Raw genomic sequence first — 72089 nt, forward strand, 5'->3', positions numbered from 1 at the left:
CTTTTCAACATCTTATATTTCTCTATTCCTAATGCAACAATAACAGAAAGAGCCACTCCTGTGAGGGAGTTTAAGCTGCCAAGGTGAATTTATAAAATGTGAAGGGAGGTCTATTTCAGGAGAAAGAACTGGTTCCTGCAACTCTCTTGCTTTTAAAAGGAAGCTTCTGGGAAGTTAGGGCCATGAACTTCAGACTTGAACAGAACTCTGCGGAGTTCCAGCTCTTTCATTAGTACTTATGTAACTTTGGGCAAGTGACTTGGCCTCTGAGTCTCCCGTCCTTCACCAACATCATTGGTGCCAGGCAGGGTGTGAAGCACCAGGATACAGCAAGCAAGACAACAGGACAGAGGCAAACGGATTAGGGTTTTTGCAAAAAAGGTAACTTTGCTGATTGGGGGTTAAAAATTTGCACAAATGTTTCCTGGTTATTTGTGAGTTTACACATAAACTGAGGCTAAGGTTGTTGAGGAAATGTGAGGGAAAAAAGAAACGTAGCAGGAGTGGTGAGAGTCTGGAGCAGCTTTTGTGAGAGTAGGAGAAGGGACTCAAGGGAGACAACGCAAAGAACAAGGTTGGCTGGCCGCCCCGTGAGGGCGCAACAGTGACCTGGAGTAGCGCCTGCCCTCACGATGGTGGTGGATGGCGCCAGCTGGCTCCCGGAGCAGCAGTGGCCTGCTGGATTGCCCCAGCAGGATCACGGAGATCAGAGGCTGTGATGCAGTTGCGTGAAGGCTGGGGTTTGAAAAGGTTAAATGGTTCACTAAAGGTCACCCAGATTTTTACACAAGCATCCTGGCTCCAACTCCTGTGCTCTTTCCAGTCTGTACCCACAGACTGGCTCTGTCCTTAATAAGGTTTCCTTTGAGTCTCAAGTTTCTAGCTTGCTAAAGCCACTGGACTAGGGGATACTGAAAGTCCTTGAGTCCTCTAGAATGTTGTAATGGTAGATTTTGCTCCTGAGTCTGCTTCCCACCAGTTAGGTCACAAGTCACCTTGGGCAAGTATTTCAAACTCCCTGGCTTGTTTCTGTCATTGAGGTTCAGAAACTTGACTCCTAAAGTGCTGATTTTGGGAGCCTGGATGGCTCAGTGGGTTAAGCCTCTGCCTTTGGCTCAGGTCATGGTCTCAGGGTCCTGGGATAGAGTCCCATACCCAGCTCTCCCCTCAGCAAGGAGCCTGTTCCCCCTCTCCCCCGCCTGCCTCTCTGCCTACTTGTGATCTCTCTCGCTTTGTCAAATAAATAAAGTCTTAAAAAAATAATAATAAAGTTCTGATTTTGTGAAAAGTCAGTTTGTGCTGTTTTTCTGAGTGCCCCCATTTACCAGGAGCGCTGATGCCTTCACAGCGCCTCCTACCTCTGGAAAGTCTGTTCAGTTGTACCTTCAAGTTAAGCACTTGAACTAACACAAGTCAAGAGGAATATTTAAGTCTCCCCTCCCCCCATCATAAGTGATATTGTCAGTCATCCAACACCGCAATCAAACAGGGCAAAAGCAAATTGTAAAAGGAAAAGATCGCACAGTTTAAGGAAGAAAATGCAGTATAGAAAATGAAAATAAATGCATGAAGACTAAGCCAAAGAAATCCGAAGGCCACGACTGAGTTATATGGAGCAGCTAGCTGTCAGTAACAGACTCAGAGCTTTCCAGTTGAGTGGGTGTTAGCTCTCTGTCTTAGCGAACTGGAGAAAATTCCTTTACTGCCCGTATACAAGATTCTTTGAATAGTGCTTTTTAATAAAATGCCAGAGAGCCACAGAGGTAGCCTATAACTCATTAGGAACTGAAAGATCAGAGAAGCCCGATTTAGAGCTAGTTTTCATCGGTGGGTGGGACCTTCTCCAATGTCATAGGCTAGGATGGATTTTCTTGTGGTAGGCAAAATAGTGAACGTTTGTTTTGTGGATTTTTTTTTCCTGGCAATAAGCGAATATATTTTTCATCAGCACGTCTCCCGTACTTCTGTAGCCAAATATAAAATAGAGACCTTGAGTCCCAGCACGGTTCACCAGCCCAAAGACTTCAGCGGGTCCTCCCAACACCCCCAACACCCGCCCTGAGTTCCAGCTGGGGTCGAGCCTCTCAGGAGTCCTCCGGGAACCTGGACAAAGGGAAGCAACTCTGGGGTCCCGGGATCCCTGTCCTCCAGGTCCTCCAGCTCACGGGCGAGCGGGCCGGGGGTCCCGTGACCTGCGCGGGGCCGAGTGCACCTGGCGAAGGGGTGCTCCGGGCCCCGGGGCCGCAGCCCTTTGCGCTCCCCCGCGGGAGTGCGGGGCGGAAGGCCGGCCGGCGGCCGACGTAGGTGTTAAGCGGCAGCCCCGGGGGCAGAGGCAGAGCGGAGAGCCGGCGGCGAAGCCCCAGCAGCACGCGCGGCCAACTGTCCTGGCGGTGAGCGCAGCCCCACAACCGCCGCTCCGGGGGAGCGGGGCGCGAGCGGGCCTACGCGGCGGGGCGGCGCGACCTTCCCCGGCAGCCGGCGGGCTTCTGGGGTCCGCGGCCCGCGCGCCGTCCACGCGCCCGGATCGTTACGGGCGCCGAGGGTCGGGGCTCGAGCTGTCAACGCGCGCAGGTCGTTACGGGCGCCGAGGGCCGGGGCTCGCCGGACACTCCGGGGCGCCGCGACCTACTTTCCGTAGAGTCACCTGCCGGGAAGGGTGTCCTCTTTGCCCCCGCGGAGCGTCGTCAGGCCTCTGTGGGGCCCGAGTGGGGGCGGTTATGAATGGGAGACTCTTGCAGGTTGTTGGGCTGGAGTCCGAGGACGAGAAAGTGGGAAGCAGTCTCCCTCGCGGGCCTGTGCCCCCCGAGATCCGGAGCATCGGAGCCCGAGTGCCTGGCCGGCATCGCAGCGCCTTGGGTCCGGCTCTAGTCCTGGGCGGGAGGGCGGCCGGGCTGGCTTGAGCCGGTGCCGCAGTCTTCTCGCGCTTGGTGTTACGCGGTGGAGCAGGCGGCCTTAGAGCGTTCTCCCAGGCGAGAGACTCTTTTCCCCTGGAACAGAAGGCTGTGCGGCTGGCGAGGCTGTTTGTCTCTCCGTCCTGGAGTCGGACGCACGTGTGCTTGCAGGAGAGGTAAAGGGGCGCTAAAAGGATTCAGCTTTTTAACTGGCTCAAGACTGAGTTTTAACTTTTGCTGGTCAGTCTTGCCTCCCCCAAGCCGAATGTATTTTTCCAGACTTCTTGAAGCCGCCTTCTTAAACACAAAATAATTTGAGTCAGTTGCTGAGTTAATCTGTTAGTTCCCATCACTGTTTATTTAGTGTTTTAGCAATTCTATGAGCTCTACTTGTGGGATTTGATGGGTTTAAGTTTGGCTTACGCGAAGGGGTTAAATTCACAGCGATGACACATAGTAGGATCTATGCCTTTCTTATAAACTAAGAAAGACATGTTGGCAACCCAAGAATTCAACCGACGGAGAAGCCACATGGGTTAGGCCCTGTGTGACTCTCCCCACTTGCCCCCATTTTCCCTTTAAAATGCAGGGTTTGGTGCTTGTTTTTTGCTTTTCTTTTTGGTCAGGTTGGAATACTCTGGAATTAAGTATTGCTTGGTAGGCACAGACCCAAAAGGCAAGATTTGAGTCCTCTAACTACTTGTATGACCTTGGAAAAGCTCTTGCTTTGTGGCCTCAGTTTTCCATCTGGAAAAGGAAGAGATTGGATTAGGACCCTCATAGCCTTCTCTAGGTACAGGATGGCCACAACCTCGTCAACTGTAGTTATTGATACTGCCTCTCCTGTCCTATCAATAACATAAAATGCATGTCTTGTCTGTTTCACTTAGTTCCTTTTTCAAGTCCAGTACTATGCTTTTGCGGTTGCTGGTTTTACAATTTTTTTTTTTTTTTTGCAAAGAAAGCAAGATTCTTGGTGTCTGATCATTCACAGCAGGCGTCAAGTGGTTAAAAAAGACTTCTTAGTGGATAAAATGATTTTCCACTGACGTTTAGGTCCACGTTGGCATTTATTAATAACCCAGCTGGCCCACCACCCTTCAAGAGGTGGCCTGAGTGGGAGCACAAAGGTCTTTAGTGTGATGAATAAAAATTGTTCTTTGGTATTGACGGATAAGTCACTTACTTAGTTTGAAAACCACACAGAATAGGTTGCTGAATTGGTTATCTTGATATTAGTGTTAATGAGTCACCTTTCCTTTTTTATAAAAATCTGTATTTTTAAAGCCAATTTCTGTTAGTTGATTTTTGTCTAACAATAGAGGAGTACACTCTAGTTTTGCCAAATTTTTTAAGCTCTAGCCCAAACATGCTGAAACATGCATGAAAATTTCATGGGGAGATGGTGGCTGAGTAGAAGGCAGGCCAATTGCTAAGCTGCACTGATACCTTGACTGCCTTTTCCTTTCTTTCTTTCTTTTTTCTTTTCTTTTTTTTTTTTTTTTTTTTTGCAAAAGGGAGAACTGATCTCCCAGCTCCCAGAGGTTGAGGTCCCAGTAACCAAGCAGAGTTCTAGAGAAAGGCTGCAGAGGCTTCACTGATGGTGAGCTCTGGTCTCCTTTCAGGGATATGAGACACCCGTCATAAGCTCCGGAGAGGTGCCTTCCACAGAGACCAGCAGAGGAGTGGGCCAACATGAAGTCCAGTCCTGCCATCCAAGCTGCCATTGACCTCACAGCGGGGGCTGCAGGTAATCCCAGGGGAAACCCATCCTCTAGTCTTGGAGTACCTGCTACAAGTGGGATCCAGTGAAGGGGTGGTGAAAATACTGCTTTTGTCACTCCCAGAAGGAACATGCTTTCTCCTTGGAGGGAACCCACGTAATGGAGGGAATCCATGTAATCGAAGAGTAATATCGTCTTCTAAGAACGGCAGAAGGTAGAGCAGTTCCCTTACAATAAAACTCTGAGTATGGGTGCAGGGTGGGAATGTCCTCAGTTCACAGCTGGAAAACCTCACAGCTCAGCGTTGAAGTCCTTTGTCCATTGTCACACAGCTGGGATATGCAGGTGACGTGGGATTTCACTGCAAGCCTGGCAGTCTTCAGAGCCCTTATAGGCCAGAATCCTACTATGCCGTCGGTCCAGGGAAGTCCTCCTTACTGTTCTTATTGCTGCCAAGGAAAGAAAGGAGGACACTCTTTAGAAATGTCTTTGGTGGGGCGCCTGGGTGGCTCAGTGGCTTAAGCTGCTGCCTTCGGCTCAGGTCATGATCTCGGGGTCCTGGGATCCAGTCCCGCATCGGGCTCTCTGCTCAGCAGGGAGCCTGCTTCCCTCTCTCTCTCTGCCTGCCTCTCCATCTACTTGTGATTTCTCTATGTCAAATAAATAAATAAAATCTTTAAAAAAAAAAAAAAAAAGAAATGTCTTTGGTAACTGAGGCTGATTTTTGATGGTTTCTAAAGCCCTAAAAAGAAAAGAGAGGCCCTCGGATTTGCCAAGGAAGAGTGGGCTGGGCAGGGGTTGAGGCCCAGGGCAGACTGTGGCCTCAAAAGGCACAGGTAAAGACTCCTGGGCAGGCAGTGCTTGCAACACACAGGCCAGTCTTTAGAAATATCACCTTTACTCAGCCTGAGGGCAGTAATTGGAAGTGTGTGCGTGGTGACTTGGTTCTCTAGGTTCCTGTGTTATTTTAGCGCCAGAGGAGTGCTGGGATGCTCCTATTTCCCAGATGAAAACCCTGGTTTACCCTTGCCCCTTACACTGATTCCCTTTTTTAAGAAGAAAAAAATTTTTTAATTAACATATAATGCAGTATCAGCCCCAGGGGTACAGGTCTGTGACTCGCCATGTTCTTACACTGACTCTTATAAGGGCCTCAGCTCCTGGGAGTGGAGAGGCCAGAGGGGTGAGTTGCCTGTTGTCCTCTTATCCAGTGAGTCCTCCCGGGTCAACAGATCAGGTGCAGCCAAGGGCCACTCCCGTCATCCCATCATTCCCTTAACTGTGAAAAAGAAGTTAGAGTTCAGAGAACAAAGGATTTTCTCCTGAACCACAGGTCGATGGAGGTAGACTAATCGAGAAAGGCTATAGACAGTGCATTACAGGCATAAGGAGTACAGGCACCAGCTCCCAGTTTAGAGACCACAGGAGTGTCCTGGCCCAGGAGGAAGGTAAACTAAGGGTGGCCTAGGTGTCCACTGGCTTCTTGCCTGCTGAAGGCCTTGGGTCAGTCCCATACCAGCTGCAGCTGGTAACCCATGGTCCAACCAATGGCCCCATGCACCACTCCCACCCCCATGCCAACCCCCAGGCCACATTGGGATGACCCTGACCATGGGAACGGTGGACCTATTTGCCTGCCTCTGGCACCCTCTTAACGGTCCTGCGAATGCTCTGGGCTCAGTTTTTGTCTCTACCATAGGGTGGTATTTAACCACAGGAGAGATTCTCAGCTTTTGGAATTAAATGTCAGTCAGTCTGCCAAAGACGTAGAATCTGTTGTGATAGAATTTTCTTTTTCCTGGAAAGGCATTTCTGTGTGGACAGGTATTTGCATGCGACTTGTGTGCTTTGCAGTAAATTTTAAAGATACAGATAGCAGTTGTATTGTTGAGAGTCTGGTGTGTAAGGCATTGGGGGCATGTTTTTAAAAAATACTACCATGTTTTGGGCCCGTCTACATATGGCCTTTAATTCTCCTGATAAGTAGTTGGGATTTCTTCCTGCCCTGGTCTCAGAGGGTCACCTGTCACTGATGTAGCATGGCCCTACAGCATCTGACTTTGGGGGACAACAGGCTCCTTGGCAGGGGTCCGTGCCAGGTGGACCTGGCAGGTGAGGGGTGAGAGGTGAGGGACTCTTTGGCTGGCAGGGGAGGCTTGTGTTAGTGACCTGAGAACTTCTACTGAGAGGCACTTGGCATGCAAACGGGAAGCCATAGCCCCACTTCGGATGGGTGGCAGTCTCCCAGTGTGGAGCTAGGAGGGCCTGCAGAGACCTTTGGCTCTGATGCTCACTGTATAGTGTAAAGGACACCCTGAGAGGCCGAGTGTGTTTGCCCATGATTGTGCAGCTAGATGGTGTCCAGACAGGGCTAGGACGTTGGTTCCTTGGTTCCTTGACTGGTGCTGTTGTTGTCTTTGTTTTAAAACTCCATAATGGTGGCTCCGTAGCTCAGGAGTTAGAGCACTGGTCTCGTAAAACTCCATAATGGGCAACAGCCCTCCTGGGGGTGGAGGTTAATTAATCTCAAGCTTCTGCTGCCAGCTGTCTGGATTGGGACATTGGGCCATCGTGGACTGAGGTGATCTCGGTGTAGTATACACATGTTCTTTTCCGTGTACCACCTTTTCTTTGAAATAGACCTCCCCCATCCAGCAGGTTTTTGGTCCGGTTCATCTGCTATAAAATGCTGGGAAGCTGGCACTGCCTGTCTGCTAGTGTAGGAGAAATTCCAGAAACTCCAAGCAGCTAGGATGGGGCAGGATTTGAAGAAGATAGGTCACTGTATAATGTTCAAATGAGACAGTGTGGAGCTCAAAAGTTAAGTTCCTTCATGAGGAACCTTGGTCTCCCTTTAAAATACGGTAGGTTTTTTTTCTTTTTTCTTTTTTTAAAAATTTTTTAAATACTGTAGAGTTTTGACAACTATAACCTGCTCCCCGCTTTGACTTTGTTGCTGTATGTCTTAACTAGCCTAGCTTCTCAATGTGACCTAGATCATTGACGTTTATCCTCTCATGCCAAAATTCATGATTCTCTTGGCCATCTGGCTGTCTTCTTTGGGAAAATGTCTATTCAGGTCATCTGCCCATTTTTAAATCAGAATGTTTAGGTATTTGTTGTTATTGTTGTTTTGTGGTATTGACTTACAGAAGGTCCTTATATATTTTGAATATTAACCCCTGGTCAGATGCATCATCTGCAAATATCGTCTCCTGATGCATCATTTGGAAATATCCCCTCCCTTCAGTAGGTTGTCTTTTTGTTTTGTTGATGGTTTCATTCACTCTGCAGAAGCGTTTTATTTTAGTGTAGTCCCAATAGTTTGCTTTTGTTTCCCTCACTTCAGGAGACCTATCTAGAAAACCATTGCTAGGCCAGTGTCAGAAGTCTTACTGCCTATGTTTTCTTCAGTTTTATGGTTTTATGTTTGTGTTATGTTCAGTTTTATGCAGTTTTATGGTTTCAGATCTCACATTTAGATCTTCAATCCATTTTGAGTTTATTTTTGTGTATGGTGGAAAAAAGTTTCATTCTTTTGAATGTAGCTGTGCTGTTTTCCCAATACCATTTATAGAGGAGACTTTCTTTTCCACCATTGCATACGGCTGCTGCTTCTTTTGTGGAATAACTGACCCTGTAAGTGTGGGTTTATTTCTGAAACTTTTTAGTTATTTGTTTTTAAAGATTTTATTTATTTATTTGAAAGAGATCACAAGTAGGCAGAGAGGCAGGTAGAGAGAGAGGGAAGCAGGCTCCCTGCTGAGCAGAGAGCCCCATGCGGGGCTTGATCCCAGGACCCTGGGATCATGACCTGAGCCAAAGGCAGAGGCTTAATCCACTGAGCCACCCAGGCACCCCTGAAAAATGTTTTAAAAAGATTTTATTTATTTGATAGAGAGAGAGAGAGAGAGAACTCAAGCAGTGGGGAGTGGCAGGCAGAGGGAGAGAGAGAAGCAGGCTCCTCACAGAACATAGGAAGCCTGATATGGGACTCCATCCCAGGATCCCGGGACCATAATCTGCAATCACCCAACAAACTGAGACATGCAGTACCCAGTGTGAGTTTATTTCTGGGCCTCAATCCTGTTCTTTTGATTTATGTGTCTCTTTCTGTGGCAGTACTGTACTGTTTTGATTACTACTGCTTCGTAGTGGTTTTTTTTTTTTTTTTTAGAAGGAAAAGGTTTAATATAAAGATTTAAGATTCACATCAATATAAATGATAAAGTTACCTTTCTCTTGATAAGAGCTCAACTTTTGCCTTTCTCGTTTTAACATTTCTTGCCATATTTTTTCCCATGTTTTTCTGTTACTTTCACCCCATCTCCTCCTGTCTATGGTCCTATTGATGGATTCCCTCCCTCTCCCCAGTAGTTTACACTCGATCTTTAGCAAAAGGCCAAGAGGTGATCCCCAGTAGTTTAGAATCTATACTTATACATAAGCTACAACGATTAAATTCATTTTAAGACACTCTTTAATTTTACTAACATCTAGGTAGTATCCATAACCTTCTTTTCCTATATTCCCCAAGAGCACTGTTAGCTGTTCATCTTCCTGAGTAGAAATGTGGCATTTTATTTTCCTGTTTTCCTTTTTTGATGTGGGAGAAAGATAATCTACATTGTGTGTATGTGTTTATAGTCACCTTAGATTGCTAAAGTATATCCTCCGGTGATTCTTTCAAAGAGGGTATGCAAGAAACAAACTGTGACTTCTTTCATATCAAAAAATGTCTTTGTTTTACCTTCAAAATAAAATGCCACTTTGGCTGGATGTAGGATTCGAGGTTTAAATTTTTCCTCTGCAGAAATTTTATGTTACTGCCCCATTTACTTCTAGCATCCAGAGTGTCCAGTAAGTCTGCTGTCAGTCTGATTCTTGTTCCTTTGTAGGTTCACGCTCCTCTTTCTGGAAGACTTTATGATTTTTTTTTATCCTTGGAATTCCCAGATTCCTAGGAGTCTCTATTCATCAGTCTTACTGAGTACTTGGTAAGCACTGACAGTCTCAAGACTTGAATTTTTCTTGGCACCTGGGTGGCTCAGTTGGTTAAGCAACTGCCTTTGGCTCAACTCATGATCCTGGAGTCCTAGGATCCAGTCCCACATCCAGCTCCCTGCTCAGAGGGGGGTCTGCTTCTCCCTCTGACCCTCCCCCTCTCAAGCACTCTCTCTCTCTCATAAATAAATAAAATCTTAGAAAAAAAAGACTTGAATCTTTCTTTAGCTCTGGGAAGTTTTCTTCAATTATTAATTATTTCCTCTGCTCCATTCCCTTTATTATCTTTTTCTGGAATTCCTGTCAAATGGATGTTGGAGCTTCTGGATCTCTCCTCTATCTCTGGATCTTTCTTTATTATCTCTTTGGCCCTTTGCATTGTAACCTTAGAACATTCTTCAAGTTGATCTTCTAGATCATTCCTTGTCTCTTCAGGTATGTCTCTTCGGCTATTCAGAGCATCTATGGAGTTATTTCCAAGACATCTGGATGATAATTTTTAATATTTCTAATCTCCTCTTTTATCTCTTTAAAGTTATTGATTCCACTTCTTCTAAAATTTTCTTCTCTCATATTATCTGTTTCTTTAGGTGTTGGCACCTTTGTTTGCAGAGTTTTGTGTCTGTTTTCCTTCAGACTATGGTGCTTCCTGATGGAGTATTCAAATTTGTACATAAATGCCTATTCTGCTTACCAGAACTTGTCTCTAGTGACTTTGAGGGAGAGGCCAAACACAAGGTTAGACAGACCGTCCCAATTCCTTGATTTATGAGCATATTTGTTTCCTCTTTTTTCTGGGGTTTTTCTTCCATCCAAGGTTTCACCAGTTTTAATGCCCATCACCAATTACCCCATCCCCCACCCACCTTTCTTCCAACAACCCTCAGTTTTCTAGAGTTAAGAGTCTCTTATGGTTTGCCTTGCTCTCTGCTTTTACCTTATTGTATTTTCCCCTTCCTTTCCTTATATGCATCTGTTTTGTTTCTTATATGCCACATAAGAATGAAATCATATGATATTTGTCTTTCTCTGACTTTTTTCGCTTAGCATAATACTTCTAGTTCCATCAATGTTGTTGCAAATGGCAAGATTTCATTCTTTATGGTGGCTGAGTAATATTCCATTGTGTGTGTGTGTGTATATATATATATATATATATATGATATATACCACATCTTCCTTATCCATTCATCTGTTGATAGACATCTAGGCTCTTTCCATAGTTTGGCTATTGTGGACATTGCTGCTATAAACATTGGGGTGCATGTGCCCCTTCAGATCACTATGTTTGTATCCTTTGGATAAAACGTAATAGTGCAATTGCTTGTTCTTAGGGTAGTTCTATTTTCAACATCTTGGGGAACCTCCATACTGTTTTCCAGAGTGACTGCACCAGGTTGCATTCCCACCACCAGTGTAAGAGGGCGCCCCCTTCTCTGCATCCTTGCCAACATCTGTTGTTTCCTGAGTTGTTAATTTTAGCCGTTGTGACCAGTGTGAGGTGATATATCATCGTGGTTTTGATTTATATTTTCCTGAAGCTGAGAGATGTTGAGCATCTTTTCATGTGTATGTCTTCTGCTAGTGTCTTTTTGTGTGTTACTTTGGAATCAAATCCTGACTGTCACACTGCATTTAGTTATTACGACTCTTTACTTTCTTCCCGTCTGGGAGAGTTTCTCAGAGTTTGTCTTCCATGGCCTTGATCCTTTTACAGAATACTGGTCAAGTATTTTGTAGAATGTCCCTCAGTTGCGTTTTGTCTGATGTTTTCCCACAATTAGACTGAGGTTATATGTTTTTGGTGACTTGAGGTGAAGTGGCGTCCTTCTCAGTGCATCTTTCCAGAAGGCACACAATGTCGTTAGAACATAATGTATCTTCGTTAGTGGTGTGTGGAGCTCAAGTCCTTTCATGATGAAGAGGCTACTCTCTGCCAGAGCACAGACCTTCCTTGAACTTAGTCACAGTTAAGCCTCCACCCCCAGACTGAGCTTTTCCACAGTCGTATTAACTATGTCTTGGTGAAATGTTGTAGCGCTTTCCCTGGGTCTGGTTAGGTGTCCTTGCAGTTGAAAGTGGCCTATAGGAGCAACATGTGGCTCCCTTCTTGTTCCTTCCCCACAGCACAGAGTTCAGAATTTTTCTTCTAAGGGGGGGAATAATCAGTCATGAGGCAGCAAACATAAGCATGCCTAGTCATATAATGGCATTCAATAAATGTTTCTTTAATTAATGATTCTCCCTAAATTCTATGTAAAAATAAAAACAAGAACAAAATCAGGAATGCTGAGGATAGACTTTTCACCTCCACTTAAATTGAGTCTTCTGTTGTTTTGCAGAATAGATACATTGGATATTTTGCAAATATGAAAAATATCTACAACATGACTCTCCAAGAAAAACACTCGGTATTAAAAAAATCGTTATTCATTCAATTCATGGTAAGTGATTTATGTGTCATTGACACATAATTGGCCAGGAGGTCCGTGCTCTGACTCTTGAGGCGTGGGATGGTTGCTCCCATGTGTGTACCAACAATCCCAACTCATGGCTGTCCTTTTATGCATCCTCATGTGTAACCCCTCCCGGTGGAAGAGCCCAGAAGCCCTTAGATGTCCTCTCTTCACCAGTTTGTAAGGGCTCCATCCCCTTCTGTCTTCTATACTCACTGCGGCCTTGGCTTCAGCCCAGGGTGGGCTTATAAGAATAGGGCCTCTGATGGAGAATAGAGGAAGGGCTCACGAGCCCTGGAGACCACCTCTCCCTCATGTCTGCCTCTAGTTCAGGGTTCATCTGGCAGCCCTGTACCATTTGCTCACATGAGCCTTTCAGAAACCTTCTTTTCCCTCTCATCATCCTGATCTCTCCCTCTCCCCTCCCTCCTGCACTGTTAGTCCCCTCATCCCCAGCAACTCGAGATGTCTTGATATGTCTTAAATACACAAAGACAAATGTCTTTGATATGTCTTAGATATGTCTTATGTCTTTGATATGTCTTGATATGTCTTAAATACCCAAACAACAAATGAAATTTGTTGCCACAAATTCTCTTTTAGAAATAACTACCAAGTGCCTGCTTTGGGCAAGCCCCCTGCCAGTGTTTCTCTGCCCTCAGGAAGGAGAGGAATGAGTGCACATGGATATAAAGAGCTGACCACAGTGTTGGGGCACACACAGACTGGAACCCTGCCAGCTGAGGGTCAAGGTCAAGGATAGCTTCCTAAGAAGCACTACCCAGGTCTTCCTTACTGGAATCTACATAAATACAGAAAGGGGGTTGGGAGAAACCTGGGCTTGGGGCCGTGGTGGTGGGAGGGGCGTCTCTCAGCCTCCTTGCTTCTATTAGTTATTACCAGGAGTAAAAATCCTGATCTGTTTTAAAAAAGAACGGACTGTTCTCCTGCTTCAGGAATGTCAGGAGAGAGACTGGGATCTGCCATCACGCAGGGAGGCAGGAAAATTAGATCTTCCATCTCTGGGACTTAAGAAATGAGGGGAAGGGGAGAGGGAGAACCATCCTCAAGTTTTTAATTCTCCATCAACCACCCCGCTTCCTGCACAGCCCACAGGGGAGGCGGCAGAACAGGGCCACCTCAGTGGGGGTGGGCTGGGGCTTCACTCTCACTGCCCGAGGTGCAGCAGGGAGCGATGCTCTGGCTCCCCAAAGTTAAACCATGGCCCGTGCGGAGATGCCGGGTCCCTCATGAGTAGTATGGGGCCGGAGCACTGGTATGCATCCCAACAGGCTTGTATTTATAGCCTTCTGGGGAGTCCCAAAAAATAAGAGCTAGATATATATATATTTTAACATTTCATCCAATTATTCAGAAATAAAAGAATCCTTTAAGTATATATATAAACTGCATAGTAAAAAAATTACAGTTAAAGTATAAAATGCTTTTTTCAAATTATTTCTATATCCCTTCCTCCCCACCACACACACAGAGGTGGTGGTGAGGAGTTTCAATGGATTACCACAGTTGGATTGCATCGGTTTCCAGCTTGTGAAAACCAGTGTCAACCCAGGAGCATTGTTTCTGTGGGAAATTTTGTCTAGGTTTCCAAACAAGCATTGTGCAGGCAGACCCTTGAAACACGGCCCATTCGGGCAGAAGGCTGCCTGTGTATAAAAATTAGCAACTGTTGGTGAAAAGGCTTTGCAGACTGCAAAGTCCTCTAGGGAGTCCATTATGACCGTTTTCTTGGCTTCGTGTGAATTAGGAGGGAGAGGGTTGTCGTGGTCATAATGGCTGACCTCACTCAGAATTCCAGGTGTTGCCACACCTCCCCAGGCAGAGCCAGGCTTGTCCAACAGGTGTCAGAAGGTAGGGAACAGCAGTTTTGCTCTGTTCCCTTCCCACATTCAGTGGGGTCCTGCAAAAAGAGTCGACCACTTTATTCTAGACCAGGAAAAGCAACATGGTTAGCCACTGGAGCAATTTCTCCCACTGAGAAATATAAACGCAACCATAAAACCAACTCAGTGGTAGGAGAGCCAGAATTGCGTCTGAGTGTATGCTCTGCTTCAGTTTCTTCTTTGTTAACAATGGGACCAATGGTATCTATACAGACCCCCATGAGTATTAACCGTTCCAGACAGACAAATAGGCATTTGGTCCAGTGGAATTTTAATGTATTTTCCTAAAATGAATAGTGAGAATGGGAATTATTGCTCAAAATTCTGAGCTGAAAAATGTTTTTAATAAGTTCTAAAATTTCATATGTTTCTCAGTCTGATGTTATACCCTTAAGACTGTGACTTCTCTGCTAATACTTTATATTTTATATAAACTGCAGAATCATTGTTTAGTTAAAACTGGAAGGTGCAGAGATGTAGAACAGAGGAGCTACCCCAAATGAATAAGTACTGCAGAAGAAAACTGGGAGAGGGTTTCATGGGTTTGGTTTGCTAGACTCAGGCTAACAAATAGATTCTAAAAGTCCAGTTTGAGATGCCTCATGGAGACTTCCAGACAAAGTTGTAATCTTAGCAGCTGTTCAGTACCATGTGTGTCCAGACTTCAGAGCCAACTTCAGAAGGGCTACATGGTAAGTTACCAGTCTTTCAGCACCCATGTAAATAATCAGGCCAAAGCTAATGACACCAGCATTTTTCTTTATGTATATATTTTTTTTACTTATTATCCTCTTATCGCATTGTTAGCTTGCCCAAAAAACTGTACCCTCTAGGCTAAGAAGTTCTGTTAGCCTTTGGGGTTGGACACTCTTGGTGCCCCATCAAGATCCCATTGGATCCCTTCCACCAGCTCTGTGATTCCACACACCCCCCCAGCCTCCACCCCCTTTACTATAATCCTTGGAGAATTACTACTGGAGCCAACTCAGTTATTTAGTACCCCAAATCCCTGAGAGTATCACCACCCTGTTGGGCAGCCCATACACAATGACTAGCAGCTGTACAAAAACTCAACTCCTTTGCTTCCAAGTGTGACAAACTCTGCAGTATAATTTACACCAAAGAATTTCCCAGGGATCAAGCTGAATCTTCTGAATCCACCCTTCCTTTGCTCTTATGAAGAAATCCCTCCTAGGAGCACTTCCTTCATAAATCACTAGTACCCGGAGTGTTGGTTTAGGGTCCACTTCCGGGAGAACTCAACCTGTGATCATGCATTTCCTTATACTGAGGTGTCGTATTTATAACACTGTATCTCCCTGGTCTCTGTCAAGTGATCTACTGTGTTGCAAATTGCATGAGGACAGAGACCATTATTCATTCGTCTTTGAATCCCCCAGATCGTGACACACAGAGCTCAGTAGATCTCTGTGAAATTTACTTGAATGAAAATGTCTCTGGCATGTCTCATCACACCTGTCCAGCCCCCCTCATCCACTTCTCCGATTTTATTCCCCACTTCTCTGTCCGTCCATAAATCATCTCTAGCAACAGTGGCTTTCTTCCTCTTTTGTTGTTGTTGTCATTCTTTTATAGTAACGATTCTTGGACTTCTACACATTGTCTCCCCCTTACTTTTATAAACATTTTCTCTTTTGAAATATACTTGACACAAAATGTTGCATTCATTTTAGGGGTGCCTGAGTGGCTCAGTTGGTTAAGCCTCTGTCTTCGGCTCAGGTCATGATCTCAGGGTCCTGAGATCGAGCCCCGCATCCAGCTCTTGGCTTAGCAGGGAGCCTGCTTCCCCCTCTCTCTCTGCCTGCCTTTCTGCCTACTTGTGTAAATAAATCTTTTTTTAAAATGTTACATTCATTTTAGATACATAAACTATACATTATGTTATGCTCACAAGTGTGACTACCATCCCTCACCATACAACACTATTATAGTGTCACTCACTGTTTCCTATGCTGTACCTTTTATCCCCCAAGATTTACTCATTCCATGACTGGAAGCCTATATCTCCTTCACCTTTTTTATGCCTCTCCCCACCTGCCTCCCCTCTGGCAACCATCAGTTTATTCTCTGTATTTACAGGTCTGGTTCTACTTTTTTTTTTTTAATATAATTTTTTATTTTTTATATACATATATTTTTATCCCCAGGGCTACAGGTCTGTGAATCGCCAGGTTTACACACTTCACAGCACTCACCAAAGCACATACCCTCCCCAATGTCCATAACCCCACCCCCCTTCTCCCAACCCCCATCCCCCCAGCAACCCTCAGTTTGTTTTGTGAGATTAAGAGTCACTTATGGTTTGTCTCCCGCCCAATCCCATCTTGTTTCATTTATTCTTCTCCTACCCACTTAAGCCCCGATGTTGCATCACCACTTCCTCATATCAGGGAGATCATATGATACTTGTCTTTCTCCGCTTGACTTATTTCGCTGAGCATGATACGCTCTAGGTCCATCCACGTTGTCGCAAATGGCAAGATTTCATTTCTTTTGATGGCTGCATAGTATTCCATTGTATAGATATACCACCTCCATTCATCTGTTGATGGACATCTAGGTTCTTTCCATAGTTTGGCTATTGTGGACATTGCTGCTATAAACATTCAGGTGCACGTGCCCCTTCGGATCACTACGTTTGTATCTTTAGGGTAAATACCCAGTAGTGCAATTGCTGGGTCATAGGGTAGTTCTATTTTCAACATTTTGAGGAACCTCCATGCTATTTTCCAGAGTGGTTGCACCAGCTTGCATTCCCACCAACAGTGTAGGAGGGTTCCCCTTTCTCCGCATCCTCGCCAGCATCTGCCATTTTTTGACTGGTTAATTTTAGGCATTGTGACTGGTGTGAGGTGATATCTCATTGTGGTTTTGATTTGCATTTCCCTGATGCCGAGTGATATGGAGCACTTTTTCATGTGTTTGTTGGCCATCTGGATGTCTTCTTTGCAGAAATGTCTGTTCATGTCCTCTGCCCATTTCTTGATTGGATTATTTGTTCTTTGGGTGTTTAGTTTGCTAAGTTCTTTATAGATTTTGGACACTAGCCCTTTATCTGATATGTCATTTGCAAATATCTTCTCCCATTCTGTCAGTTGTCTTTTGGTTTTGTTAACTGTTTCCTTTGCTGTGCAAAAGCTTTTGATCTTGATAAAATCCCAATAGTTCATTTTTGCCCTTGCTTTCCTTGCCTTTGGCGATGTTCCTAGGAAGACGTTGCTGCGGCTGAGGTCGAAGAGGTTGCTGCCTGTGTTCTCCTCAAGGATTTTGATGGATTCCTTTCTCACATTGAGGTCCTTCATCCATTTTGAGTCTATTTTCGTGTGTGTTGTAAGGAAATGGTCCAATTTCATTTTTCTGCATGTGGCTGTCCAGTTTTCCCATCACCATTTATTGAAGAACCATATGATACTCTCAATAGATGCTGAAAAAGCATTTGACAAAGTACAGCGTCCCTTCCTGATCAAAACTCTTCAAAGTGTAGGGATAGAGGGCACATACCTCAATATCATCAAAGCCATCTATGAAAAACCCACTGCAAATCTCATTCTCAATGGAGAAAAACTGAAAGCTTTTCCGCTAAGGTCAGGAACATGGAAGGGATGTCCATTATCACCACTGCTATTCAACATAGTACTAGAAGTCCTAGCCTCAGCAATCAGACAACAAAAGGAAATTAAAGGCATCCAAATAGGCAAAGAAGAAGTCAAACTATCACTCTTCGCAGGTGATATGATACTATATGTGGAAAACCCAAAAGACTCCACTCCAAAACTGCTAGAACGTGTACAGGAATTCAGTAAAGTGTCAGGATATAAAATCAGTGCACAGAAATCAGTTGCATTTCTCTACACCAACAAGACCGAAGAAAGAAATTAAGGAGTCAATCCCATTTACAATTGCACCCAAAACCATGAGATACCTAGGAATAAACCTAACCAAAGAGGCACAGAATCTATACTCAGAAAACTGTAAAGTACTCATGAAAGAAATTGAGGAAGACACAAAGAAATGGAAAAATGTTCCATTCTCCTGAATTGGAAGAATAAATATTGTGAAAATGTCTATGCTACCTAGAGCAATCTACACATTTAATGCAATTCCTGTCAAAGTACCATCCATCTTTTTCAAAGAAATGGAACAAATAATCCTAAAATTTATTTGGAACCAGAAAAGACCTCGAATAGCCAAAGGAATATTGAAAAAAAAAAAAAGCCAACGTTGGTGGCATCACAATTCCGGACTTCAAGCTCTATTACAAAGCTGTCATCATCAAGACAGCATGATACTGGCACAAAAACAGACACACAGATAAATGGAACAGAATAGAAAGCCCAGAAATAGACCCTCAACTCTATGGTCAACTAATCTTTGACAAAGCAGGAAAGAATGTCCTCTGTGAAACTTTCTTACTCTATGCTTCTCATAAAGCTCCCCAGAACACACAACCACACAGTCTTCATTATCCAGCTTGACATGTAATTCATGCCATTCTACCATTGTTTCTTATGTCTATAGCTCCCTGAAGCATCCCCTGAGTCTGCACCTTCTTTGGTATTTCGCACAGACTGTCCTTAGCGTGGGTACCACTATTGTGCAAGGACCAATCGGTAACAAAGAAATACTCAGGATAGCCCCAAAGTCCTTCATTCCAGAAATGTGGCCAATCTTTGGTCATTCCATCCAGTAGTTGGCTCTGGACAAGGCCTATGATATCATCAGCAAGCGCCTTTTTAATAAACATGACCAGTCACATATTGTTTTTTGAATGTGAATGCCAATTTTAAAACTGAGCTGCTTAGTGTGTCCCGGCATCTGCAAATCAAATGACACACGTTCAACAGTGACATTTAAATTCTGATGGAAAAGGAAGTATTTCACTTTTCAGCAGTGCAGTACCATACCCTCCAAACATGTTGGCCTTTTAAAAATGTAAACAGTATTGCAACTTAATAGAAATAATGATTCACATTTATTTATATGTGCAATGACTGCACTCTGAGACCAAGTGTACTTGATAAATCCAGGAAGCCGCGATAAGCAAACTGAACTTCTCCGTTTATCCATCCATTAGCTAGGGTTACGGTTCTGAGTTCCGTGTGAACATTCACAGATCCTTCATGATGCCGAAACAGACAGCGTGACAATCCATCTGTCCCAACTGCCCACCTCTGTATGACGACGTCAAAGTGCAGTTTTTCTCTTCTTCGGTGAGTCATCCAGAACCAACCTATGCCAGTATTCTCATCTGGCCTTTTGAATGATTCTGATTTAGCCTTTCCTTTACTACAATTTCTGGCAAGGAATAGGATAGGAGGAGATGTGAACCCCTTGCCAGGAATGGGGAGAAAAACAGGGCCAGGCTATAACCAAGAGAGCTCTCTTACAGACTCTGCAGGGAAAAGGGTATCGGGTGTCAGCAATAAAAACACAGCTCTGTCAGAGCCACGCCACTTATTTAGGCTTTGGTCTCCATGAGGGAGTTCCTTGGGACGGTGGGCTGCTGCAAGCTGTGGATACCGCGGTTCGCGGAGATGGTGCGACCTCTCTATGAACTGGCTAAGGGAGGACTCACTATGGTAGAGTGGACAGCTGCGGCAGAAGGAGCATTTCGGGAATGACAAACAGCCTTACTGACTGCCCCAACATTGGCCATCCCAGATGTTACCAAGCCCTTCCACTTGTATGTGCCAACTGAGGCACAGGAGAGGGACTAAGACTAACCCTGGTTGGCCTTCTGTGCTTGAAACATGTTTCTTCTTTCCTAGGCTTTACCTTCCACGAAATCAACTGGATAATCCCCATAAAAAGAAAACATGGAAAATTTACCGTCAGGAGTTAGCAGTCGAGCTGTATTTTGATGAAGTGTGATACTGATGATCTATAGTTTCCTTTCTAGGATAGAATCCTGTTCTCCACAATCCCTGCCACACATTTAGGTCTCCTAACCCTCCTTCCTTGCATGTATACTTATAGTTACATTTACATACACATTTTTGACAACCTTAAGTATATACAATATACAAGGTTAATGGTCCTTTTTTCTTTCCTGAAGGAGGTATGCCAGAGTTGAGAGAACTACTGTTTCTGGGGACTGTGTGCCAAAGATAAAAGTTTGAAAAGAACTATCATATCAAAATAACATTTTAAATGATTCCTCACAATATTGCGTGAGGTTTATTATGTATTTTTGGGCAAGTAGTCCCAGCTTTCACATTTGTAATGTCAGATTTAAAATGTCATTTTTAAGCTATTTAACAAACCTCCAATGGGCACCAGAACAAGGCTTGAGCCCATAGGACCGTTCCTATAAACAGTCCCCGCTGAGCTTGTGATACAAGCTTCAATTACAGGCAGTCCTTGGAGGACAAGAGAATCTGGGTAAACATAAGCAGACGTTACAGTAGATTCTTTCTCTTTGTAACATCACTGTGAAGTCAAAGGAAATGTCTGCCTAGAGAAATCTAGATGATTTTAAAGTACACGCCCTGACACAGACTCTGCTCCCAGCCAACTTCATTTAAATGTAGGGAACTCTGTGAAGATCATCTTTTCACTATAAACACTGGTTAGTCCAGTGTCCACAGGGAATCCTATTCTCTTCGTTGCTGGATGCTGTTTTATTCGAAGTCTCATTATATGTTTTATTTATATGTCATTATTTATATGTTTATATATTCCTTATTTATGAACATGTCTGGATGCAGGTGCCCTCTTTCCCTCCAAATAGCCCTCAAAGGGTCTCAGCTACCAGTGCAATAGCCCATCTAAAGGCTTTTTAGGAAAAGCTCTGACTACATTACTTGCTATAATTCGTGTTACAGAAACACATGTTGCCGCTTAACAGTTTGTACTGTTCCCTTGAACATGCATGCAGCCATAAGCCAGAGGGGCAGACCAGGTGGCAGGCTTAGGTAAATGGACAGGGGGCGGGGTGGGGGGGTAGATACTTAGCTGGCACTAAGGAAGAAAACCCCAATTTTCAAGACTTGCTTTTTGAAAGAAGGTTACAGTTAGGGTTTCTCTTTCCTAACCTCCAAAATGCATCCAAATTCCTGGCCACTGAGTTGCTACACTCTTATGCTTTTGCTCACATAAAGAGAATTTACAGGCTTGCCTCCTTACAACCTAACATAAATACTTCCTTGAACAACTCGAGAATCTTATATCATGGTACATCAGAATGATACTGTTTTTTTTTTTTTTCAAATAGATCTGACTACCCTGGAATAGAATTATCCAAAACGTTAATAGGAATTTTAGCTATTTTTAAAAACTAGAACAGTTTCCTGCTACATCGACCCCATCCACACAAGCAGGCAGAAGAAGAATGCTGCTGGGGGACCGACTTGCACAACCGCAGTACACAGAAAGAGCAGCTGCTCACTGCCCCGACCCTCTGGCTTCTGGCGCGGGGCTAGAGTTAGCACAGAGCCTCTGCAGAGAAGAACAAGCTTCAGGAAACCAAAGGTTTTTTCACTCAAGGGGTACACTGTGCCAACAAGGACTCACACACACGGGACAGATGTTAGCAGTGTCAGTCTGCTTAAGAACACTGGTTTCCGAGAGAGCCCTTGCTGGTCTTGGAGCAGCACGGTGTGATGAGGCTTGCCTAAGTGGGGACGAGAAGGGACCCTCATAAACAGGTGACCTGGAGTTTTGTGGTGGTGGTTAGTGCATTCGTATGGCATAGCTAAATAAAATTACTTGGCTTGTTTCATTGCTTCGTAAATTCACCCCCTATATACAATCCTGAAGATCCATGGACTGCCAGTACCAAATGTAAAAGGCTCAACCCAATAAGAAACATGGCAGTTAGCGATCATGAGATAAACGTAAACAAGAGGGTCACCCCAACATCACTCACTGTGGAGGACAAGCCCTAGGTTCTGTCCAGTTCCATCCGAAAGAGGACCTTGCCCACGAGTGCTGTCCTTCAGGCACCAGACAGGGAACAAGGGCTTCTCTTGGCTTTGGCACTCTGCTCCCGGGAAGGGTTTCTGGTCGGTGGAGGCAGAGAGTGAGTGAGTGGGCCAAAGTGCATCAGCAGGCCATAGACGGTCCAAAGAAATCATCTGCAGTCCTACCCAGGCCGGGACCCAGAGATGGAAGAAGCAGGCCTGCTGGCGGTCATGGGCCTTCACAAAGCACAGCAGCAGGGCCCCTCCCCTCAGCACCTCCCTCAACCTAAGGCCCAGCAGAGGGGGAGTTCCTTGGGCGAGAAGGGGAGCTGGCAGAGGTGAGGGGCGAGCTGCTCTCACCAACCTCACAATGTGTCAGGGGCACAACGATCCCACCTAGGAAGGGAATGGCACGATTTTAACAGTAGAACATCTTGGGAAAATCCAAGAGGCTTACTCCTAATTTAAATTGCGAACGTGGAAGCCACACCAGTTTGCAGGTCTGTTCTCCTCTACAAAATCTACATGGATAGATCAGTTGTCATGCACCACAGAAAAACTGAACTTGAGCCACTTAGGATAGTGCATGTACTCAGGTTCTAAAAGAGAGCCTACACCTAGAGTAAGGAATCACTCAGAGTCATCTTCATGAAACATGGTTACCTCAGAGTTTTTCTGGTAAGATCTGAGAATTTAACATGGAACCAAATGACGCCTTACTAACATGTAACCATCCAAGCTGCACGGACACACACAGGTTTATGCAAAGTCCCGAAAGAACTATATTTAGCCTTTCAGATCCTGTGCAGGGCCGGCGGCTCACCCTAAATGTCCCACCAAGGACAAGAGCAGCAACTGAGTTCGATTTCAGTACGATTATGGGCAGAAGTTAATAGGATAAAATGGAGGCCCTTTCCACAAAGTTTAAGATTTAGAGTAGAATAGGGGAAGACCAAAAAAACAGAACTCCTATGAAACCAAAATAATTCCCCATTGGCCTTGTACTCCGTGAAACCCTGAGATGAACTGCAGTGGTCACATGCCTAGACTTGGACCTCGTTTCGCCAGGACACTTCAGTAGGCTTCGAACTGGCTCATCATCAGCTTCCTGCTGTATTCATAGGCCAGAAAGAGCGCCCCATTGGCAGAGAACCATTGTGGGTTTCAGTCCAGAATATAAGGCCGTTATTCCTAGAAGACAAGAAGTGATCAAAGACTGAGACGCCCCTTCTCAGAGAGAGCCTGTGAAGCCGCAGAGGGCAGGGCTGGACACCGACAGATCCAGACAACACACTGAATGCCGACAAGAGACGGAAGGGCTTCTGTCCAGGTGTCCCTGGACGAACAGGAAGGATGGAGTCTAACAGCAATGAGGTCAGGCATCCAGTCTTCCAGCAAATCTTGGCGACGCTCAGGTACCACACACGAATCCCGGGCTCGCTCCTGGTACATGGACTGGGCAGAGCGAGGCCTCACCTGGGCAGAGAGAAGCAGCCCCAGGGCCACAGGAGGGCAGCAGCCTCACAGAGTCACCCGGAACGGCAAGGACCACAAGACACCAGGCCAAAAGCACAGTCCTGTGTCCACAGCTGGCACTGCCCAGACTGTTATAAAGATCCAAGTGGATGAGGGAGGCGTAAGGGCTCTGCTCAACTATGAGGTTTTATGCAACTCTGTGGAGTATGAACTGAACCGTTTCCACACCCTGTGACCGCTCTCTCGCAAAATCAAGCCCGAGAAGTTCACATCCCGAGGTGGAAGATGTAGAGCGGATGCTGAAAGGACAGGTCTCTACTCACTAGAGGCACGATCCGGGCGTTCTACAAACATCTCCTAGAAAATCTTGATACTCCTACGGTTAACTCTCAAAATTCAGAGCCAATCACCTTCAGGAAGTCTGAGCATTAGGGACTTCCAGCAAGTTCTTTTAAATCTTTTAATGGTTCTGTTAGAGATGGTTTTCTGATACTCTATAGAACAAGGGGTGCTGACTTCCAAGCATTTGTCCCCTTAGGCACAATCTGGAGTTTTAAAGTTCCCTCCGGGCTATTTAGAACAAAGAATCCTGGCCCAGAAGCGAGGAACAAGGACATCAAACATTCTTGAGAATGGAAGCAAGCTAAGGCAGGGGCACTAGATAAAGGACAGGAGGCAGGGGAAGAGAGCAACCACACACACACACACACGTGATCGACCTCCACGAGGGTTACAGCGAAATGACCGGTCTAGACATACCCACTCCATTTCTGCAATGAGTAGACTCACCTTCATTTTTCATAATGCTTATAAAGGTTCTGATAAATCCTGCCTGTTTTCCAGACAGGGAAAGAACTTGAATTCTGGATTTGACGCAATCCACTGGGTAAACAGCAAGCCAGAGGCAGATCCCACCAACTCCACTGCTTAACATCAAAGGGACAGGGCCTGGAGGAGGAAAGCAGCCAACAGCATTTTTGTCTCAAGGACAGCATTTCCAGAGGTCAAGGTGGTAGTGGGTGCAGGTAGATGCAAATAAAAATGCTGATACTTGGGGCACCTGTGGCTCAGTCAGTATGGCATCTGCCTTCAGCTCAGGTCATGATCTCGGGGATCGAGCCCCTTTGGGCTCCCTGCTCAGGGGACACAAGGTCCCATGTGGCACTCTGGGTCTGCCCCTCATCACAGGACCATATCAGTGCTGGTCACTGTGGCGCTGTGTCCCTCCTGGCCTGCCCTCTGAAGGACTGGCCCACACAGAACCAGCAGGCCCCCAGCAACATGGCAACCCGCCCCCCACCCCATGGGGAATGAGAACAGTGGCCACTGAAACACAGGTCACGTTTTTTCCAACCCTCTCAGTCTGCAGTATTTCATTCTGTTAATGCCCCACAGCCCTGATTCTTCCTTTACCATGAAAGCCAAAGTTGTCTTATTAAACATAATAATTAAGCCTGGGAGCGTGCCTAACCCCAGAATAAGTCCAAAACACTGAAGTGATGTGTTTGAGAAGAAACAAGTAATCATTCATGCAAGTCAAACATTGACATGATTGCATCAAGCAGCTACACAGGACAAGCTAGAAAGAATGACACTTTTCAGTCCTCTGCAAACACTCTCAAGATTTATTACCAAGTTTTATGCTTATTGCGAAATACTTTACAGGTGATTTATCCCTTTATTGAAGAGTTCCCACAGGAAAGTAATTTCTATATTCTCCCCTAAAATGTTACTCCAGTAAAGAAGTCTGGGATGCACAGCTTCAATCCCATGGCGAGGACATGAGGGCACCCAGAGGAAGTTGCCAAGGTTCTTTCCAGGCCTCCAGAAACCTCCGTGCCCAGCAGACCCCCACAGCCTCTACAACAAGCAGGCCACTGTGGGGCGCGGCCCGGCCCAGCCCAGCCAAATGCTTACCTAGCTCATCCTTTGATCTCCCTGATGAAAAAACGACCTGCTCAGCTCACAGCTGCCAAAGAAGAAGAAATAGCTGGGCACCTCTCCGAGTATGGTGCTGGAGAGGCCGTGGTAGAAGCCCAAGAGGCCGTCCTTCCTGAGGACGCTCTTCACCACGGACCAGACTGTGCTGCAGGGAGACAGGGAGCTGTGCTTAGGGCCGGGGAAATGGGGGGCTGGGAGACGAGGCTGGCACTCCCACCCCAGTGGCAGGCCTGGCTCAACCCTGGGCAGGCAGGGAATGGCTGATTCTAGAAACCCAGGGGCCCAAATTCTGAAAATGAGGCTTCTGCAGGGAGGAAATCTCAGAGAAGCACAGATCCTATTATTTTAGGACAACTGTTCTCACCTGAACTATCCAACAGCTGGGAAATATCATTAAAGTGTGTACGTATGAGACCTGTGTGTGGCCACCGTGCCTCCGGCCAAGACTTCAGCAGACCACGCCAGAACCCCGTCTCAAATGGAACCATGTTCACATTTCCCAAGTGTGCCACTCAGCAAAGGAAGTCCTGAGAACACTCCTGGAGAAGGAGTACACTGGACTTCTGGAAAATCAGAAAGACCTCCTCTGAGTGTGGACAAAACAATGAAGGACCTGGACCAGTGCCACCATGGCAGGGCGGGTTCCTAGAACTGCTTTTTGCTAGTTGCAAGGCTCACCATCGCGGGCAAGGTCTATTTTATGGTACACAAGAAACAAGGGAAAAGAAGTAGGTGCTACCGAGCCAACACTCCTGCCCAATGACCGTTCTCCCCAAGGGTGGTCGGGGGAGGTGATCTTTAGGAATCTGCCCCACAGCTTCCCCTTGTATAAAGGATTCCAGGAGCAGATCGGGACCCTCAGAACACATACAAATAAAATCCAACCCCCATTTGACAGGTGGAGAAAGAAAAGTCAGGGAAAGCCAGACGAGCTCTGATTTTTATATTGCTTGCATCCTCCTGCCCTCAATAAACAAATTCACTTTTTAGTTATTTGAAAAAAAAATGCGTTCATACATTCTGGATATTATCCAAGATGTACAAGAGCCAATACCCACTTTTGTCCAACAATGAATTAGAGAAATTACAATAAGGAGCTGTACAAGCTCAGCAAGAATAAAATGCCCGCGTATTTGCCACTCCTCTACCTCCTTCTGTGCCTACCCTCCTCTACCTTTATTTCTAACGGGTGGGTATAGAAGGAATCTGTTCAAGTGCTTACGGTCTTTTTGCTTTGTGTTAGTGCAGTGAAGGAGTAAGGGAGTAGATGTTACTTGAAGGCAAGACAAAGGAAATTCTTAGAAACTCTACAGGGTAAGAAGCACCGAGGATTTAGTTCTTAGTAAGTAGGCAAGAACTTCTATTTCAGGCTGATCAGAGCCCTGGAGCAGCAGTAATGCAGGATCCTTTCTGTCCAGACCCCTCTTCCTGACAGTGCGCACCATGGCAGGCCTTATCTGTCAGGACAACAGCAGCAGAAACCACATCATTGGTGTGTTTTAGGGAACCCCTTGCTCTTCACTGTACTCTCAGCAGGTGACCTCGCTTGGACCAGTGAAGAATCAAACCCCCCGGTAATCAAAAGCATTTCAGAAGGCTTCATCAGGCATCACTCATTATCTAGGTCCTTCCTACAACTCAGCTCCCACTCTATAATGGGAATGTAACCCAGTGATCCAACTCAACATGACTGGCCTGCCTTCTGAACCAAGTCTTAACCCCAAGGTACCATATACCCCTGTGTAGGCCAGGAGTATATAGCCACACCTAAAATATTGTCAATGGATCCTTACCGTTGTGCAAGATGTCCATTCGCTCAAGTTTTTGGAGCCAACAATTACTTTCCTTAAAAATACCTTAGGAAGGGGTACCTGGGTGGCTCAGTGGGTTAAAGCCTCTGCCTTCGGCTCAGGTCATGATCCCAGGGTCCTGGGATCGAGCCCCTCTCTGTCTCTGCCTGCCTTTCTGCCTACTTATGCTGTCTGTCAAATAAATAAATAAAATCTTAAAAAAAAAAAAAAAAACAACCTTAGGAAACCAACTGAAGGTTGCTGGAGGAGAGGTGGGGGGGGGTAACTGGTGACGGGCATTGAGGAGGATGCTTGATGTACCGAGCACTGGGTGTTGTATTTAAGTGATGAATCACTAAATCCTACCCTGGAACTAATAATACATTATATGTTAACTAAACTGAATTTAATAAAAAATTTAAATGAAAAAAAAAAAAAACCTAAGGGACAGGAGAGCAACGTTCTGGGTTTTGTTCCTGTTCTACCTCTGAATCGGGGCATTGGTTACCCAAGTGTTTGTTTAGTGACTATTAGAACCCCCACTTATGATTTCTGGGTGTACACCAGATTTCAATAAAAAGTTTCAAAGACTTATGCTTTTGGACCTCTAGGCTAGAAACAGTAGCTTCAAACTGGTTGTGAACAATCTCCAGGGTGCAGGATATAGAACTCTATCAGAAACCCCACCCTCCCTGGGAGGAGACTACTTGTGTAAAGGGTCAATTAATCTGATTTTTCCGGTCAGATTTACACACTGAGTCAACCACAGTGACAAAGAGCTTTAGTCAGCCAGATGTCAAGATAAATAAGCAAATGTTGAGATTAATGACAATAAATCACACTGTGTATGACACACACTCATGTAACTCGGATCTGTTTGCAGGACTGAGGGGAGAGCATTCTGATGGCTGCAGAGTAGCTCCCCAGGGCTCTGAGGAGTGTTCGGAAGCCAGGCTCTCTGTGGGTACACGAGAAGGGGGGGGTAGGTAAGAGAGTGACCCTGGGATCTGGGCTGATCCGCTCACGTGAAACCTGGGAACGGGCACCAAATATCCATCTTGGAACCCAAGTTGGCATTTCTGAAGGCTCAGCTCTCAGACACGGTTTCAAAGCTGTCTGCTGAGTGCCTCCAACACAGCCGGGGACGCTGCCTCATGCGCTCAATGAGCCAAGAGTGAGAGGATCTCTCAGCCTCTCCACGTCCAGGTGTGAAACATCTGCAGACAGTGGTCCGTTGAGGGAGCAGGAGTGGGTCCGGCCCTCTGAAAGGTCATTTAGGAAGTCCCCCTCTGACTGGTAGGGGAAAGAGTTCTAAAAACACAGTATTTTGGAGTAGATAAATCTCTTTCTCTGCCACTGAGTTTTAGTAGAATATAAAACTGACATATACTCAATGCACCAAGGCAACGAGAGACCCAGCGTTTGTGCCCGAACAGCGCTTACTTGTGGCTTCTGGCGATCTGCCCTGACGCCTCCATCTCATACATGGTCTGCAGCCGGCACTTGACGAGCTCAGTGGGGCAGAGCACCAGGGCCGCAAAGGCAGAGGCGAAGGAACCCGCGGCTGCGTTCTGCAGATCACTGGAAGGAAACCAGCACGGGAGTCCGGTCATTCATTCATTCAGCACTCCCCACGCAAAGCACTCGGCTGTAAGGGAGAGCAAGGGTCAAAGGAGAGGAACCCTTTGCCGAGTGCCCACTGGGAACTCGCACATGCGGTTTCATCTAAGGACCCCAGCCCTGGGAGGCCAACACCGATGCCGACACCCCAAATTTCATGTGGAAAAACCGTGCATAGAATACCTAATGTACCTGAAGTCTCACCACTACCACGTGGCAATGCTAGGATTCAGACCTGGGTCTGCCTGACTGCAAGATCCAGCTGCTTTTATTAGTCATAGTCATGGCAACACGCACGGAATGTATCCCCCACCCCTAAGCTCTATGCAGAAGCCGTAATCCCCCAAGGTGACGTATTCGGAGCGGGCCTCTGGGAGGACCTTAGGTTTAGTGAGGTCGTGAGGGTAGAACCCCCCATGATGCAATTAGTGTCCTTATAAGAGGCCACCGCTCTCTCTATCCACCCTTTGAGGACACAGCAAGAAGGTGTCCCTCTGTAAACCAGGAAATAGGCCCTCACCAGACACCCAATCAACCAGCACCATGATCTTGGGCTTTGCAGTTTTCAAAACTGTGAGAAACAAATGTTTGTTTAAGCCATCCAGTTGACGGTATTTTGTTACAGCAGCCACAACGAAGACACAGTGATACATAAAACAAGCAAAAAACCGAAAAACAAACAAACAAAAAAAAGAAGAGGGAGGAAAAAAATTACCCAAACTCCCACCACCCCAAAGACACACCATCACTATACTTCGGCTTATCTGCCACCAAGCTTCATAAAGCGAGGTTCCGGGGCCATCCCTGCATGCCCCAAATCCAACCTGGAACAACCACATGTACAAAGTAACTGTTGCAGATGAAAGCCCAGAATAAATCTTTAACCAAAAAGCTGCTCGTTGCAAAAAAGATTTCCCAGTTCTGCTGATGACCTCCTGACCTCAGCCACAGAGGGCAGCAGGAGCGAGGACGGGGGACGAGGGGGGTGAAGATGGGGGTCAGCAAGCTCGAGGGCTGGAGGTAAAATGGCTACACAGGGAATCTAAACGGAGAAACAAATGCACGGAAACACAAGCATTCATTTCACCACAGGAGGGTCTGGTACCACCAGCCACAGTCACCAGCAGGGCTGTGAAAGCGAGGTCCCATCCGAGTTCAAAAATACGGGGGAAAGTCTGAGAAATTAACTGTCAGGAATTCTCTGGAGCGTTCAGAAGGGTCAGAAAATAAGATCCCTTCCAGCCCGGGAGTGTTCGGTCACAAGAGCTCTGCAGGCACCCGGGACTGGGCAGGAAGAGTGAGCTGCTCACAGGAGGACTGGCCCCGACTCTCACCTGTTCAAGCCAGCAGCCTGCCGTCACCTAACCACCAGGACGCCACCCCCCCACCCCCCGCCCCGTGAGGCGACCCCCTCCCCTGGCTACGGAGATCCCCTCCCAAGCTTTCCCCAAACCGTGAGCAAAAGCCTAACAGACTGAGCACATGCGACTGTCCAGGGTTCCGTTAAACAGTCACAGAAAGGAAGGTCAGACAGGAAGAGAAAATCAAGGGCCGCCTCCCATCTCAGCCCCAACCTTCTGTTCCCTGGTGACCTGGCATCGGCGCCATGGGCAGACGGAGGGCGGCGCCCAAGCCTGTCTGCTCCCAGAAGAGCTGGTGGGGAGCGAGGCTTTCTTCCAGGAGGGAGACCCTGCTTGTGTTCCAGACTTGCTTCTCGTTTCAGAGAATCGGGTATGAGGCCATTACCCGGCGACATGCAACTCTGCTGCTACTCAGCTTCTAGCGAATGGAAACTGTCCAACATGGTTCACACCTACTCAGTGGACTGTCAAGACCAAAGCTTCAGGTGGCTTCTGCAGTCCTTCGGCCAGCCTGCAGATCCAGGCTTCGTTTCCCTTGGGCACCCTTCATCAATTTGCTGACCAGCAGCCAGAACAGCCAGGTTTGCGGGAACAAAGATGGCATCGATCGGTGTGGAAGCCCTTCAGCCTAAGAGTCGGCGGCCTGAGTATGAGCACACTGTTCTAATGCAACAGCAAGGCCAAAGCACACCTGCAGTGGACTCTGAGTCCTCTCCCCTACCTGGGCGCCCAGTGAGGCACGCGGGGCCCCAGGCTGCACCTGCAGGAGAGGTTTTAGACCCAGAACTGAAACCACAGCGGGCACAGGATGGGATTTGGTAAGCATCGGTTGCTTATCACCCATTCAACAAACATGTACCTGAACCCTCCTGCTGTGTTAGGACCCCATGTGGACAAAGGTCAAAGGAGAACTGAACTCAGGGTGGCATTCAATCCAAGGACATTCAAATATTTACGGTATCATTGCTGAAATTCACGGCAGGCTCTTCAAAGCAGTGCTTTTCTTTCATTGCCTCTACTGACCACACGCATTCCTCTAGACCTGACCCCTACCACAGTCCAGAGCCCCGACTCTGGTCTTCCGGCAAGAGTACTGGACGGGGACTCGGAAGACACGGCTTTGGGTCCTTCACTCAGTTATGAGCTCAAGTAATAGGATCCTAAGCCAGTATCTGCAAATCCGAGTCCCCAGCTTTAAAACAAAACAGCAGGGGCTCTGCCGCTCTCACAGATCAAGAGGAGGGATGAACAAAACAGGACAGGTGTGGGTGCCCCAGCTCCATCACCTCTAAGGTGGTCTTTCCCTGCCAGGTAATAAGCAAACACCGTTCTGTGGGATGAAGTCGCAGCTCCCTCCTGCCTCACCAGGACCAGAGAAGAGGGTACGGGGTGAGACCACATGAAACAGAATGGCTTCTTGGCTGTAGGACTTCTCTAGGACCTCATGTGGCTGCTTCCTACCTCCATCTTCTCCATAAGGCATCCTCCTCTGGGAATGTCGCAGTGGACCCAAACTTCCCATCTTGTCCCAGAGAAAGTGTCCCCCTCTAGCAGGAAGAGTGACAGTCGCTACAGTGTTCTTTCTGTCACTCTCTAGCATGAGATCCCACACTCTCCTGGTTTCTCTCCTGCTTATTTATTTACTTCCTCCTCCTCTTCATGACCCCTTCTGTGCGGAAGGTCCTGGAATCCATGCACAGCCCTCTACAGATGCTATCTCCCTGGGTGATTCCACCTAGTCCCAAGCTTTTAAAAAACACGTTCCATCCATGAAGAAAAAACTCCTGCTTACAAAAGGGCACATCTTTGAGATCACTAGGCGTCTCCAGAGAACACTGTACAGAAGGGGCATACAGTCGGGTGGGACCGGAGTTGCAAATGGGTTTTCCAGTTCCTACCGAAACAACCCATATGGCTATCTGCCCAACCATGAACCTGATACAATTTCCAATGATTTAAAGTAAATCAACATTCAAAAAAGGGAGGGCTACACATGCCAGTGGTTCCTGAATCCTCTATGGTCTCTGTGTAAATAAATATGCAAGGGGGGACACAGCACAAGCCCAAGTCCGATGTTTGGGCAGACTTGGCCAAAGAGTCAGTCCATCCGCATCTTCACAGATGCTTCCAGCTCCTCCTAAAATTCCAAGTTGCTCCCCAGCCTGTCTGGCTCAGGCAGCTTCTTCTAGTCCTCTGCACTGTGATGAAGGGGAACCCAAAGCTCGGCTCACAAGTGCACCTGGGGCTCCCGTCCAGCCCTCGTGCCCACAAGAGAAGCAGTACCACCAGGGCATCTGAAAAGCATCTTCCTAAAGAACAGCAGCACGTAAGGGGACCTCCTTCTCCACGGTGCATTACTGACCAGCCTTCTGCAAGTTTTACATGACAACTTCACAATCAGAAACAAAGTGGTTATTTTAGAAAAGGAAACACCCTTCCCATGAGGTATCATAAAAGTTTTGACCGGACAACAATGGTGTCTTTCCTAAACAAAGGAAGAAAGTGGTAGTGCCCACAACTCACCTCAGCTTGGCCTGCTTCTCCAATCCAACCACTTTCCGCACCACCTGTTGGCAGAAGCCGTAGCACATGAAGAGGACCGAGTTCTCGGCGATGTTGGCGATCAACGTTGGCTGGTCCCCTTGTAGAAGCCGCGGAAGCCCACCTGGGAGTAGGTCTTCAGGCAGCAGTCGGTGAGGCCCCGGTACAGGTCAGGGAACGTCTGCATCTTCACTTTCAAGGTGTCAAAGGGCTGCCCGGTCAGTACACGTGCTGTGCCCCCTACAACCAGTACAGAATCTCCTCCAGCACCCATCTTCTGTTTTAGAATGCAGCCGCAAACACCCACAGAAATTTAGAGAGAGATAAGCACCCTACCCCAGGGCTTTCTTCTGTCGCAGTTCACTCCAACCTCTCTTCCCGCCCCCCCGCAACCAAACCTCCAAGCCCAGTTCAGTTAACAACAAAGGGTCCCTACTGTGCCCGGCACCCAGCTCCAGCTCTGAAGGAACCCACCCTCGGTGGGAGAGACAGACACGTGTTCAACAGTCAAGACCACAGCACGCACAGGGGTGGCGTGTGTTCGGAGGGGTCAGCAATGGGGTCAGATGGACTTGGTCCCGAAGGCCGGCTCTGCTGTGAGAGTCTGGACACGTGATATTAACTTCGGAGCCTTGGCTCCCCATCCAGTTTGCACGAGGATACATAAAAATGGACGAGAAGACTGAAGATAACAGCTGCTGCGGGACGGTTCATGAAGAACAGTCACTCTGCATGCATGCAGTCCTATCAAGGGAGGGAGGAGAAGTCCGGCAGGAGTGACTCACCCCTCTCTGCCTAATCCCCAGCAGCACAGATGACTATCAGAAAAACAGGGAAAGAGACAACCGGTAAAGATGACAAAGAGTCTGGCTAATCCCTAAAGAGCTAAAATTGGACCACACGGAAAATCTTCATCTGGATTCTACCAACTAATGATTCGTATTGGAAGGGAGAATGCACTGAATCCTACCGTGCTTAGCATCAATCATGTATTTTTACACTTTTATACTGTAAGAGTTTAAAAAACAGCAAAATCTAAATTGCTGTAGAGGACCTCAATAAAAATGTCTGGATGTAAGGAAAAGAATGAACTGTAGCCACGCCACCCTTTCATAACCCCGGACTCTGGACTAGGTCAGCATTTGGAAAATGCCATTCGTTAATGCTTCTACCTTTCCTGGGCCTCAGAGATCCCTGCATCTCAGATGTCCACTGTTTGTGTCAGGAAACCTAACTATTGGATTAGGTATGTCGGTATGTATGTATGTATGTATGTATGTATGTATGTATAAGAGATTTTATTTATTTATTTGACAGAGAGAGATTACAAGTAGGCAGAGAGGCAGGCAGAGAGAAAGATGGAGAAGCAGGCCCCGCTGAGCAGAGAGCCTGATGCGGAGCTCGATCCCAGGACCCTGAGACCATGACCTGAGCTAAAAGCAGAGGCTTAACCCACTGAGCCACCCAGGCACCCCTGGATTAGGTTTTTAAAGTGCATCAAAATTGAAGAGAAGGCTGGGGCCCCTGGATGGCTCAGTCGGTCAAGGATCAGACTCTTGATTTGGGTTCAGGTCCTGATCTCCGGGTTGTAAGACTGAGCCCAGTGTTGGGCTCAGTGCTCCGCATGGGGTCTGCTTATCATTCCCCCTCTGCTCCTGCCCCCACCACAAGATCTTTTTTTAAAAAATCAAAGAGAAGGCTTACATAAATACTTTATGTAATTTTATGCGATTTCATAACTGACATCACATAGTTACTCCGACTGAATTGTGCAAAGTAGAGACAGGAGAGGGGCTGTTTTGAATAACTCCCACGAATTACTGGCAAATAAACATTTTCAAGGAGTCTGAAAACTGTGAGCTCTTCTTTTAAGCAATTGCAAGTATATCTGGGATCCTATCCCTACATACTTCTAGGAGAGTAATGATCCATTTCCACTCTGTCTTGCCAAATTATCTTCAGTTCTGAATTAGTAGAACATTATTCAATAAGATGCTACTACAATTGTAGTTATTCTCTCTCAGGTACTTCTAGGAATAAAATAGGACCCTAATTGGGGCGCCTGGGTGGCTCAGTGGGTTAAGCCGCTGCCTTCGGCTCAGGTCATGATCTCAGGGTCCTGGGATCGAGCCCCGCATCCGGCTCTCTGCTCAGCAGGGAGCCTGCTTCCCTCTCTCTCTCTCTCTGCCTGCCTCTCCATCTACTTGTGATTTCTCTCTGTAAAATAAATAAATAAAATCTTTAAAAAGAAAAAATAGGACCCTAATTGTATAAAAATAATTATTCCAAAAGAAGAGGTGAATGTCAGCATATTTAAAGAGGGTACATAATTTAGGTAACCTAGACGCAGATAAAACAAATAAACCACTTCATTCAGAGTGCCGCAATATTAACTGGAACCTTTCCATAGTTTAACCCTATCATCTTCAACAGTTCCGACATCACAGGCTGCTAATACACGGACTTGTTGCATATCTGTAACAGTTACATTCCCAACAGTGAGAAGGTAGGAGGCTAGTGCATGCTCAAACGCTAACTACAATTCCCTCCTCTCATCTATGGAGGTAACTGACTCCCATGTAATTTACCACAAACGATACTGTCCAGGCCCCCCTTAAGTGCATGATGACGATTTGGAACACCTGTAGCAGCCACTGAGACCTAGCAGGTCCTCAGATACCCACCAAGAATCCCAGAAGCTATGAATAACTTAGAGGAATATTTCTCCACTTGCTGAAAGCATAGACCTCTGATCATCTCATTCTCCTTGACTTAAAAATGGAAATAGTTCTGCATTCTTTCATAGGTGTCCCAAAAGGCCCTTCAGGAGAGGGGATCAGATCATGATGCACTCTATACTTTACCAGGGCCAGTGCTGTGGGTTTTCTATGCTTAAAATAGTTGAGTCAGCAAATAACAAGGTGGTAAGGAAATCTAACGTGGCAGGGATGGCGTCGGTGGTGAAAATGGGGATGACCAAGCAGCAGACCCTTCACCAGAAAGTCCAGGACCACCTTGTCCACCCATGCAAAAATGGAGAACCTCAAACCCAATGGAGGCACTTGATAAATGTTCTGTTTAACTGCACAGGGAGGCATATCATTTTCAAAATGTTCCAATCGTAAAAGGCCCTCGATGGATTAAATGCTCCAATCAAAAGATAAAGGAATGGGGGGCTCCGTCAGTAGAAAATGCAACCCTTGATCTAGAGCTCACGAGTTCAACCCCACATTGAACGTGGCATTTATAAGACAGAGAGAAAGACAAAGAAGAGAAAGAGAAAGAGAAACTGAGAAAGAAAGAGAAAAGGACTGAAAGAGAAAGAGAATGAAAGACAGAGAGAGAGAGAGAAAGAAAGAGAAAAAAAGAGAAAGGAGAGAAGGAAGCAAAGGAAACGGGAAAAGAAAGGACAGAATGACTGGATTAAAAAAGAAAGAAAAAAAAAAGCAAAAGCAAAACCTATCTATATGCTGTCTACAAGGGATTCCCTTCAGACCTAAACTCACATACACTGAAAGTGAAGGGCTGGAAAAACATTTAACATGCAAAAAAAAAAAAAAAAAAAAAAAAAGCTGGAGTGGCAATACTTACATAACATAGACTGTAGAACACTGTAACAAGAGACAAAGAAGAGCACTACATAATGATAAAGGGATCAATCCAACCAGAAAACAAGAGGATGTTACAAATATCAATGTACCAATACAGGAAACCTAAGTACAGAAAGCAATTAATAGACACAAAGGGATAAATTGACAGTAATTACAGTAGGGGACTTTAATACCCTGTATACATCAATAGGTCACTCAGACAGAAAATTAACAAGGAAAACAGTGGCTTTGAACAACACTTTAGACCAGATGAACACAACAGATACATATAGAACATTACACCCAGAAACAAAATACACATTCATGTCAAGTGCACATGGAACGTTCTCCAGAATATATCACATGTAAGGCCACAAAATAAATCTCATTTTATATAAGAAGACTGAAATCATATCAAGCTTTTTTTACCACAACAGTATGAAACTAGAAATCAATCACAAGATTAAAAAAAAAAAGCCATAAAGAACATAAATACATGGAATTTAAATAAGATGGTACTAAACACGGAATGGGTAAACCAAGAAATCAAAGGGGAAATGAAAAAAACGCATGGAGACAAATGAAAACGAAAACGCAAAGGCCCAAAGTCTTGGAGATGTAGCAAAAGTAGTTCTAGAAGGAGAACTTATAGCAATATAGGCCTAATTTAAGAAATGAGAAAAATCTCAATTTCATATACTGAAAAGAGGTAGAAGAATAAGCAAAGCCCCAAAATAGAAGGAAATAAGGATCAGAACAGACATATGAAAGACAAAAAAACCATAAAAAATTTTAAAAAATAACAGAAAAGAAAACAGACATCACAAAAGTACAAAGGATTATAAGATTATGAAAAATTACAGGCTGACAAATTAGACAACCTCCAAGAAATGCAATGGATAAATGCCCAGAAACATCCAGAATCACAAGTAGAAAATTATAACAGAGAGGCACCCGGATAGCTCAGGTCATGATCCCAGCGTCTTGGGTCGAACCCCTCATTGGGCTCCCTGCTCAGTGGGGAGACTGCTTCTCCCTCTCCCTCTGTCTGCTGATCCCCCTGCTTATGCTCAGTAAATAGATAAAATCTAAAGGAAAAAAAAATAAAAGGAAAAATTTGAATAGACCAATTACTAGTAATGACACTGAATCAGTAATCAAAAAACAAACAAAACAAAAACCTCCCAACAAACAAAATTGGACTAGATGGATTCACAGGTGAATTCTATCAAACACAAAGGAAAGTTAATACCTATCCTTCAAACACCATTCCAAAAAAAATAGAAAACTTCCAAATTCATTCTAGGAGGCCAGCACTATTCTGACCGCAAAAGCGAAGATAGTACAAAAAAAATTACAAGCTAATGTCTCTGATGAACACAGTTACAAAAATCCCCCTCAATAAAATAACAGCAAATGGCATTTAACAGTACAGGAAAAAAAAATCCTTCAGCAAGATCAAGCAGGCTTTATTCCAGGGATGCAAGGGTGGTTTCAATATTCTGAAATTGATCAGTGGAATGCACCAATTAGCAAGAGGACAAGAGCCATATGATCATCTCAAATACAGAGAAGCATTTGACAAAGTACAACATGAAATGGATGGATTTCAGCCGAGTAGGTTTAGAGGGAACACACCTCAGCATAATAAACCCACAGCTAACATCACACTCAATGGTGAAAAGCTGACAGTTCTCCCTCTATGATTAGAGACAAGACAGAGATGTCCATATTCACCACTTATTTAACATGGTACTAGAAGTCCTAGCCACAGCAATCACACGAGAAATACAAGGCATTCAAATTGGTGAGGAAGAAGTTATGCTGTCACTATCTGCACAGGACATGATAGTACATACAGAAAACCTTAGGGGCACCTGGGTGGCTCAGCTGGTTAAGCATCCAACTTTTGATATCAGCTCAGGTCTTAACTCTCATGGTCATGAATTCAAGCACCTCATTGTGTACCACAGTGGACATGAAGTCTACTTTAAATAAAGAAAACTTTAAAGACTTCACAAACAACAACAACAACAACAACAACAACAAAAACTATTAGAACTGATAAATGAAGAGGGTGGCTGGGTGCCTCAGTCATTAAGCATCTGCCTTTGGCTCAGGTCATGACCCCAGGGTCCTGGGATCCAGCCCCATATCAGGCTCTCTGCTGGGCGGGAAGCCTGCTTCTTCCCCTCCCATTCTCCTGCTGTGTTCCCTCTCTTGCCATGTGTCTCCCTCTGTCAAATAAATAAATACTGATAAATGAAGTAATTTGTAGGATACAAAAATATACAAAATCTGCTACATTTCTTTTACACTAATACAAAGAAGCAGAGAAAGAAATTAAGAAGACAATCCCATTTAAAATTGCAACAAAAAGAAAAAAAGACTTAGAAATAAACTTAACTGAGGAGGTAAAAGACCTGTTCTCTGCAACTTATACAGCAATGAGAAAGAGACTGAAGACAGCACAAATGGAACATTGTACCATGATTATGATTGGAAGAACAAACATTGTTAAAATGTCCATGTTACCCAAAGCAAATCAATGGATTCAATGCAATCCCTACCAAAATACCACCAGCATTTTTCAAAGAACAGACAAATAATCCTAAAATTTGTATGGAAGCACAAATGTTCTTGAGTAGCCAAAGCAATCTCGAGAAAGAACAACAAAGATAGAGGTATTGCAATCCCAGATTTCTAGATATACTACAAAGTCTTTGGTGTGTGCGTGCACATGCGTGCGTGTGTGCGTGCATGTGTCCTCAGGCTGGATCGCTTTTTGAGGCACTGAAACACAGCTCTGCTGAAGACCAAATACTGCTCTGCAGATAACTTCCTTGTAGGTGAAGACCCTCACTGGATGATATGTATACATAGATGTATATAGATACATAAAGATATTTTTAAGATTTTTTAGTTTGGGAGAGTTTAGAGGGCCTGAAAAAACAAAAATTACCCTTCAGAAAAATAAAATACTTCTGTTTTGAATAGATATCAACAATGTCTTGTGTACAGTCAGTAATTGCTAGACTGGGCATGCCTGGTTGGCTGTCAGAAGAGCATGCAACTCTGGATCCCAGGGTTGTGAGTTTGAGCCCTACATTGGGAAAAAAGATTACTTAAAAGTAAAATCTTGAGAGAAAGGAAGGAAGGAAAGAAGGAAGGAAGGAAGGAAGGAAGGAAGGAAGGAAGGAAGGAATTACTAGACTTTCACAAAGAAATAGGAAAATATCACCATGGGGAAAGAATTCGGTTGATGGAAACTGACCAGAAGATGGCTCAGGTATTAGACTGAAAATGCAGACATGTCAGTAGTTATCAGGAGGAAGTTTAAACGCTTGCTGGAAAACCTGGACTTAGTGGTTGAAAAGATAAAACAATCTCTTAAAAATGACCTGAAGGAGGGGTGCCTGGATGACTCAGTTATGCATCTGCCTTCAGCTCAGGTCATGACCTCAGGGTCCTGGGATCCAAGCCCACATCGGACTCCCTGCTCAGCAGAGAGCCTGCTTCTCCCTCTCTCTCTCCGCCCCTCTTGCCTCTCCCCCCACTGTTTGCACTCATACTTGTGCTCATTCTCTTTTTCAAGTAAATAACTTAAAATCCTTTTTAAAAGATGACCTGAAGGAAATTTTAGAATGAAAAATCCAAAGAATTCTCGTACCAAAAAGGAGTAGTAACAAATAAAAGATAAAGTCACATAAAAAACAAGATTAAAAAAACAGAAGAAGCACACTCTAAAATAGTTGAGGATATTGAAAATTTGATTTTTAGAAGAAAAGAAGTAACTAGCAAATTAGATGAAGCTAAAGCATACAAGACAAACCAAGGTAAGGAACTGCCCCATGATGAATCACAAAAACACAAAGTCATGGGAAGGGGGGAAGAAGCCAAAGCAATACAGTTGATGGACGCAGAGACAGAGCATCCTACAGAAGTAACAGGAGAGAAGAGAGACATTGCAGAGGACGAACTGGGCAAAGCTAAGATGGGAAAAAAATCCCCCTCAGTTTAAAGAATAAAGCGAATATTCTACAAACCTCCAGAGAAGATGAAGGAGCAAGACTTGCATTGGCAGCAGACTTTTCATCAGCAACACTGAATATTAGTAAGCAATGGAGTTAATGTCTTCAACATTCTAAGGGAAAGTGATTTTGAATTTAAATTCTATATCCAGTTAAATAAGCATTTAGGCCTTAAGGGTGGTGAAGGACCTTTTCAGATATGTAAAGACTCATCAAATTTACCAGCCAGAAATCATTTATGAAAGAATTACTGAAAGATACACTCCCACAAAATGAAAAAAGGAAGGAGGAAGATACAAATTCAAGAAAAAGTAGATAAAACTAGTAAACTCAAAGCATGGAACTAGGGAGGAAACTGGTGATGGCTTGAGCTATTTGTTAAAGAGGTAAAGGTTGCTGAGGCAGAGGAGGTGAAGAACTCAGAGACTCAGGAGGAAGAATCTTCAGAGTGGAAGGAAAAACAAACGCTTGACAGGAAGACGGCTCAGAGTTAGAAGAGGAGGGAGGCAGGAGGCTTGAAGGCGCGGAAGAAGGGAGAAGAGGTGGCTTTGGAACAATGTGAGGAAAGGATTCCATCTTCCAATGCCATACTGTGGTAAATATGAAGGATGGAGTTGAGGAAATCACCAAAGATGCCTTGGAGATTATTGTAACTAAAGAAGTAGAAGATTCTGAGCCAGAGGAGGAATAATGTTCAGGGTAGGAAATGGAAGTAGTTTTATCGTGGGATGAAGGAGAGGACCCTGAAGTAGAACATATAAAGACTTGCCTTCCAGACTGAGAAAAGAGAGGCCTAAAATTGCCTAAATTTATGTGGCTTGGGACTCAGATGAAAATTGGTGAAACCTTGGATGGAACAAAAATCCCAGAAAAAAGAGGAAACAGATATGCTCATAAATCAAGGAATTGGGACGGTCTGTCTAACCTTGTGTTTGGCGTCTCCCTCAAAGTCACTAGAGATAAGTTCTGGTAAGCAGAATAGGCATTTATGTACAAATTTGAGTACTCCATCAGGAATCACCATAGTTTGAAGGAAAACAGACACAAAACTCTGCAAACAAAGGTGCCAACACCTAAAGAAACAGATAATATAAGAGAAGAAAATTTTAGAAATGGAATTAATAACTTCAAAGAAATAAAAGAGGAGATTAGAAATATTAAAAATTATTATCCAGATGTCTTGGAAATAAAGAACTCCATAGATGCTCTGAATAGCTGAAAGACATACTTGAATTGACAAGGAATGATCTAGAAGATCGACTTGAAGAATGTTCTAAGGTTACAATGCAAAGGGCCAAAGAGATAATAAAGAAAGATCCAGATATAGAGGAGAGATCCAGAAGCTCCAACATCCATTTGACAGGAATTCCAGAAAAAGATAATAAAGGGAATGGAGCAGAGGAAATAATTAATAATTGAAGAAAACTTCCCAGAGCTAAAGAAAGATTCAAGTCTTTTTTTCTAAGATTTTATTTATTTATGAGAGAGAGAGAGTGCATGAGAGGGGGAGGGTCAGAGGGAGAAGCAAACCCCCCTGTGAGCAGGGAGCTGGATGTGGGACTGGATCCCAGGACTCCAGGATCATGAGTTGAGCCAAAGGCAGTTGCTTAACCAACTGAGCCACCCAGGTGCCAAGAAAAATTCAAGTCTTGAGACTGTCCGTGCTTACCAAGTACTCAGTAAGACTGATGAATAGAGACTCCTAGGAATCTGGGAATTCCAAGGATAAAAAAAATCATAAAGTCTTCCAGAAAGAGGAGCATGAACCTACATAGGAGCAAGAATCAGACTGACAGCAGACTTACTGGACACTCTGGATGCTAGAAGTAAATGGGGCAGTAACATAAAATTTCTGCAGAGGAAAAATTTAAACCTCGAATCCTACATCCAGCCAAAGTGGCATTTTATTTTGAAGGTAAAACAAAGACATTTTTTGATATGAAAGAAGTCACAGTTTGTTTCTTGCATACCCTCTTTGAAAGAATCACTGGAGGATATACTTTAGCAATCTAGGGTGACTATAAACACATACACAAAATGTAGATTATCTTTCTCCCACATCAAAAAAGGAAAACAGGAAAATAAAATGCTACATTTCTACTCAGGAAGATGAACAGCTAACAGTGCTCTTGGGGAATATAGGAAAAGAAGGTTACGGATACTACCTAGATGTTAGTAAAGTTAAAGAGTGTGTTAAAATGAATTTAATCATTGTAGCTTATGTACAAGTCTAGTTTCTAAACTACTGGGGTTCACCTCTTGGCCTTTTGCTAAAGATCAAGTGTAAACTACTGGGGAGAGGGAGGGAATCCATCAATAGGACCATAGACAGGATGAGATGGGGTGAAAGTAACAGAAAAACACAGGAAAAAATATGGCAAGAAATGTTAAAACGAGAAAGGCAAAAGTTGAGCTCTTATCAAGAGAAAGGTAACTTTATCATTTATATTGATGTGAATCTTGAATCTTTATATTAAACCTTTTCCTCCCCCCCCCCAAAAAAACTACTACAAAGCAGTAATAATCAAAACAGTACAGTACTGCCACAGAAAGAGATACATAGATCAAAAGAACAGAATAGAGGCCCAGAAATAAACTCACACTGGGCACCTGGGTGTCTCAGTTTGTTGGGTGATTGCCTTCAGCTCAGATTATGGTTCCAGGGTCCTGGGATCGCGTCCCATATCAGGCTTCCTCTGTTCTGTGAGGAACCTGCTTAGCCCTCTCCCTGTCACCGCCCCCTGCTTGTGGTCTCTCTTTCTGTTAAATAAATAAAAAAAAATTTTTTTTAAGATTAAATCCATTCATTTGACAGACAGAGATCACAAGTAGGCAGAGAAGCAGGCAGAGATAGAGAGAAGAAAGCAGGCTCGCCACTGAGAAGACAGCCGGATGCAGGGTTCGATCCCAGGACCCCGGGACCATGACCCGAGCCAAAAGCAGAGTCTTTAACCCAGTGAGACACCCAGGCACCCCAAATAAATAAAATCTTTTAAAAAAAGTTTCAGGGGCGCCTGCGTGGCTCAGTGGGTTAAGTTTCTGCCTTTGGCTCAGGTCATGATCCCAGGGGCCTGGGATCAAGCCCTGCATCAGGCTCTCTGCTCAGTGTGGAGCCTGCATCCCTCTCTCTCTCTGCCTGCTTCTCTGCCTCGTTGTGATCTCTGTCAAATAAATAAATAAAAATCTTAAAAAAAAAAAAAACCTTCCAGTTTCATAAAATAAATAAGTCACGGAGATGAAAAGTGCAGCACAGGAACTATAGTCAACAAGGTGGTGATAACGTATTGTGACAGATGGTGACCACACTTACCATCGCGAGTGTTGTGTGATGTACAGCATTGTCAAATCTCTGTTGTGTGCCTAGAACTAATATAACATTGTATGTCAACTACACTTCAATAATATGCTTTTTTAGCATTGAGAGGAATGTGTTTGGCTCTCTTCCCAGCCGGCAGACTGTGAGCTGCAAGTCCATGTCCTCCATGGTGCAGTAAACTGTCCAGGCAGAATCAAGCATGATAAGGGGGTCTCAGGAGGGCTTGGTGTGTTTATTGGGGCAGCCAGAGTGCAGAGGTCTCATGGACCTAAGGACTGATGCCTGTTTCTCAGAGATTTCTGAAGGTGGAAAGGCTTACCCTACTGGTTTGAAGGTCTAGTGGTCTGGTGAAGGACATCAGGGCTCTCAGCCAGTCCCATGGCCCCACGTGACAGGAAGGGAGGAGCCCGGGGGCTGCCCAAGGAGCCAAAGGAGATGATCTATTGCCTGAAGAGGGATTTGGGGGTAGGCTAACCTCAGCAGAAGCCACTGCCCTTGTCTGAGAGGAGCGCTCCAGCATGGAGGGAGCCAGGGCAAACCTGCACACTCTGCCCTAGAGAACCCCACAGCATAGTCTCTGAAGAGCCTCATCTGGGCAGAGACCACCAGCATCAGATGGACCCAGAGCGAGGCCCATGCAAAAGGCAAGCCTGACTTTCCTGTCCCCTTCCTGCCCCATCTTGGAGGAGCTGAACTCACAAGAGGAAAGGGAAGAGAGAAGGAGAGAAGTTGGAGTAAGAATTGAATCGGACCAATTTATCCTAACCAAAGGATGAGAAAGTTTTATGATTGGTGTGACCACTCTATTTCAAAATGCAAACTAGCCTCTGTTGACTGTGCTGTACTTTTTAATTTTCTGTAGCGTATCACATGCTATATAATGCATTTATGTATTACATCTCTTATTTACTGTCTTTCTCTTTTCCTCTCACCTCTGTCTTCATCCCAAAATGTAAACTGGGCAAGATCGAGGATCTTTGCTTTTAACTGTTTCCCTGGCCTCTGGAATGATACATTTGGGTAGCCCATCACTACATGTGGCTACTTAACTTGAACTTACAAGGAAATAAAGTAAATTCATTGCTTCAGTTGCCCTCGACACATTTAATACCCACATATGGCTAGTGGCTCCCATATGGGGCAGGACAGGTATGGAAAATTTCAGTATCACTGAAACTTTTTGTTTATTTCTTTGGCTGTTCATTTGTTTTAAGTAGGCTCCATGGAGCCCAACTCGGGGCTTGAATTCACCACCTTGAGATCAAGACCTGAGCTGAGATCAGGAGTCCAATGGTTAACTGAACTACCCAGGCACCCATCACTAAAAGTTTTATCGAATATTGCTGATCTAGAACAATAGCTGGTGTTCTGTGGTACTCAATAAATATTTGTAGAATGAGTAATTGAGTGACCGAGTTGTTCTGAAGACAAGATAGTCTATTGGTTAATAGAACAGGGTCTAGAAGCAAATTGCTCTATTAGTAGTAGTGCGAGAACTTGGGTAAATGACTTGATCTTTCTGCGCACCCATCACAAGACACTTAGCCATTTCTGAATGTTTAAAAAGTGCTTTTAGAAAATTGAGTATTTTGGGGCGCCTGGATGGCTCAGTGGGTTAAGCCGCTGCCTTCGGCTCAGGTCATGATCTCAGGATCCTGGGATCGAGGCCCGCATCCGGCTCTCTGCTTAGCAGTGAGCCTGCTTCCTCCTCTCTGCCTTCCTCTCTGCCTACTTGTGATCTCTCTCTCTCTCTCTCTCTGTCAAATAAATAAATCTTTATAGAAAATTGAGTATTTTGGAGAAGCATAGATACAATCACTGAAAGGGTCTATGAATAAAGGGATACATTCATTCTTTGGAAGGTCCTGTATATTTGAGACAACACAGCCTAGAGAGCATTGCAGGTCTGGAGTCAGATGGCTTGAGGGGAAAAGCCCAGCACCTATTTTTCCAGCTGGGTGGTTAGAATAAGTCTTCAGGGGATGAGAATGAGGGAAAGATACGGTTCTACCAACTGATGCCCTGTGTACTATCCACATCCCCACTATCCCCAGTGCCTCGGTGATCTCACCAATGAACTTCCACGTGCCACATTCTAACCTTCTCTTTATAATAGGATTCTTCACCTCCTCTGTGTGCAAAATACTAGAAAATGGCACTCAACTAATCCCCAAATGAATATCCATCATTCAAACAGTAGTCAACATCTCCTTCCCAAGCTTTGTGCTAAACACTGGAAATTTGGAGATGAAATGCAAAGCCTTGTTTCCCAAATCGCAGGGACTGCACCACGGAAAGGAGGTCACTGAGTATTGCAGAGGCATGTCTGGGATGCTGGGGAGCAACAGGGAAAGGGCACAGGACCAAGCCCAAGGAACCAGGAAGCACATGTGGAGGAGGTAAACTGAGTCTTGAAGTATGAGAAGTAATTGTGAGTAGAAGTTTGAAAGGAGGAAACAAACTGTGCAACTGCATGAGAAGAAAGGAGAAAGAAGCTTGACAGTCTAGAAGCCCCAGTGGTTCGGTGCGGGAACCAAAGGTGAGGATAATAGGAGAAGAAGTTAGCAAGGAGCAGGGCTGGCCTCCACGGGTCCTGCAGACCCTGCTAATAGTGTTGAGTTTGTTCAGAAGGTGGTAGGGAGTTGATGAGTAGACTTACTTTCTGATATGAATGTGGACAGGTGGATAGGTAGCATGGAGGGGAGGTTGAAAGCACGGACTCTGGAGCCCGACTTCCTGTCCTTGAAGACCAGCTCTCCCATTTGATGGCTTTATGATGGTGGACAAGTTCTTTAAGCCCCAAATTCCTCATCTTAGAAAGAGAAGAATAATTCTACCTGTGTCATGGAATTTGGTGAAGGTAAGATGCGGTAACATATATAAATAACTTATTATAGTCCCTGACTCATGATAAGTGGTCAATCAGTACTAACTATTGTTATTATAGATCATTGGAATAATTAGCAATTTGGGTTTTTTTTTGTTTGCCTTATTTTTATAGTAAATACTAATTGAATGAATTGACTTCATCACAATGAAAGGAATTTAAAATGTTATGTATGTACCCTATATAAACATTTTATTCATTTAATAAAAATTGACCATGAATGATGTTCATTGCTAGGCAACAATGTTCAGTTTTAGACTCTGAGAATAAAGCAGAAAACAAGGATGACCAAGGTCCCTGCTCTCAGACAGCTTATATTCTAGTGAGGGAGGATGACAATAAATAAGTAAACAAAAGGGTTGACAAGATCTGTAAGCTCCAAGAGGCAGGGAGCTTAACTGTACCTCGTTATAGCCCAACTATAGGCGCATGCAATTTAGCACCTACTGGAGGTGCTCATTGAGTGTATTGAGGGGATGAAAGGAGCTTGCTTCAGAGGATGATGAGTGCAATCAAGGCAAAGCAACTGGGCTACATGATGGAGTGGGGAGGTTGGCTTCACCAGTTGTGGTGCAGCTGAGAAGATGGCTGATGAGCTACGTTAGAAAGAGGTGAAGGAGGCAACCATGGGACAGTCTTTAAGAAGAATAGTCCGGGAAAGAGGAGATTCCATGCTAAAGCTGAAAGTCCTAGAGCAAAACTGTGTTGTGTTTGTGAAGAACAAAAAGCAGACCCAAGTGGCTGGAACTGCAGTGAGGGGGATGGAGGTGGGAGCCACAGTCAAGCACTGGGCATGGAGGGCATTTAGGTCCATTTCCTCCCCCTGCTCAGAACCCACCTGGGAAGTTTTTCTATTCTTCCCCTCAGAATGTCTACAGAGTGAATTGCTTTGTTTGTCAGCTACCCTTGGTCTTGTATGATAGAATGATCTTTCCAGGCTGGGGCCCGGAAGACAGACTGGATTCCTCTCTCCTGCTGCCAGGCCCCTGCCCTGCACTTTACCTGCTCAGTGTTTCTCACTGTGTTGGTTTATTTGTGAGACTGATGTAACAATAAGATGAAATCTTACCCTCTAGGAGAAAATTTCTGAAGTAGAGTGGAGAGCCAGTTTAGGATTTCAAGCAGGTGAAACAGATGGTCTGAATTGCATTATTAACGAGAGCTTTGGTGGCTGGGTAGGGAATAAATTGCAGGAGAGTGGGAATGACAGGAAGGGGGCCATTGAGTTGACCATTAAAATAGTCAAAGCCCAGGACAATGATGGCTTGGACTGGGGGTCTAGAATGAGGGGCAAAGGAATAAGGGAACCCTCAGCTCAGGTTCCAATCATCTGTAGTCTTTTTAGCAGGGATGCACATGCATACACAAACATATCACACATGCCATCACACATACCCCACATACCACATACATACACACACACACTATACCACAATACTCTGCATACCACATACACATACCATCACAGCACACACACACAGACACACACACATACACCACACATACCCTACATACCACATACATACAAATACAGACCATACACCACACACACACTATACCACACATACTGTATATACCACACACACACACCATCACACCACACATACACTGCACACCACATTCACACACCAGTAACTAGAGTTAGTTTGTTTTAACATCTCAGGATTATCAAGGATGGATCCAGTTTCTGTGTCTGCTTTAATTTTAGGCTGGCTCCTGAAGTTACAGGAAGGAGAAAGGGAGGGTATCTGTGTTTTTCCTTGCAGAGTGAGAAGAAGTTGGCTTCTGGAATCTCTCTCAGAAGGTTAGGAAGTTTTCTTTCTCAGGTGCTACTTGTGACAAAGGTGCCATACTTCACCATGACCATGAGATGTTTTTCCATTCATACAGGTCTCTAATTTATTTCAATAATGTTTTGTAGTTTTGGGAGTTTAGGTTTTATAATTCTTTTGTTCAATTTATTCTTAAGCATTTTATTCTTTTTGATGCTATTGTAAATAGAATTTTTCTTTTAGTTGAGGTATAGTTGGCATATAACACTGTATTATTTTCAGATGTACAACATAATGATTTGATGTTTGTGTATTCCAAAATGATCAACACAATGTCTAGTTAACTGGTGAGATTTACTTTGTTAGCAGTGTTAAATATGCAACATAGTATTAACCAGGTAGAATTATTTTCTTAATTTCATTTTTGGATTGTTTGTGCAAGTGTATAAAAATAAAATTAATTTTTCTATATTTATATTGTATCCTGCAACCCTGTAAGTCTTTTTTTTTTTTTAGATCTTATTTATTTATTTGACAGACAGAGATTAGAAGTAGGCAGAGAGGCAGGCAGAGAGAGAGAGAGGGAAGCAGACTTCCTGCTGAGCAGAGAGTCCGATGTGGGGCTTGATCCCAGGACCCTGGGATCATGACCGGAGCTGAAGGCAGAGGCTTTAACCCACTGAACCACCCAGGTGCCCCTATTTACTCTAAGTCTTAAGATGAGTTCTGTAGGAATTTTGAATATACAGGCATGTCATCTGTGAATAGAGTTAGTTTTACTTCTTCCTTTCAAAACTGAATGGCTTTTATTTCTTTTTCTTGCTTAATTGCCTTGGCTAGAACTTTTAGTACAGTGTTGAAGAAAAGCGAGAACAGATGTTCTTTTTTTATATCTCAGGGGGAAAGCTTCTAGTCTTAAGTATGATATAATCTGTGGTTTTTTGGTAAATGGCCTTTATCTTGTTGAGCACATTTTCTTTTATTGCTAGTTTTTTTAGTGTTTTTATCATGAAAGGGGGCTGGATTTTCTCAGATGCTTTTACAGCATTTATTGATATAGTCATGTGGTTTCTAGTTTTTAGTCTGTTAATATGATGTGTTACATTAATTGATTTTCAGATAGTAAACTAACTTTGTTTTGTATGGGATACATATCATGATGAAGTGGATTACATTTCATCACTTATTTATGATACATAATCCCACTTGGTTATGATATGTAATTCTTTTTATACATTGCTGGATGTGGCCTCAGTGTTATTTTTTGAGGATTTTTGTATCTGTATTCATAACCAATAACACTCTGTAGTTTTCTTCAAATGCCTTTGTTGCAAACAATTTTTAAATGTCTAGATGTTTGGATTAACTGTGGAATTTTTAACATGTAATTGATTATTATTTCTTTATGGGCTTATTAAATAAATAAACTTACTAAGTAAATTGGCATATGAATTAATAGTGTCTACTGTTAATATATTTTGAAAATAAAAGGATTGGGAAGAGAACACAGTAACCTCTATTTTTACAGTGGAATGAAAGAATCTATTGTATTTATGAACCTAGTGTGTTTTTTGTTCTCTAGTTTTTTTGGGGGTTTTTTGTTCTTTTTTTATATGGGTGGAAGTGTTTGTTGGACTATGTGTGTGTGTGTATGTGTTTATAGAACTAATTTACCCCATCATATACCTGAAAAGCAGTGAATATATTACAATATGAATAAAGTAAAATGAATGTAATGGAGATTAAACTTGGAATTGTATTTAGAATTTTATTAAATTTTCAGTGATTAAAAGAGAATTTTACAAATGATAATTGCACAATTCCACTAAATGTAGAATAATTGCACAGATTACTTATTTTTTAAAAGCTTGGGACACAATACAGTAGTTTATAGTTTCTGTTGTGGATTAAGTTTCTCTGAAGAGAAATGGAATTTAGTGGAATTTCTGAATGGAAGGTTTACCAAATAGTAAGAGTTTTTTGTTCACCATCTTCCATGGAGTTTTTAGCAAACTCTTTCCTCTTAGGGTTCCATGATGTTGAGGGAGAATGGGGCCATGCTTTTGTCTCCAATCTGTAGGATACCACGCCCTCCTCCAATCACTCATCCCTGTGAAGTTTCTAAGAATAAGGGGTGTACTGGTAAAACTACCCTGGGTTACGCCCTCATTGTGTTCTCCTTGTGAAGAACGCACCTGGGTGTAGTAACAGGCATTTCTTTCTTTTCTGCTTGCTTACTGTTCGCGCACTCGGTGGGGGCTTCCTGTGTAGCCCGCCTCGGGCGTCCTCTTCACCATGCACTGAGAACTACCAATTAATTATATAGTGGTACCTCACACGTGACAGAGATTCTCATTTGACACTAATAACTGAAGAACTTATTACCTCTACTTTACAAATAAAAAACCCCCTGAGGCTCAGGAACTTAAATGATATGACCAGAAGCTGACATTAGCTGGGGCTGGAAGCCTCACTTCTGTCAGATTATAAACTCCTTGAGAACAGGGGGACACCTGAGTGGCTCAGAGGGTCAAGCCTCTGCCTTCGGCTCAGGTCATGATCCCAGAGTCCTGGGATCGAGCCAAGCATCGGGCTCTCTGCTCAGCAGGGATCCTGCTTCCTCCTCTCGCTCTCTCTGCCCGCCCCTCTGCCTACTTGTGATCTGTCTGTCAAATGAATAAATAAAATCTTTAAAAAAAAGAGAGAACAGGGAGGGTATTTTAATCAGTGATTTAGCCACAGCACTTAGCACATATCTTGGCTTAGGCATGTGTTAAATAAATGTCAAGTTCCTGCTCCCTTCTGAGTAGCTGACCCCAACTCTGCTCTTGTGAGATTGCTTATGCAGATGGTTCTGGACTCCTCCAGAAAGGCCGAGGCTCTCTTCTTAGGGCGCAGGGGCATCAGCTACTTTCAGAAGTGAGAAGATCCTCCAGGACTTTTTTTTTTTTTTAAGCCACTTTGCTGTTCTGTCTCTGACCTGCATTAACTTCTGATGGAGATCTTTGCCAACATTCACATCATGTGGCTTCTGGTCCCATGTGTTTCTGATGGCAGAATTCATGTGACTGCTGCTTCATGTCTGAACTTATACCTTGGGCTATGATCTACTCCTTATTCAATAAGTTGTGTTTTCACAATTAATTCCAAATGAAATTACTGCCCAACTATGTCACAGTTCCTCTCCAGCATCCTCAGTGGCACAGAAGTAAAATGTTCTAGACGGTTACATTTGGAAGACACAAGGAAAGATTTATATCTCTATATTTACACCTTTAAAACAAAAATGCTACCAGGTAGATCATCAGTCTCTCCCTAGGCTTAAAATATCAGGGATTTATTTAGCTAATAATTTTCATAAAAATTGGCTTCTAAAATTTAAATCTTTTATTTTTATATTTACATCAAATATTAAAAACTCAGTGTTACTTTCATAATTTTTAATGCATAAGAATATAAAGCAAGCCAAAAATAAAATTTATCTTGAAATCTATTGCAGTTTTCCTCATTGAGGATAATCATTTGCTCAAATTATGGTCTTAGCAGGCACCAGCAGTTTCAACACGGATACTTGGCTCTTGGCACGGATGCTGTACAGGATTGTAGTATCTCTCAGTGTTTGTTCCACGGACAGTTGGCACCAAATTTACCAGAAGTGTTTGTTAAAATGCAGACTCCTAGGCGTAGCCCCAGATGATTCAGTCAGAACCTTTGAAAGTGAAACCCAGGAATAGGCATTTAAATAAGCTCCCTGTTGACTCTGGTGAATTCCAAAGTTAGATGACCCTGGGCTAGCCAACGGCAGAGTCACAAAGATCTTAGATTTCGTTGCTCTGCCAGTGAAGGCTGTTTGACATTTTATGCTGTGACATTTATATCTGAAAATAGGAATAATGGTAACCACAGTTAGTTACCTCAAGGAGGTGTGAGTTTTCAGGGAATTATACGTAAAATAATTCCTGCAGTGACCAGTACATAGCAAGTGCTCAACAAATGCTACCGGTAGCAACAGTCAGTGTGGTGCTTGTTACTATTATCATTGAACCCAAACGCTATAATAGCACTAGGACCCCTAAGCCTTTCAAAAGGAGGCTGTGAATGTTACCGGAAAAACAACTTTCGAGAGTTGAGATGTCAGGGCCAGATGTTGGCAAACTATGGCCCACAGTTAGTTTGTTTGTTTGTTTGTTTTTTTCAATTTATTTATTTTCAGAAAAACAGTATTCATTATTTTTTCACCACACCCAGTGTTCCATGCAAGCCGTGCCCTCTATAATACCCACCACCTGGTACCCCAACCTCCCACCCCCCCGCCACTTCAAACCCCTCAGACTGTTTTTCAGAGTCCATAGTCTCTCATGGTTCACCTCCCCTTCCAATTTACTCAAATTCCCTACTCCTCTCTAACGCCCCTTGTCCTCCATGCTATTTGTTATGCTCCACAAATAAGTGAAACCATATGATAATTGACTCTCTCTGCTTGACTTATTTCACTCAGCATAATCTCTTCCAGTCCTGTCCATGTTGCTACAAAAGTTGGGTATTCATCCTTTCTGATGGAGGCATAGTACTCCATAGTGTATATGGACCACATCTTCCTTATCCATTCATGCGTTGAAGGGCATCTTGGTTCTTTCCATAGTTTGGCGACTGTGGCCATTGCTGCTATAAACATTGGGGTACAGATGGCCCTTCTTTTCACGACATCTGTGTCTTTGGGGTAAATACCCAGGAGTGCAATTGCAGGGTCATAGGGAAGCTCTATTTTTAATTTCTTGAGGTTTGGTTTTATAAATAAAGTTTTATGGGCGCCCAGCCATCCCATTTGTTTAAGTGTTGTCCGGGGCTTCTTTGGACTCTGGCCCGTGAAGCCGAAAATACTTTCTGGCTCTCAACAAAAAAGGTTTGCTGACTTTTGCTCTGTACTAATACGGATTTGGGCCAAAGCTTCGTCTGTGTGGGTAGGTGCAGAGACAGTAAGGTGTTGGTAATAAAAGTGAGCACTGGTGACAGTGGCCAGTTTTCCTGTTCCTGGTTTCTGCTCCCACTACACCTGCTGCTTCAGGTCTTTCAGAAAAGCCAGCCCTTCACGGTGCCTTTCTGCCACTGCCTTCTCCCTCCACCTACAAATCAGTGACAAGGTCCTGTACCGTTTTTGCATCTGGGAAGCCAGCTGGGTGACTACTTTGGAGGCTCTTAGGACTTAGGTGGTATAGCCCCTACAAATAATAACCTGGAAAGTAAAATGGTATGAAAAGATCATGTAGACAAAACACAGTCACATGCCCTGGTGGGTTTTCGAATTAGCAAGTTTGAATGCACATTAACTTCTAGAAACATCTTACCATTCATCTCTCACCACCTCTAAGTTAAAAACCAAAACCAGGGGCTCTGTGTTGGTTCAGTCGATTAAGCATCCGACTCTTGATTTCCAATCAGGGCATGATCTCAGGGTCTGGGATCGAGCCCCATGTTGGCCCCTTGCTTAGCAAGGAGTCTGCTGGAAATTCTCTTTCTCCCTCTCCCTCTCCTCTTCCCCACCATGCTCATGCATGCTTGCAGAGCATCTAAGATAGCTAAAATAGATAAATCTTTAAAAACTAAAACCAAACCCAACCCACAGACCGTTAAAAATAAATTGACATAAAATTGTGGAAGGATCTTGTAAACAATCACAATCTAATTCTCTAAATCTAAAACTCTAAATGGAGATAAGACTGTTGAAATTTGTGGTTACATTTCACAAATTAAGCCTACCTCCTCTAACTTCTATGATCAAACTTTGTATCATGCTCAAGCATACAAACAATGATTAATTTACCACATTTTGATATTTTCCAACACTTTCAATAGGAATATCCCACTTACCCCAAGTACTAGTTATATTCTTCTTGCATTATGCCCTAATGTTTTCATGGGCTCTAGCTGACAAAGAACCTTTATAGTCAACCCTTAATATAATTTTATATGGTCTGTTATATATATATATTGAGATATATATCAAAGATATATATATATGTGGAGATATATCAAATATATATATATATCATATATATGATATATATATCAAAGATATATATATGTGGAGATGGAGATAACTTGTATCTTTGATATCTATGTCTTTGATATATATAGAGGGAGATACAAATATCTAAATTAGAGATATCAAAGATACACGTTATCTCCATTTTTGCATATATTCATGAAACTATTATAGACAGCTAATAGACTTAAGCAAAAATGTTTTGAGAGATCAAGCAATGCTATTCTGTGTTCTTGTGGGTTTGATCATAGGTGCTTTTCTCTGTATTTCTTTCTTTGATGTGCTCTGTCTTTCACTGCATGTGTGTCTCATTCCTTCTTCATGTGGTCCCTTAGTCTGTTTTTCCTTTTGTCCTACTCCTTTAACCGGTTGTGATCTTAACTGATTGTATCTCTTGGGTCAAATGTTTATGCAGTAGAACTAGCACAGCATCTAACATTACTCTTTAAAAAAAATTCCTGCCAAACAATAATTGTTTAATGTGCTCTTCGATTAATATTTTTATTATCTTGCTGACTTTTCAATAAGAAAAAAATTCCCATCCCCTGTTTTCTTGGCCTCTCTCCGTTGCTGGCTCAGAGTGTTTTATTGTTTGATGGAGCAGATAAAATTCCCCTGATGTTTCCTACTTACTCTAAATTTGGAATACACCTACAGTATTCTTTCAGGCTTTATTGTTTCCTAAATCATCCATTTATATACTGTCCTAAGGCTTGAATGGAACACTGTTATTGTGGCTAAAAATAATATGTGTAATGGAGCAGTAGATTTGACTTCATTACCATCTTCATAATCATGCAAAAGCCAGCGTTCCCACAAAGCACTCCATAAGGTCTAGTGATTTTTAAATTTTGCCGGTTCCATGTAAATGTATAATGGCTACTTGTAGTGATTTGTAAAATAGAATGGTGGGAAGAGTTTGACCTTTAAATCCAGTGGGTCCTTCTAAAACCCTGCTGTTTAGAGGAAAGGCAGAGGCATCCATAAGGCCACTAGTCATGGGGAAAGCTCTTGCTCATTAATGAACAGAATAGTATCCAGGGAACCCTTGTGCTACATCTGTGGCGGAACAGGAGCTTTTAGTCTGTTATTTTATACTGAGACGTCTATGAACTGGAGACTGCTTGTAGTTCTTTTGTAGGGATGGTTGATTTGATGTTCCTATTTAATTTTTCTATCATTCTATTTTTTATCATTTTCTATCATTTCTATCAGAAAACCTTTATATTATTCTAGGTTTTTTTTTTTCTTTTTGATTATAAAGACAAATCTGTGTCCCAGGTGAATTGAATTTAAATTTTGTTTTAATAAAGAACCTCACATCCTTGTTCTATGATATTAAAAAAGATGATTTTGCCATTTGAATTATTCTATTACACTTTATGATCCTGTACTTATGTTTTGCTTTTCTCCAGTCTAAAATTCCCATCTGCCACTTCCTCCTCACTATGTTCCCTCTTCTAACTATTCCAACTCTCAAAACCTGATTCCTAGTTCAGATGCCATCTGCTCCAAGAAGCTGTCCTGCTTTGCAAAGTCAAATGAATGAATTTGGTTTTTGTTTTTTTTTTTTTTGCATCTTAATTTCTGTACTTTTAGAGACATTTTGCATAGACTTCTATTTCATAGTTACTTTGTTAATTTCCAAAGATAGGTGTTAGGTATCAAGTATATGAAATTACCATTATTCAACTGTTTTTGGGCTATAAACATGTCAGGTTCATATGTCAGAACCTAATACTTATTTCAATGTTAACTGCACAAACCTTTGAAAATAAACTATGGTCTGAGTTCGTTAAAACACATTTTGGACTTGGATTCATGTCTCTATCCTAGAGTACTTACAGAGTTTTATACGTAACAAATGTATTCAAAAAATGTTTGTCAAAATCGGTTAGATTATCCACATTCCTATCACTTTGTATGAGATAACTAATAATTGCTCTAGAAATGATGCCTCCTCTATGGGTCACACCGTTTGAACACTGGGATATCTGAGTCCACTGTGCAGATCTGTCTATTGTCCACTCATTTCAATATTGTCCAATACCTAAAGTTAAACTTCTTGTCTGAAAGTTCCTGTTCCTTATGTTTTAGTTATATACTATATTACCTTTCTTGAAGCATTTTATCTTTACTTCATTGATATTTGCCTTATTTTGCTTTACTAATTGCAAAAGTCATTCTTTTATTTCTAATTTTCCTCTCTCAAACTTTTTACCAACTTAATTCTTGGTTTAAGGACTGTTAGTGCCCGCCCCCCCCACCCCCGCCACGCCCAGCGGCCCCGGAAAATATTCCCTGGCTTGTTTTGTTTTATCGTGGGGGGAAAAAAATCTTTCCTTTGAAGTTTATATTTTGTGCTTGCTAAAGGTCCAGTTAAATCACAGGAGATAAAAGTTGTACTGACAACCTTGGACATTCCCTGTCCTTTGCCAGAAATAGCAAGCTAGATACTCATCTTGTACAAAAATATGTGCAGGGAGTTGGGGTAAATTGGAAGGGGAGGTGAACCATGAGAGACTATGGACTCTGAAAAACAATCTGAGGGGTCTGAAGTGGCAGGGAGGGGGGGAGGTTGGGGTACCAGGTGGTGGGTATTATAGAGGGCACGGCTTGCATGGAGCACTGGGTGTGGTGAAAAAATAATGAATAATGTTTTTCTGAAAATAAATAAATTGGAAAAAATTAAAATAAATAAAAATATGTGCATATTCATCCTTACTTCAAAACATCTTGTCGGGGCACCTGGGTGGCTCAGTTGGTTAAGCAACTGCCTTTGGTTCAGGTCATGGTCCCAGAGTCCTGGGATCAAGTCCCACATTGGGCTCCCAGCTCCATGGGGAGTCTGCTTCTCCCTCTGACCTCCCCTCTCATGCTCTCTCTCACTTTGTCTCTCTCTCTCTCTCTCTCAAAATAAATAAATAAAAATCTTTAAAAAAAACATCTTGTCTTTGGTTGGTCTTACAGTAAGCAGTAGAAGTCCCAGTCAGCTCACAGTGTGGAATCTGAGGGCTACTGGGCAGGAGGTAGGTTTGGAGGGGAAAAAAGTGTGGTGTGGAACAAATAGAGAAAATTGTGTTTTTTCTTTACTGACATGCTTTTGATTTTGATACCATGCAATCTCTTTCTTAGTTACTTACAATACAGTATAATTTCCTCAAGACGGGTTTTTTTTTTTTTTTAGCTCACTTAGTCCTTTTTTCCTAACTGGAAGAAATTTCGCATGAGAAAATGAGATTTTGGAATTGCAGGCAAAGCCCAATTTGTGAATACACTGAAATATTTTATAGCATCATATAGAAATACATTTTTGTTTTAGTAATTTCTTTTGTCCTTGAATCAACAGTTTTGCAGTATAATATTTTTAATTAGGTGAAATTTGTGATGGGCTCTTCTACAAGTTATGGAGCATGGACAGACATTTTTTTATATTTAGACCCCATTTGTTGAGGGTTTTGGAACATGAGACTCTGGTCTATGCAAGTTGAAATTGGTAGTTTTAATTAAGGTGACTTATTTTCTTATATTTTCCAGTCGGAGTAGAGTAGGGGAACAGGTCATTGTAAATCTATGGGAGGACACCTTCTCTGCCTGTATGTGGTGATTTACACATGTGCATGTTTCGGCTGTTGTAATGAATAATTCAATAAAACGGACTGGTTCTTACTGATCACGGTTTGTAAATGCAAGGGTAGAGATCGGTATGTTCCCCATGCCGCGCATGGTGTCTTGCACATGACAAATCTGTAATTATCAGTTGAGTGAATGGTTGCGTTGATTAAATATCTACTAGTTGCTTAATACCATGTGTTGAGCTCCGAGGAACAGAGAAGAACCATGACGTTAAACATGGTCTTTAAGTCTGTAAATTAGAAGTAGAGACAAGAATCAATGCATTTTAATAGAATGATTAGTACTGAAATCTGTAGTACTAAAAGTAATTTTTAAATAAAAATGGAGATAGATGAAAGAGGCAACAATAGTGATGTCATTTTCTAATTACTGAACACCTACTTTGTACCACTTATTGCATAAGGTGTTTTACATATGTTATCTCAGTGAATCTTTTTTTTTCCCCAATTTATTTATTTTCAGAAAAACATTATTCATTATTTTTTCACCACACCCAGTGCTCCATGCAAGCTGTGCCCTCTATAATACCCACCACCTGGTACCCCAACCTCCCACCCCCCCGCCACTTCAAACCCTTCAGACTGTTTTTCAGAGTCCATAGTCTCTCATGGTTCACCTCCCCTTCCAATTTACCCAAATTCCCTACTACTCTCTAACGCCCCTTGTCCTCCATGCTATTGGTTATGCTCCACAAATGAGTGAAACCATATGATAATTGACTCTCTCTGCTTGACTGATTTCACTCAGCATAATCTCTTCCAGTCCCGTCCATGTTGCTACAAAAGTTGGATATTCGTCCTTTCTGATGGAGGCATAATACTCCATAGTGTATATGGACCACATCTTCCTTATCCATTCATCCGTTGAAGGGCATCTTGGTTCCTTCCACAGTTTGGCGACTGTGGCCATTGCTGCTATAAACATTGGGGTACAGATGGCCCTTCTTTTCACGACATCTGTATCTTTGGGGTAAATACCCAGGAGTGCAATTGCAGGGTCGTAGGGAAGCTCTATTTTTAATTTCTTGAGGAATCTCCACACTGTTCTCCAAAGAGGCTGCACCAACTTGCAATCCCACCAACAGTGTAAGAGGGTTCCCCTTTCTCCACATCCTCTCCAACACATGTTGTTTCCTGTTTTGTTAATTTTGGCCATTCTAACTGGTGTAAGGTGATATCTCAATGTGGTTTTAATTTGAATCTCCCTGAGGGCTAATGATGATGAGCATTTTTTCATGTGTCTGATAGCCATTTGTATTTCTTGATTGGAGAAGTGTCTGTTCATATCTTCTGCCCATTTTTTGATGTGTTTGTCTGTTTCGTGTGGGTTGAGTTTGAGGAGTTCATTATAGATCCTGGATATCAACCTTTTGTCTGTACTGTCATTTGCAAATATCTTCTCCCATTCCGTGGGTTGCCTCTTTGTTTTTTTGACTGTTTCCTTTGCTGTGCAGAAGCTTTTGATTTTGATGAAGTCCCAGAAGTTTATTTTCGCTTTTGTTTCCTTTGCCTTTGGAGACGTATCTTGAAAGAAGTTGCTGTGGCTGATATCGAAGAGATTACTGCCTATGTTCTCCTCTAAGATTCTGATAGATTCCTGTCTCACGTTGAGGTCTTTTATCCATTTTGAGTTGATCTTTGTGTACGGTGTAAGAGAATGGTCGAGTTTCATTCTTCTACATATAGCTGTCCAGTTTTCCCAGCACCATTTATTGAAGAGACTGTCTTTTTTCCACTGTATATTTTTTCCTGTTTTGTCGAAGATTAATTGACCATAGAGTTGAGGGTCCATATCAGGGCTCTCTACTCTGTTCCACTGGTCTATGTGTCTGTTTTTATGCCAGTACCATGCTGTCTTGGTGATCACAGCTTTGTAATAAAGCTTGAAATCAGGTAACGTGATGCCGCCAGCTTTATTTTTGTTTTTCAACATTTCCTTAGCGATTCGGGGTCTCTTCTGATTCCATACAAATTTTAGGATTATTTGCTCCAGCTCTTTGAAGAATGCCGGTGGAATTTTGATCAGAATGGCATTAAAAGTATAGATTGCTCTAGGCAGTATAGACACTCAGTGAATCTTCATGGCAAATCTGATTACTATCCCTGTTGTTCCTCCATGAGGTCATCGAGGTTCAGTATCAATCTCAAGATCACATAGCAATTAAGTGGCAATGTTGGGCTGTAAGACCTGTTCCATCTGCCTCTAACAGTACTGCTCCTTTATTGCTTTGTTGCTTCTCTGTTTTTCTAGAGCTGTCTGGCCCAGGATTGGCCCAGGGTGGTAGTTGGGTACAATGGCTCTCTAGATACCAACATAAGACTTGGAGCTCTTCCTAAACCAGAAATGTAACACCCATACTATTGTCAAAGGAGCCCGGCTCCACCCATGGGACTGGTTCAGCGATGGGAGGAGGGAATCCTATACAGAGACTGTAAGAGGCTTCCTTTGTCTCTGCCCTCATCAGTATCAGTGTTAAAATCCATGCATTTTTTAGTGGTATTTTCAGGCTCTTCAGTTTCCGTTATAGGGCATACTTTATGTATACCTATAAACAGCTGTTGAAAACAAAGTGCAGTATCCATCATGGCGGCCGTCATGTTTGAGGTACTTATAATTAGAAAACTGGTATAATTGATGTGTCTCTGCCTGTCAGTTCTAGGTCTCTTGCCTGGGGAGCTTTTTACAAATAACAGTTGACACCCTTGAACAACATGGGTTTGAACTGCACAGATCCATTTCTATGCAGACTTTTTTCGATAAATCAGTGCAGTTCTGTAAATGATTAACATTTTCTTATCTGTAGGTGACTTTGTTGTAAGCATAAAGTGTATAATAAGCATAACATACAAAATACATGTTCATTGACTGTGTTATTGGGAAGTCTTCCAGTCAGTAGCAGGTCATTGATTAGTAGTTGGGTTTTTCTGGTAGTCAGAAGTTATACTTGGATTTTCAATTGCATGTGGAGTTTGGTACCTCTAACCTCTGGTAGTTCAAGGGTCAACTCTACTAGTATCTTAGGCCACTCTCCAGAATATCTAAGTCAGTAGGTTTGTGCTGGGGCTCTGGAAATCAGTCAGCCTATCTATCCATCTGAATACTCATATGATTCTTTTTTCCTTTCTTCCTTCCCTCTCTCCCTCCCTCTCTTCCTCCCTCCCTTCCTCCTTCCCTCCCTCTCTCTTTCCTTCCTTTTCTTTCTCTCACCATCTGATGATTTTTCAGCATATAGGTCACGTTCTCTCCAGTTTCTTCCTCACACATTTTTAACATCTCTGAAGACAACTTAGTATTGGAGAATATTTTAATTGACAGAGTTTTTGTTTCTTGCACATAAAATAATGGTACATTTTACAACTGATGGGACTTTATTTACAGTGATGGCAGGGTAGGTGATTTCTATAAGGGAAAATGATTACCTAGGAAACATCCATTTAGGGATGGCCTTATGATTCCCAGAGTGTAAATGTTTTAATTTAACTAAAGAACAGAGAAGCTATTTGGTTTCATTAATCAGTACATTTGAATCATTACTGAATGATTATGCTTCATTTATTTTGTGCCAGAATGTTTTCCACACAATAATAGAGAATACAAGTGCATCATTAATTATAGTTGAGCAGCTCACACATGTGTGGGTCTATATATTTCCATATCATCACACAGTGGAGGAAATTTAATATAAGAAATAATCCTTACAAAAGAATTGAAGATTCAATTAAATAATAGTATTAAATTCATGATCATTTATAATCATGCCTTATAACAGTTTTAAGTAAAGTTTGAAAAAGTTTGGAGAAACATTTCTATTTGCCCATATCTTCCCTTTTTAAATGGAAAGCTTTTGTCATAATCATATGGTGGTTATCCTTGGGGGCTAACAGTTACTTGCTTTAGAGAAGAGTGTAACTTTATTTGAAATGGAATTAGCTCATTTGCAGGGCTTCACTGTGATGGGATTTCTGAAGGAGAAGACTAATTACTGTAAAAAAGTTGTAGCTGTGTGCACCGAAATTTGGATTTGCTCCTTGACTGTAAATAGGGACTCTTCCTGATAAGAACCTCTGTGTCAGTCTGCTCTTCTGGTTATTAGAACTTCAGTGCTCCTTCATAATGTTTCTTCTGGCTCTTTTCCTTTCCCCTGGCTGGCTGGTACTCTTGTTTAAAAACAAAAAACAAAACAAAACAAAAACCCATGAAACCAACTATCCTACAAAACCCGCTTGCAGTATATAATTGCAATATCATGAAAACCCACTGTATCTTACTCAGTCCAAAAGGGGGTGAAGGAAGTCAGTTGCCAGTTTGGTTCATTGACTGAATAAAGTAGAGGACTTGATTTATAGTTCAGTAACTTTTTTTAGGTTTTATATATTTATTTGACAGAGAGAGGGATCACAAGTAGGCAGAGAGGCAGGCAGAGAGAGGGTGAGGCAGGCTCCCTGCTGAGCAGAGAGCATGACCTGAGCTGAAGGCAGAGGCTTAACCCACTGAGCCAGTGGGTTAAGTGGGTGAACTAGATACCCCAGTTCAGTAGCTTCTTAAAAAGGCAAATATGTCTCTCCTTTATAGATGAGAAAATACGGAGACAAGAAAAATTTGAAGAGTTTAAGAGATGCTACAGGGAGAAGTGAGTGGAGAACAAAATTTTAGAGATTCTTGGAACACATCATAGTCTCTCTGAACTCCGTGATCTCTCTTTTTGCAACAAAGCCAAAATAATTTCAACACTATTTTTTTCAAGCACCAAACAGTTTTCAAATGGTTTCTTAAACATTGCTTCAGCTTACTCTTAAAATGAATTTCTGACTTAGAGTTTTTATGGCAATTTTGGGTAGTTTGTCTAAGAATGCTCCACAAATGATGGGGTCAGATCTAGAATTTGGGACTTAGGACATGTAGGCCCATATCATTTCCACCACATCACACTTAGTGATTTATTAATAACTTAATCACATTTTATCCACTACTCCCTGATTATGGTATCATTAATTTCAGTATTTTAGTGTTACTTTTTATAATTTCACGTTGCTTTAGGCTGTGATTTTCAAAAGCGGTTGAAGCCAAAATTCTTTCAGTATGGATTGCACCCTTGATTTTGGAGAATGTGAAAAAGAAAATTTAACATTAAAACTTGATTTATACTAATAGTTTGTGGAATAGCCACAGCCTGTGTACAACTATAAAAAAATTCAGTTTTAATATAATTGAGAACATCTACTTAAATATTTCTTTTATATGTTTAATAGCTTTTTTTAAAAAAAGAATTTATTTACATATTTTACAGACAGAGATCATAAGTAGGCAGAGAGGCAGGCAGAAAGAGAGGTGGAAGCAGGCTCCCTGCTGTGCAGAAAGCCTGATGTGGGGTTCGATTCGAGGACTCTGGGATCATGACCTGAGCCGAAGGCAGAGGCTTTAACCCACTGAGCCACCCAGGAGCCCCGTGTTTAATAGCTTTATTGAGATAAGAGTCACATGTCAATTCAACCTGTCTAAAGTATACAATTCAGTAGTTTTGGTATAGTCAGAGAGTTGTGTACTGCTCCACAATCAATTTTAGAACATAAGAAAACTTTTTTTTTTTAAAGATTTTATCTACCTATTTATTTGAGAGAGAGAGAGAGAAAACATGAGTAGGAGGAGGGGCAGAGGGAGAGGCCAACTCCTCACTGAGCAGGGAGTCTATTGCTGGGCTCCATCCCTTGACTCCAGGATCATGACCTGAGAGAAGGCAGATGTTTAACCAACTGAGCCACCCAGGTGCCTCTGGGGAGAGAGGATCTTTTATGTATGTATGTATGTATTTATTTCAGTGTTCCAAGATTCATTGTTTATGCACCACACCCAGTGCTCCATGCAATATGTGCCCTCCACAATACCCACCACCAGGCTCACCCAACCCCCAACCTCCCTCGTCTCCAAAACACTCCAAGTTTGTTTCTCAGTGTTCACAGTCTCTCATGGTTTGTGGGGAAAGAGAATCTTAAGTAGATCTCACACTGAGCTTGGAACCAGACACGGGGCTGGATTTCATGACCCTGAGATCATGACCTGGGCTGAAACCAAGAAGACGCTTAATTGACTGAGCCGAGCCATCCAGGAGCCCTAAAAAAACCCATTTTATAAAGTGGAGGTATTCAGGGACATTCTGGTTCTTTTTCCATTTGGAACTGTTATGAATAAAGCTGCTTAAAAAAAAAGGTAATTTAGGGACGCCTGGGTGGCTCAGTTGGTTAAGCAGCTGCCTTCGGCTCAGGTCATGATCTCAGCGTCCTGGGATCGAGTCCCACATCCGGCTCCTTGCTCGGCAGGGAGCCTGCTTCTCCCTCTGCCTCTGCCTGCCTCTCTGTCTGCCTGTGCTCGCTCTCTCTCCCTCTCTCTCTGACAAATAAATAAATAAAATCTTAAAAAAAAAAAAGGTAATTTAAACAAAATAAGTAATCTTCAAATTAATGTCAGAATCCTGTGTTTGAAAACCTTTAATTATATTGTAATTATTTCTGAGCTATTTAGTGCCAGTGTGCTGAGCTGGATATCTAAAATGGCTTTTTTAAATTAAAAAAATTTTTATTTTTGGTTTTATCAGTGTCCTACTGTTTCTCCATTGCTGTTTTTGGTCAGGAGGGTAAAGTAGGTGATTTTTGTTTAAACCAATGAGTCACATTTATTGCTGTAGAAGCTGTAAACATACTCATGGCTATTAAATGCAGCTTAGCTTTCTGGTATAGCTTACCAAGATCATAATAGATCCTGGGCCAAAAATTTTACCATTATTTACTGAAGACTGGTTCTCATAATTTGATGCAGATTAGAATCACATGTGTATTTAAAAATAGTAGTACCTTTACCTGTTCCTTGGAGATTGAAATCTTTTTTTTTTTAAATATTTTATTTATTTATTAGACAGAGAGAGATCACAAGTAGACGGAGAAGCAGGCAGAGAGAGAGAGAGGGAAGCAGGCTCCCTGCCGAGCAGAGAGCCTGATGCCGGATTCAATCCCAGGACCCTGAGATCTTGACCTGAGCTGAAGGCAGCGGCTTAACCCACTGAGCCACCCAGGCTCCCCGAGATTGGATTCTAATTGGTGATTTAATCCCACATGGGACCCAGGTGCCAATAGCTGGCAAATTTAAGTTTCTTGCATGATTCTTATGTGTGGCAAGGGTTAAAAACTTGTTTTAGTTTCTTGTTTTCAGAATTTTAACAACAAAAGCCTGCAGCTTAATTTTTCCAGGCTAGTTTAACTTCCATTTATCTGTCTGATGTCTCAAGAAGAGCTGATTAAATCAAAGCTACTTTAGAAAATGGGTGAGGGGGGGCTGATGAAATCTCTAGCCAGCACCTCTGAAACTCATTTGCCAAACTGTTCATCTTTGTATCCTCAGTACCAGCAAATGCCCACTTGGCAGAAGTTCTTTACTTGCCTGCCTCCCTGCCTTTTATTTTTTTTTCCTTTCCTCCCTTTCTTCGATATTTATTAAGTGCCTACTGTCTGTTCCAACACTGTTTTATATCCCAAGGATATAAATATAATTTGGAGTCCTTTCTTACATTTGAGTTGGCAAAAGATGCATCAGATTTGTGGAATTGAATAGAATCACACCTGAGCCCTCTTGGCAAACTGCTGGGCTGCGCCTCAAATCCTGTCGAAATTAGGCCTTTCTGATGTCCAGGAACGCTCCAAGCCTCGTCTGTCTCTTCCTCATTGGTTTGCTTCCCTGTTACATTGAGGGACATCCCAATTCTAGCCAGGCTTACGCCATCAGGATCAAGTGGGCTAGAGTAGTAACTTGGGTCTGACATCTCCATGCACCACAGATTCACCTGGGTCCTACCAATGCCTGAGTCTGGGGTGAGCTCAGAGTCAAGTTAGGTCATGAATACAAGGGACACTGTGACTTGTGGGCTGTAAGTCGCCGGAGCCTCTCCCCGGAGGACTCGTACAGCGTGACTGCCAGGTCCAAGGACCCAGCCTTCTTTTCAGCCCATGGCACATTTCATTTTATTTTGTTTCAGTTTTTCATCCATGATTTTGCTTTTCCTTGTTATTGGTGCTTTTTGCAGCCTCTCAGCACGTAGAAAATACCTTCTGAATGCATGTAAACAGGTAGGGGGAGCTGGCTGTGGATCCTGCTGCAGTGCTTCTGATGGAGATCTAAACTGGGGGAAGACAGGCCCACTGTGAGGTTTAACAGCACAGTTCTGCCTGTTGAGGCTTTGATGCCACTCTTGGCAATATTAGATTATCCATGTAGTACTGAGTAATGTTGACCAGAGTCATAGCAAGCCCCATGTTCCTAGGAAGGTATTTAAGACATACATTGTGCTTTTTTTTTTTAAATTTTATTTATGTATTTGACAGAGAGAGATCACAAGTAGGCAGAGAGATAGGCAGAGAGAGAGAGGAGGAAGCCGGCTCCCTGCTGAGCAGAGAGCCCGATGCGGGACTCGATCCCAGGACCCTGGGATCATGACCTGAGCCGAAGGCAGAGGCTTAACCCACTGAGCCACCTAGGTGCCCCAACATTGTGCTTTTAAAAGGAAGTAATTAAAGTTTAGGTGTTTGATGTGGTTCTCCCCTCACACTGCATTCCCTCCTGAATTCTTGTACTTCTTATTTGGGTTCTTTGGCTTGCTTATTTCATTTTGCAAATAATTTATTCTCTGGACCTCTGTGTATTGGTGTGTGCCTTTTAAAGGCTTTGGTTTGTTTAGGAAATACAACTGGACCAAAGGAGCCTCTATGGCCACATTAGAACAAAGCTTCCTAATTTCAGTGTCATTAAGTGAGCAGCTGGTGCAGCTGAATTCAGAGGCACAAGCATGGTTATTGACTGTTTTCTCTGAAAACAGTCTGAACAAAGCATTTCCTTAAGCAATGTTGAGTGAGATTTGGAACTTCCTATGCCTCAGAAATGTCTAAGAAAGGGTTACGGAGTTGCAAAGGTCAACATGACTGCTTGTGATTCCTCACCTCTACCTCCAGTCCATGGTATTTGACTCCTTTAAAAAATCTTGTATTTTAGAATCATATGGTCAGAATGTCTAAGTTAAAAAAAAAATCCATTTAAATATATGATATATCAGTTACTCTTCAATGTGTGATAACACACATGCTAGTTAAATTAAGAACAAAAAAATTTCAAAAGTTGGAGCTAGCATTATAGCAGTGGTATGTTATTTTTACATATTATGGTATTTAATTTCTTGAGGATAGTTAAGGAGAGAAATAATTTATATAAATTCGTGTATCTTCTGTGAATAGGTTGGAAACAGTAGTGATCAGGAGTTGGCCCGAATTTATTCATGCTTTTATTTTCATAATGATTTTGCTTTCATTATTTTTTATCATGTTTTCGTTAATTTTTCCTTAAACATATTGAAATATAATTGATATAACATGTTAATTTTAGGTGTATGACATAATGATTCAATATTGTCCAATATGTTCAATATATAGGGACCCCTGGGTGGCTCAGTCGGTTAAACGTCAGCCTTTGGCTCAGGCCATGAGCTCAGGGTCCTAGGATTGAGCCCCTGCTGAGAAGGAAGGCCTGCTTTTCTCCCTCCTCCCTGCTCATGCTTGCTCTCTTTCTCAAATAAATAAATAAAATCTTTTAAAAAAAATATTTGTATATATATTGTACACACACACACACACACACGTGATTTTCACAATAAGTATAGCTTACATCCATCAGCACTTACAGTTAACAGATTTTTTTCTTGTGAGAACTTCAAAGGTCTACTCTCAGCAACTTTTCAAAATACAATTGTGAGGGGTTTTTTTGAGGTTTTATTAATTTATTTGACAGAGAGATCACAAGTAGGCAGAGAGGCAGACAGAGAGAGAGAGGAGAAAGCGGGCTCCCTGCTGAGCAGAGAGCCTGATGTGGGGCTCAATCCCAAGACCCTGAGATCATGACCTGAGCCGAAGGCAGAGGCTTTAATTCACTGAGCCACCCAGGTGCCCCACAATTACGGTATCTTTATCTCTAGTCACTGTGCTATACATTACATCCCTAGGACTTATCTTATAACTGGTAATTTTTACCTTTTGACCCCTTTTACCCATGTTTCCCACCGCCATGCCTTGAGTTTTCTTTTCTTAGTTTCTTTCTTTCCTTTTTTTTTTTTTTTTAAGATTTTAGTTATTTATTTGACAGAGATCACAAGCAGGCAGAGAGGCAGGCAGAGAGAGAGAGAGGGTGAAGCAGGCTCCCCGCCGAGCAGAAAGTTGGATGTGGGACTTGATCCCAGGACCCTGGGATCATGACCTGAGCCAAAGGCAGAGGCTTTAAACCCACTGAGCCACCCAGGTGCCCCCCCCTTTTTAATGAACATCTGCCATTTACCAGACTCTGTTAAGTACTAAGAGGTGCAAAAGAAAGGCATGTTACTAAGCAAACCATTAATACTAAAGGTGGGATGTATTTTGGTGAGAAGGTGGGTGGCATAGATGTGCTTTCATCTGTTTTATTTCCAGGTAAATTTGTATTTTCAGGGAAAATATCCTTTATAGGAGAGAACTCAGGTTGAGTTGAGAAGGTTGGATACTACCCCCCTAGTCCACTGAGGGCTTAATTTCATAAACTCTTTTTTTCTATTGAATCTGTTTTATTTTGCCGTCCATTAATTTTTTAAATTTATGCAATTCAAGAAAGTTTACTCTCACAGATTAAGGAATTGTTTTATGTGGGTTTACTACCTGCCATGTAAAATCGTGATTTTTCCTTTTCTTTGTGTTATTTCTATTTCTCTCAAGTTTGATTATTTTTTTTTAAATTTTATTTGTTTAACAGAGAGAGAGAAAGGAAGAGTGCGCAAGCAGGGGGAGCAGCAGAGGGAGAGGAAGAAACAGAGTTCCCGCTGAGCAGGGAGCCTGAGGTGGGGCTCAGTCCCAGGACCCTGGGATCATGACCTGGGCCCAAAGCAGATGTTTAACCAACTGAGCCACCCAGGCGCCCCAACACCATATTATTTTCATATAGCCCTCCTGCATTATCGTAATCATTAAATTGCAATTAGGTGTCATCTTTAACATGCATTATTTAGTAAGGTCTGGGGGTTAATACAGCTCTGCAAGGATAACGTTGTGCGCTTTATTTTCAGTTCTACTTGGGTAGTGTTTGTTTTTTTATAGAGAGATGTGGTTAAGAGTATATGAGAAAAATGTCTTCTGTGAGTTGTTCATGGTGACTTCTGGGCCTTAAGTTTATTAACAGCTTGTCATCCATGACCCTATAATCATATAAACGGATAATTCATGACTTGAATAGTCTTTTCCTTATCCATAAGGAAAATATTCCAGACCCACCTCCAGAGCCTCAGGAGGTCCCCTGTATGGCCCACGGGGAGGGTTTTAAAACTTCATTGCTTTTCTCATTCCTTCTACTGAGCAATACCATTCTCATGGTCACCAGTTCATGTCTGTGTCACCGAAACAGTAGGTGTCTTCCTCAGCTTCTCACCTGATTGGTTTGGGGCCCTATCTCGCAGGCATGTGAGTTCCTCTGGATTGGGACTGTGCTGACATTCGGTCCTCTTAGAATCGGATTCCTTCCTGGCTTCTCTGAGATCAGGGCCCTCACCATGTCTCCCATGCCCATGCTCATCTCCACTGACAGCCCCAACTGATAAGAATTTCTAAAGTTATGTCGTCTTAAAAAAAAACAACACCACCAACTTTTCTTTTACTTTGTGCTATTCTCAAGGAAATATCCTCTCTCTCTCTCTCTCTTTCCCACAAGTTATAGGATAGCTTCTTAAAGTAATTTGCTTCCACTTCTTTCTCTTCCAATTCCTCCTCCAACTTAAGGCTCCTGAGCTTACACACCTGCCTGCTACTGAGTTCAAACTTCTTTTGCTAATAGTCTCTTAACTGCTACATACATTGGTTTCACTAGTGGTGTCTTATTTGACCTTGCTTTCACATTTGATGTGGTTTACTACTTCTTTAACTTCCTTCCTTTCCAATACTATTCCCATGCTCCAGCTTCTTCCTTTGGGTTGATTCTTAGTCTCCTCTATGGGTTAATTCTTAGTTGCCTTTTCTTTTTGGCTCTAAAGCTCATATTCAGAAGTGTTTCCTCATTCTCCCTCCTTTCTTAGCGTGCCCATTTTTTCCTGCATCTTCAAATTCCATTCATCTAGTCATAAATCCTAAAAAAATCTTCACCTCTTGATTGCTAGACCTAGATGGCCAACTTGCCATTAAATATCTCCAAGTGGATATATAATAGCATTTCAAAATCATCATGTTCGCAACTATGTTCTTTATCTGTTTCTTCAAATGGCCTTCATTTCAGCTTTTTTGTTAATTCATCTTTGACTGTTGGTTGCTAAATTTCTGAACCTTGGCTTTCAGTTTTTGAGTCATTATCACTCACCCCTTAGATATCTCATCAGTCAGGCTGGTTTTACCTCCTCAGTATTATTGTTCTTTTATTTATTCAGTAGACTATTTTCATATTCTCATAACTGGTGTCTTGTATTACTTCCATTTATTTTCTAAACTGTTTAAAAATGATGCTTTGCTGAAATGCAAGTATGACTCTGTCATTCTTTTGTTTAAAATATGATTCCTTATAATTTATGGTCTGATACTCAGATAACTTTGTCCCTCGTGATTCAACCCCTCCCCTATCTTCCTAGTCTCTTTATAATTTGAAAGCTTTGGTGTCGGGGAACCCTGGTGTTCTTGGTGCTACCCAGCTTTTGTACATGTGCTCTGTCAGAACTTACCTTTCCACCTAATACAGGTGTTTGGGGTTTTTTTTTTTTTTGACAGTTTACATTTACTTATGATCTTAGTATTTTTTTTTTAAGTAGGCTCCACATCCAGCATAATCTCTTCCAGTCCCGTCTATGTTGCTACAAAAGTTGGGTATTCGTCCTGAAGGGGCAGGGGGTGGGAGGTCGGGGTACCAGGTGGTGGGTATTATAAAGGGCACGGATTGCATGGAGCACTGGGTGTGGTGCAAAAATAATGAATACTGTTATGCTGAAAATAAAAAATTAATTTAAAAAAAAGTAGGTTCCACATCCAGTGTGGAGCCCAATGCAGAACTTGAACTCACAACCCTGAGATCAAGACCTGAGCTGAGATCAAGAGTCAGGTGCTTAACTGATGAAGCCACCCAGCTCCCCCTTATGTTTAGTATAATGGATATAACGGATTGCTAATATTTGTTAGCATATCCTTGTATCCCATTAAATTTTGACTTTTTGGAGGGCTAAAACCCTTTTCTTTGTATTCACAGTCCCTATCATAGTGCTTGGCACATAGTAGGCATCCGAATATATAGTGTAGCCTTATCAGTGAGAGAAATAAAAATCAATAGTTGGTCAGTTAGTCAAAGAAGTTATAACAATAGAGGAGCATAAACTGATGTATGCATATCTTACATATTTTATTCAAACATAAAACTTACAAATACATGTGTTTTGACAAACCTTTGTTATAAGACTTAGACTTCTTTTTCCAGTATGGATCCACATGTTGGTTCAGTGTTTCTTACCAAAATCAAACCAATGTGGATTGTCTATTTTTTCTGATTTGTTTCTTTGAAATAAAACCTTGGACACACTGTTATGGTTATTTAGGGTTTTTTCTTCCATTGTTGTATGGTTATGATGCCCATACCCCATTCAATGCTAGTTTTTAAAAATTCCATTTTTTATGAATTAATCTTTGAAAATTTTCAAGGGATTCAGCTATTTTGCATCATTCCATCCTCCTATTTCATTTATTTAGGTAATATAGCACTTAATAAAATCCATTATAATGAGGTGTAACTGCATAAACTGGTTTAGGATCAAAACCACTCTGACCACAAATGTAGTTCAGGTGACTGCTGTAGAGGTGCTGGTTGGAATGTTCCAGGTGCATCCGTCAGTATGATTTACAAAAGGAAAGGAGATCGTTGGTTAATCCAGACCATTGGTTAAGTGGAAGTTGGTTAAAAGCATTCTACCATATTTGTCAGATTGTGCTAAACGATGGTTATCTCTGTTACTTGGCATTTTTCTAACTAGAAAAATTGAATACAAACTTGCCTTCTTTCCTGTGCATTTTCCTATCCACATCATTTATAAAAATGTTAAATAAGACCACTTTGAGCACCTGTCTGCTGGAAGGTCTCATGCTTCTGTGTCTATTTCTTGGTCATTTGTCTACT

At 42.9% G+C, this 72089-nt stretch overlaps 1 long non-coding RNA gene and 1 pseudogene across 2 annotated transcripts; one reads left to right on the top strand and one right to left on the bottom strand.

The window, feature by feature from the left end:
- Nucleotides 1–2311: 2311 nt before the first annotated feature.
- LOC122907837 lies at nucleotides 2312–19205 on the top strand. Of its 2 annotated transcripts, none has more exons than XR_006384759.1 (3): nucleotides 2312–2390; nucleotides 4517–4641; nucleotides 19114–19205. It is a non-coding gene; the product is annotated as an uncharacterized LOC122907837 (long non-coding RNA). The 2 variants fall into 2 exon arrangements; XR_006384760.1 differs by lacking the exon at nucleotides 19114–19205 and adding an exon at nucleotides 4739–4871.
- A 3689-nt stretch (nucleotides 19206–22894) lies between these two features.
- LOC122907438 lies at nucleotides 22895–32904 on the bottom strand (annotated as a pseudogene).
- Between the last annotated feature and the right edge of the window lie 39185 nt (nucleotides 32905–72089).

The sequence above is a fragment of the Neovison vison genome, chromosome 5 (assembly GCF_020171115.1).
Source record: "Neovison vison isolate M4711 chromosome 5, ASM_NN_V1, whole genome shotgun sequence".
Taxonomy (NCBI): domain Eukaryota; kingdom Metazoa; phylum Chordata; class Mammalia; order Carnivora; family Mustelidae; genus Neogale; species Neogale vison.